This window comes from Choloepus didactylus, chromosome 2 (assembly GCF_015220235.1).
Source record: "Choloepus didactylus isolate mChoDid1 chromosome 2, mChoDid1.pri, whole genome shotgun sequence".
Taxonomy (NCBI): domain Eukaryota; kingdom Metazoa; phylum Chordata; class Mammalia; order Pilosa; family Megalonychidae; genus Choloepus; species Choloepus didactylus.
In genome coordinates this window covers 102,357,314-102,420,822 of record NC_051308.1, presented here as the reverse complement: position 1 = coordinate 102,420,822, position 63,509 = coordinate 102,357,314, and the positions used below count along the sequence as shown (strand labels likewise).

The 63,509-nt window shown below is 37.0% G+C and overlaps 1 protein-coding gene across 1 annotated transcript; it reads left to right on the top strand.

The window, feature by feature from the left end:
* Nucleotides 1–28,917: 28,917 nt before the first annotated feature.
* Nucleotides 28,918–63,119, top strand: UHMK1 (U2AF homology motif kinase 1). Its single transcript, XM_037825476.1, has 8 exons — nt 28,918–29,346; nt 30,606–30,898; nt 31,373–31,564; nt 33,706–33,800; nt 43,164–43,240; nt 43,389–43,487; nt 52,761–52,849; nt 56,100–63,119. Exons 1-8 carry the CDS (start codon nt 29,079–29,081, stop codon nt 56,244–56,246), a joined length of 1,260 nt encoding a protein of 419 aa, XP_037681404.1. The 5' UTR covers nt 28,918–29,078; the 3' UTR covers nt 56,247–63,119.
* The last annotated feature ends 390 nt before the right edge of the window (nt 63,120–63,509 follow it).

Genomic DNA, 63,509 nt, shown 5'->3' with positions numbered 1-63,509 from the left:
CTGGGGGAAAATGCAGAGGTGCTGGGCTTCCTCACCTGGATTGTTGCTGATGTTCTCACAAACATTGAGGACTGGCGGTTTGATGTGCTGAGCCCTCTATCATGGGATTTGCCCTTATGAAGCTTGTTACTTACTGCAAAGGAGAGGCAAAACCTGCTTACGATTGTGCCTAAGAGTCTCCCCCCTGAGTACCTCTTTGTTGCTCAGATGTGGCCCTCTCTCTCTAGCTAAGCCAACTCGGCGAGTGAACTCACTGCCCCACCCCCTGCCCCCTACATGGGATCTGACTCACAGGGGTGTAAATCCCCCTGGAAATGCAGGATATGACTCCTGGGGATGAATCTGGACCCGACATCATGGGATGGAGAACATCTTCTTGACCAAAAAGGGGATGCGAGATGAAACAAAATAAAGTTTCAGTGGCTGAGAGATTCCAAATGGAACCAAGAGGTCACTCTGGTGGGCACTCTTATGTACTACATAGATAACCCTTTTTAGGTTTTAATGCCTTGGAATAGCTAGAAGTAAATACCTGAAACTATCAAACTGCAACCCAGTAGCCTTGACTCTTGAAGATGATTGTATAGCAATGTAGCTTACAAGGGATGACAGTGTAATTGTGAAAGCCTTGTGGATCACATTCCCTTTATCCAGTGTATGGATGGATGAGTAGAAAAATGGGGATAAAAACTAAATGAGAAATAGGGTGGAGGGGATGATTTGGGTGTTCTTTTTACTTTTATTTTTTATTCTTGTTTTCACTTTTTCTGATACAAGGAGAATGCTCAAAAAATAGATTGGGGTGATGAATGCACAACTATATGATGGTACTGTGAACAATTGATGATACACTTTGGGTGACTGTATGGTATGTGAATATACCTCAGTAAAATTGAATTAAAAAAAAACCACTTTGCCCAAAGTTGTTCAGCTAGTAAATAGCAAAACCAGAATTTTGCCTGTTTCTAGAGTCTGATGCTTTCAACTACTGCTCAGTATCGACCCTCAAGAATCCCCAGAAAGACTGAAAAGTTGAAGCCAATTTTACCTTAATCTTTAATGACAGGGTAAATGAACAAGCAGAATGAATTAGAAACAACCCAAAAAGCTGACATATGTGTATCATATATTTGAAGGACTGCATTCTAGACTGCAGCAGATATCAACATGAAAAGGGTACAATAGATGAACTGTTTCCTGAATGGGATGGGGGCAGGGTTGGGAGGAAGGATGGCACAGATGCCATGAGAGAGGAACAAAACACTACATCCAGTGTGAGCGAGCAGAAAATACTTTTCAAGGTAGATGACATTTGAGAGTGATCTTGAAAGACAGAAAGACTAATTTTACAGGAAGAGATGAAGGACATCAGGGGAGGATTCCAGGTAATGCATAATATGGTTATTGTTACTTTTGAGCATTCCCTATTGTATTAGTTAGGGTTCTCTAGGGAAACAGAATCAATGAGAGGTGTCTCTGATTATCAAATTGTAAAAGTGACTCATGCAACTGTGGGTATGCATGAGTCCAAATTCTGTAGAGCTGTCAACAAACTGTCAACTCCAAGGAAGATGTCCGATAACTCCTCAGGAAATGAACTGGCAACTTCGACGAACTCCTCAGGAAATGAACTGGGATCTTCAACGAATGCGTTCGATGAACTCCTCAGGAAACGAACCGGCAACCTCGATGAACTCCTCAGGAAACGCTTCACTGGGCAGCCGAAGAAGAAGTGACGGTCCTCTATCTGTCTTGCTTATAAGTCTTCAACTGATTAATTGGATTAAATCCAGCCAATTGCATTCTCTCATTGTGGAAGGCATGCCCTTTGGTGAGTCATCAGTCACAGCTGCAGTCAATTGACTGATGATTTAGTAAACCAGCCTGTTGGTTTATTGACCAGCCTCAAACGTCCTCACAGCAATTGTTAGGTCAGTGTTTGCTTGACCAGACAGCTGGGTCACCTGGCCAAGTTGACACATGAACCTAACCATCACATCTATATTCCAGGCACTTTGTACATCACCTCACTGACAGCGACCACAGGAAGTAGGCACTGCTATCCCCCTTATTCAGATTAGGAAGCAAACCTTTAATGTTATTTTGCCCTTATCTTATTCTCTGTGAATTTGCTATCGTCAATGCTACGACTACCCAGCTAGTCTCCCAAGATAGAAAACTGGAGATTATTCAAAATTCCTTTTTCTTCATTCCTACATCCAGTCATAAAATAATGTCCATTCCTCCACTTAATAGTCTTGTATCCATATCTTCCTGCCTATAATAGCTTTATGTTATCATCTCTCCTGAATAAGTCGGTGTCTCCTAGCTAAGCCATACTCTAGTTTTATCCCCTTCCAATGCACCAGCATAATTTTTCTAAAATAAAAAATGATATTTATATTCCTTGTGAAAACTCTTAAATGTCTCTTCACTGCTTACAGAGCTGTATGAGCTAGGTTGTTTTATCTTGCATATAACAGAAAATTTATCTTAAATTGATTCAAAAAGGAAATTCAATAGGAAACTACTTGGTTCATGTAACCAGAAGTTTGTAGGGAAGGCAGGCTTAAGAGGTGACTTGATCCAGTGGCTTCAGCTCCATTTGTTTGCATTTCTCTCACTTCTGACTTCTCCACTGTCAACTTCATTCTTCAGGCTGGTTGCAAGGCATCTGCAGTAGTTTCAATACTCACATCTATAGTACGATGTCCAGTGAAAAGAGGAAACTGCCTCTTCTTGCAATTCAATCTTAGGAGTGAGAAAATTTTTCCCAGAAGCCCCCAGCAAACTTCTCAAATTTCCTGAGCTCATATTTTATCATGTGTACAATTGCCGAACCTATCTCTCTGGCTAAGGGAATGCCATTCACAGATTGGCTTAGGTCTGAGATCCTGAACCAATCCCTGGTAAGAGATAGGAGGTAACTCAAATAGCTTAAACTATTCAGGACCCACTCTCAGAGCTAGGAGTCAATCTTCCACAACTTTTGTGCTATACGATATACAAGTGAGATGAAGTTGATATTGAGTAGAAAATCATGAGTCACTGCATGGATAAGTTCTGAACTCCTTTGTCTAACTTACAAGGAAGGCCTTTTAAGTTTTGGTCTCTGCTTTTCTCCTTTAGGACTCATGGCCTGCCACTCTTCTTTGCATATGTAAGATCAGCCATATAGAATTACTGCATTTCCCAAAAGAGAACATGCTCTTTCAGATTATCACACTTCTTACATATATCTACGTTTATATTAGTGTCTATTTTCCATATATACTTCCCACATCGTGAAATGCCCACCCCTTCAACTAACCAATAAAAGCGTCTTTCAAGATCAAACTTAAGTATCTTCTCCCATATGAAGCCTTTCTTGATCTCTTGAACATGTTTGGCCAGTGACTCCTTTGTACCATAACTGTACCTAGTTCACACTTCAAATCTGGCCGTTACCGCACTGTTTTGCAAAGAGGTGTTTTCTTTTTGGTCTCTCCAATGGGATTATAGGCTTTGTGAGAGCAGGCACTATCTTTTTTATTTATCTCTATTTATTGCCTTGGAGAATTCCCGACACATACTAGATACTCATATATATCACTTGAATGAATAAAGCTTGCTCTTGGCACCACTGTCTCCCCTCTCCTTTTAGGTCTTACCAGTTATGGCCTGGCTCCTGTCCAGGGCTGCTTTGCTGGTGATCAGATCTTGTCATTATCATGCTCTCTAGTGAAGTAACTGGCCAGGTGAACTAGTGCACTTATATGTGCTAGTGGTAAAGGGCTGAGAGTCTTTCCTCTCAGATGTGTACTTGTTATTTCTTTCACCATGCCCTTCAGTGATAGTGCCTCTGCCTCTTTGTCCACCCTTTGAGTGTCTAATGGGCATTGGGACCAGGCTGGAGGACAGATTTGTGTCCATCACTGGATTATTGGAATAGCTTTCTATTGTCTCCCTCATTATGTTTTTACCCCCTTTTCAGTCTACTCTCAACACAGCAATCAAAGTGATCTTTTAAAATTTTGAAGTCAGGTCTTGTCTTTCCTTGGCTCAAAACTTCTCACATGGTTTCCCTTTTCACTCACAGTAAAACCAGTGACTCTACCAGACCTGTGAATCCCTACGGCTCTGTTCCTCTGCCCCTCACCTCTGGCCTCATCTCCTCCTACTCTGCTTCTTGCTCAATTTTCTGCAGCTACACTCACCTCCTTAGTCACTCTTGGACACACTAGGTGTGCTTCCGGATGAAGGCCTTTGCACTGGCTATGCTTTCTGCTGGATTTCTCCTTCCTCAGTTTCACTTTTCTAACTCTCTCACCTCCTCCAAGTCTTTTTCAATGTCATCTTCTCAATGAGGCTTATTGTGATACTCTTTATAAAATGCAGCTTCCCTCCACCCCACCTCCGCATGCTCTTGTTTCCTTTTACTCTACTCTTTTTCTTTTTTTTACAATTGCACTTATAATCTTCTAACATATGATATAATTTACAAATTTATTTGTTGTTATTGTATGACATAAAATAATATAAGCTCAACAAAGTCAAGAATCTCTGCCTATTTTGTTCACTGATATATCTCTAGTGCCTAGAACAGTGTCTGTTCTATGGACACACCATAAATACCTGTGGAATGAATGAATGAATGAATTATCCTGACAACTTTAAACACATAGGGCATCCTCCTAAGAATATAAGGGATATAGATTTGCAAAATGCAAGGACAGAGCAAGTTTCTGATATTCACTATGTGGAATTATTTCCGTAAAAATCTCAGGAAACTAGTGTCTCCTATATCTCATTACTGAACCTCACCAAAAACTTACGAAAGGTAGCCTTTGAGCAGTGCTAGTAAATATATATATGTTGTAATACTAGCTATTAACTATAAAATTTCCTGAAATAAGAACCTGCTGCCAAACAGCTCATATATGTTCTACATCTGCTGCATCTATTTCTTTACACCATTTTTTCTCTTTAACACTTTACAATCTGGCTTCTGTTTTATTTAGCTGTTTTTGATAACTACAAGAGGAGATGTGATGATGGAAGCAGAGGTCAGAGAAAGAGATTTGAAGATATTATGCTGCTGGCTTTGAAGGTGAAGGAAGGGGCCATGAGCCAAAGAATTCAGGTGTCCCCTAGAAGCTGGAAAAGACAAGGAAATGGAAGGAATGCAACCCTGCTGACATCCATTTTAAGACTTCCGACCTCCAGAACAGGAAATTAATACATTTGTGTTGTTTTAAGCCAGTAAGTTTGTGGTAATATGTTACAGCAGAAATAGCAAATGATACAATGTAGAATAATGTTTTTGAGGTTTTGGTTGCCCAAATTCATCCCCCATTCTAATAGTAACTGGATATTTTTATGGGAATGACTCTCCAAAAGTCTATCTTTGGGAAGGTAACTGCCAATGACTACATTGCACTGTGAAAAGCCAAGGTGCAAGATCATAATGGCCCAGCTGTATTGGACAAAGTTCAGCAGGGACATTAAATCTTGAGAAGGACATTAAATGGAAGTCATTTCCATTTTAGCAATTGTGTCCACAATTTTTCTGTTAGGAAATAGTTGCTGCATTTTTGGCCTCATGCTTCTTGATTCCTGGATACTTCCTTGGTTCTTGTAGTTCCTAAGTAAAATTTCCCTGTCTTCTTATTTCTCTAAGCCCCTATTTCCTCCACCAAAAAGCCCCCTCTGATAAATTGGTCCAGACCAATGCCTGCTGCTTGTAATAAAAAATGCTAAGTGATACAGGAAGCAGTATCAAAGAAGTATTTGAATAATAATTCTGCAAGTCAAAGAAAAGCTTGTTATTGCATTCCTGAGACTATCAAAATGTATTATACTTTAAAATATTGGGCAATTGAATTTATCTGTTTATTGTTTTTTGTTTTCCAATATTTTATAGGAAAAATTTCCAACATATAGTTGAAATAATTCCTATAATTAATATATCAAACATGAAATTGGAATTTTACAGTGAACACCTAAAATGTACTTCCTAGATTTTACCATTAACATTTAACTGTACTAGTTTTATAACATGTCTATGCATCTATTCCCCTAACCACGCATTCAATCATCTTATTTAGTATGTATGTGTATTTCAAAGTAACTTGTAGACATCAGTATACTTCCCTCTAAATACTTCTGTGTGCATATCACTAACTGGAATTCAGTAGTTACATACTTTTTTCCCTTTTATGTAAAATTTACATATAATATCTACAAGTCTTAAATGTACAGCTGCTGAGTTTTGACAAATGCACTCACCTGTGAAATCCAAACCCTTATTAAGATATAGAACATTACCATCATCCCAAAGAGTTTACTTGTGTCCCATCTGTTAGTCAATCTCTGCCCCCACCCCACAAGAAACAACCAAAATTCTGATTCTTTTTTACCCTAGATTAATTTTGACTGTTCAAGAATCTTCTGTAAATGGAATCATATGGTGAGTACTCTTTTGTGTAAGGCTTCTTTTGCTCATTATTATTTTGCCAATATCTTGTTCAGGATATTTGCAACTGTGTTCATGAGTGAGACCTGCCTATAAATTTCTTATTGAACTTGCTTCTTCTGGTTTGGTAGCAAGATTACTCTTCCTCTCCCCTTGTTGGTCTTTTCCTTTTGCACATGGTAAACATTGAAAAAATGCTGAACCAAAAAAAAAAAAAAAAAAAAAAAATGGAAAAATGGAGTTGAAATAACTTCAAAGTTGCTTTGATCTGTCAAACTCTATATTGTCCAGAAAAGAAGACTCTAGAGCAATACCATCAAATTTAACACTGGAAAATTAGTGTTTAGATCCCAATGAGGAACTTGTCAATTGTTATTTATTGTAGTTTACATGACTAGTTGCCACTCAATAGCCATCATCAACTCCTTTCTTACTAATAGAACCCTGATTTTGTTCAGGACAATGATGTGCCCAGGGAAAAACTGCATTTCTAGCCTTCCTGGTAGCTAGGAATGGCCAAGTAACACAGGTCTCATCAATGAAACATATACACATAAATGCCAGAGAGTTATGGGAAAGGTCTAATTAACTCATATAGCCATGGCCACTTTCTTCTTCCTGCATAGAACATAAACGTGAAGCTGAAGATGAATTAGCCATCATATGCTCATAAAGCAGCCAAAAGAATGAAAGCTAGATGCTAATATATTAATTGGGCTATAGGTTAATTGGCTGTGACAAAGAAACCTGAATACAGTGTCTTAAATAAGGAAGAAATTTATTTCTCTTCCCCTAGAGATAGGAAGTTCAGGGCTCTGCCTTTGTCAACATGGCTTCCATCTCTGTAACCAAAAAATTTGCTCCACCTTTCACCATTTCATGGCTGTTGGAGGGAAAAAGAGGCCAGGGAAGAACACATCCAGTTCTGATGAGGGTAAGACCCAGAGTTATTCACATCTTTTCCACTGATATCCCATTAGCCAGTACTTAGTCAATATGACCCTGCCTCGCTGAGAGAGACGCTGGGAAATGTAGCCATGGGCACAGGTTAGACTCTCACTAATGGAAGAAGAGGAAAATGGATACTGAGGAACAAAAAAATGTCTGCCTCACTGAGGATGGCAGGGCAAGAAGACAGAAGGCTTTGTATAGGTCTGCTAGCACTGTAGATGTCCATTCTAGCTCTGCACTGCCTTCCTCCAGACTTGTTATGTGAGAAAAATAAATCTCTATTTGATTAAGCTTCTGTTATTTGCATTTTCTCTTGCATGCAGCCGAATGCAATTTCTGACTCATAATGTGTACAATGCTGTGTAAGCATTATCCTATTTAATCATCAAAACCGTAAGTCAGTACTATTTTTATTCCTGTTTTACAGACAAAGAAACAGAGGATTCAGTGACTTGCATGAAGTTTTATAGTTAATGGAAGAGCTAAGATTTGAAGTTGGTGCCATTGATTCTTAGAGGCTCTATTTTTTTAGCAACTCTAATTGCCACTCTGCTGTTTTGCTTAATCACTTAGTGAAGTCTTAATACAATAACTAACTATTTAGTTCACTATTTTGCTTTATGATGCAATAGAAAGAGTTGCTGAATGGGAAGTGAGGGAGGCAGGGGAGCAGTGGGAGGATGTGGCTGAACTGAGTTGTGGTCTTAGTTCTGCCTTTAACTGGACTAGACAAGTCTCTTCCCCTCTCTGAGTTTCTGTTTTCCCATCTGCAATATGAGGGCGTTGATTTCGATGATCTCAATGTTTCCTTCCATCTTAATATCACTCAAAGAAGTCAAGAGGACTGGGAGTGTTAGTGGGAGGGAAGAAAAAATAAAAGTAGAGGAAAGTTGTGGTGGAGGGGTGAGAGGAGAAGACAGATAATTTAGGAATGAAGCAGTGAAATAGGAGAAAGGGATACAAACCAAGCATGGGGAAATGTGAAAATATGGGGATATCTTGGTTCAATGATAAACTGAAAGTATTTTGAATCAAAGAAACTCTCCAAAACACACATGAATTGATTTTATATTTTCTGAAAGAACAATTTAATATTTAACACAAGAGTTCCAAACATTCTTAAAGTTGTAGAACTAGTTCTAGTTCTTCTGGTAAATTCAGCTTATTTTTACCAGTTTTGTTAGATAAATTTTTATTTTTTATTCTATTTTTTTTAAATAAGGTGTTTTAATTATTTTTCCACATTCATATTAAGCAATTTCAAGTGATCCCCCTCCTCAATGTAGGGATGCACCTAAAATATCCTAAACCCTGGCTGTCCACATCTCTTGTATAAAAAGTAGCCAGTCATTTATCCTCCTCAAGTGATCCTTTCTGGTGCCATGGTGAGCATCTCCTCCTAATAAAATGCCAAACCAGCATCTTATTAAATAATTGAGGGATAATGACATGATCAGGAACAGAGATTGGGAGAAAGAACAGGGATTTTTCAGTACACTCTTACCAGTGATGTGACTTTATCCATATTACTTAACTACTCTGAGCCTCAATTTTTCTGTTCTGAAAATGGGAATAATGCTACATATTTATCAAGTAGGACTGATGATAATTAAATGAAATAGCATTCACAGAGTACCTGGACAAATGGGATCCCCATTAAAATGGTAGGTGTGGTTGCTATTTTCTTGCTACCCAAATCACTTTCTTTATAGCACATGTTACCTCAAAGGAGATAAAGATCAGATGATTTCTCTTTAAAGCAGTGGTTACTATGAAGGGCATTTTAACTAGGACAAAACTTACAGATACATATACTAATTAAAACAATATTTGCCACAGTCCCACCCATGGTCCCTGCCTGGTAACTCTGGGACTGTAAACAACACGGAAAATGTCAGACAGAGGGAGTCACACAGCAGATACTGAAATTTAACTCCAGTCAATAGTCCTGCTCTATAAACCTCATGCTAACATCACAGCTATTTGGTGTCATGGCCCACCTCCACACCTAAACAAAGAAGATGGCAAATACATAACTGACAAGACCACAACATTTCCCAAGTGCCCATTATCAGATATCAGAAACATTTCCTTTCCTGTCAATTCATGTGGGCATAGACACACAAAACAACATAGGACAAATATCAATTGAATTGGACTGGCAAGAGAACTGCCATGGATCAAAGAGCAGAAACCTGTGGCAGGCTAACATCATCAAAGACAAAAACTCTCACAGTGGAGAACTTGTACTGAGCCTTTAGAAAATGTTTAAGCTTTTGTGGCACTGGACACACATATTGCAAAGTGCTTTCACATATAGACCTATGAGGTAGGTTTCACTGTTATATTGTGGTCTTCTACCTTGGCTATCTAACTCAGAGACTGGAAAAATGGAATGACCTAGATTCTGACTGGTGTATTGGGTATAGAAGAAAACAAGCCTACCAAATGAACTGAGTTTGAAAATATCTTCTTAATATGGGTGCTGCTTACATGCATATATTCACTTTGTGGAAATTCATCCAGCTGTATATTTATGGCTTGCATATATTTCTGTAGACGTTATATTTTAATTTATAATTTTATTTAGGTACATAAAACAACCCCTGAAAAAACCTTCCCAGAAATTCAGCAAATAAAAGGACAAATCCCACTTACTTAGAGCTCTGAAGGATGGTAGAAACTGGATAAGGACCCCATAAATGCTGAACCAAAGAAAGAGGAAAATATCAGGTAGGAAACTTCCATCCCAGACTGCCTGGTCCTTTTCCCTCTCCCTCACTTGGTCCCACACAGCTTTGGAATTGCTCAGAGGTAGCAGCCTGATCCCTCCCACCTCTCACCAGGGACACAGTCTATAAAGCCACTCACAACAGTGAGTTAGAACTCGACGCATATCCAGGCACAGAGACTCAAGTCCACAGAGACCCAGGGCAGAACACAAGCTGCTGAAGAGTGCTGCAAACAAAAGGGCCTCATGGAAGAGCTTCCAAAAAGGAGGAATAGGGAGGGACTGGAAGAAACTACTTCTCTCCCCAAAGCACCTAGTAGCCAGGCAGAAACTGTCTGAGTCAATTGTTTGGGGGATCTGGAGACAAGGGGAGTTCCATACAACATCCAGCGAAATGTGAGATGAAGAGACTTATCATCCATGGTCAGAGACTGTAATTCCACCCATGGCTCTTAACATTCATCCCCCATTCTCAAGGGAAGCAGCAGTGGGTGGCCTGAACTTTGCCTGGGGGTCAGCCGTGGACTGGGCAGCTTCAGGAGTCCTCCACCCCAAGTACAGAGGAGGACACAACCCAACACTAAGCCAAATATGGCTAGCAAAGAGAGAATGTAGAATCCCACATATTCACCCCTTCCCAGTCAGACATCACCAGGTGCCACTGTTTTGACTGTGCCAAAGGGGAACTCAGAAAGAGTCATAACAGTCTGCCTTTATGGGGCTAAGGGAAATATGTAGCCAAAGAGCACCCTCTGCTGGGCAGACCAGAAAATGCAGCCTGGTGATGTGAATGGGGGGAAAAAGACTTTTTGGAATCTTTCCAGACCTTCTCCGAAGCCTTCTGAATTGAGTCTATGCCCCTGGCATGGGTACCTGGCTCTGTTTGGCTGGGAAGTACTGATGAACCAACTGTCAAAGGAGAGCCTTAATATAAACCCAATCAACAACAAAATCCTAGACAAGAGAAGGAAATCAACCTTCAGAATAAACCATCATGATAATCAGATGCCCAAATATCAGCAAAAAATCAAAATGCCTTCTAAAATGCAGGAAGATATGGACCAGGCAAAGGAAAAAAATGAAAAGCAAGAGGAGATACAGAATTTGGAACAACTAATCAAAGATGTTCAAACAAATCTCCTAAGTCAATTCAAGAAGATGGCTAAAGAGATAAAGGATATTAAGAAGACATTGGGTGAGCATAAAGAATAATTTGAAAGCATGCAAAAAATAACAGATCTTATGGGAATGAAAGTTACAATACATAAAATTTAGAAGACACTAGAAGCACACAACAGATGTGAAGAGGCAGAAGAAAGGATCAGCAAGCTAGAAGACAGAGCATCAAAATTTGAACAGACAAAAGAATAGATGGATAAAAGAATGGAAAAAAAATTGAGCAGGATCTCAGAGAAATGACTGACAACACAAAGTGCACAAACATATGTATCATGGGTATCTGAGAATGAGAAGAGAAGGGAAAAGGGCCAGAAAGAATATTTGAGGAAATATGGCAGAAAATTTCCCAATCCTTATAAAAGACATAAATATGCAAATCCAAGAAGCCTAACATACACCAAACAGAATAAATCTGAATAGACCCACTCTAAGACACATACTAATCAGACTGTCAAATGAAAAGAGAAAGAGAATTCTGAAAGCAGAAAAAGAAAAGAGGTTCTTTACAAAGGAAGCCATATAAGACAAAGTGCTGATTTCTCATTAGAAACCATGGAGATGAGAAGGCAGATGTATGATATATTTAAGATACTGAAAGAGAAAAATTCCAGGCAAGAATTCTCTATCTGGCAAAGCTGTCTTTCAAAAATGAAGGAGAGTTTAAAATATTCATAGATAAGCAGAAGCTGAGAGAGTTTGTTAATGAGAGATTTGCCTTACAAGAAAAACTAAAAAGAGTTTTGCTGGCTGAAAAGAAAAGACAGGAGACAGAGGCTTGGAGAAGAGCATAGAAATGAAGATTATCAGTAAGGGTAACTAAAAGGATAAAAAAGAAGGAAAAAAAGTAGATCTGATAAATAAAAGCCAAAGGATAAAATGGTTGAAGTAAGTACTGCCCTTCCAGTAATGATACTGAAAGTTGATGGTTTAAACTCCCCAATCAAAAGACACAGATTGGCAGAATGGACAAAAAAAATATGATCTATTTATATGCTGTTTATGAGAGCCTCATTTTAGACCCAGAGATACAAATAAGTTGAAAGTAAAAGGATGGAAACATATTATACACACACACACACACACACACACACACACACACACACAAAAGCTGGGGTAGGTATACTAATATCAAATGAAATAGACTTTGCAAAAATATTATAAGAGACAAAGAAGGAAATTATATATTAATAAAAGGGGCAGTTCACCAAGAAGAAACAACAATCATAAATATCTATGTACTTAATCAAGGTTCCTCAAAGAACATGAGGCAAACACTGGCAAAACTGAATGCAGTGATAGATGTCTGTACAATAATAAGGGGAGACTTCAACACACCACTCTCTTCAATAGATAGAACATCTAAACAGAAGAGCAATAAGGAAACAGAAAAACTAAATAAAATGATAAATGAACTCGATCTGACAGACATATATAGAACATTGCAACCCCAAACAGCAGGATATACAGTCTTATCAAGTGCTTGTGGAACATTCTCCAGGAGATACCACATGCTGGGTCACAGAACAAGTCTTAAAAAATTTAAAAAGATTGAAATTATACAAAGCACTTTCCCAGACCATAATGGAATTTGAAGCTGGAAATCAATAACAGCCGAGAACAGAACTCACAAATATATGGAAGTTAAACAACACACTCTTAAATAATAAGTGAATCAAAGAAGACATTGCAAGAGAAATCAATAAATATCTTGAGACAAATGAAAACAAGAACACAACATATCAAAATTTATGGGATGCAGTGAAGACAATGCTGAGAGAGAAGTGTATAGCCCTAAACACCTACATTAAAAATGAATAAAGAACTAAAATCAAAGATCTAACTGAACACCTGGATAAATTAGAGAAAGAATAGCAAACTAATCCAAAAGCAAGCAGAAGGAAAGAAATAAAAAGATTAGACAAGAAATAAATGAGATTGATAACAACAAATAATAGAATCAACAAAACCAAAAGTTGGTTCCTTGAGAAGATTAATAAAATTGACAAACCCTTAGCTAGATGGATAAAGACAAAAAGAGAGAAGATATAAATAAATAAAATCAGAAATGAAAAGGGGCATTTCCACTGACCCCATATAAACAAAAAAGATCATAAGAGATTACTATGAACAACTGTATGCCAACAAATTAGACAACCTAGATGAAATGAACAAATTTCTAGAAACACATGAACAACCTACACTAACCCCAGAAGAAATAGAAGACCTCAACAAACCAATCATAAGTAAAGAGATTGAATCAGTCATAAAAAACTTCCCAACCAAGAAAAGTCGGGGACCATATGGCTTCAAAGGTGAATTTTACCAATCATTCCAAGAAAAATTAATACCAATCTTACTTAACGTCTTCCAAAAAATTGAAGAGAAGGGAACACTACCTAACTCATTCTATGAAACTAACATCACCCTAATACCAAAGCCAGATAAAGATACTACCAGAAAAGAAAATTACAGATCAATCTCTCTAATAAATATAGATGCAAAAATTCTCAACAAAATGCTTGCAAATTGAGTCCAAAACACATTAAAAGAATTTTACACCACGATCAAATGGGTTTTATTACAGGTATTCAAGGGTGGTTCACCACCAAAAAATCATATTAACAAATCAAAAAGAAAAAACCACATGATCATCACAATTGATGCAGAAAAGGCATTTGACAAAATCCAGCATCCTTTCTTGATAAAAACACTTCAAAAGGTAAGAATTGAAGGAAACTTCCTCAGTATGATAAAGGGCATATACAAAAAACCCACAACTAACATTGTACTCTACGGTGAGAGACTGAAAGCTTTCCCTCTAGGATCAGGAACAAGACAAGGATGCTCACTATTAACACTGTTATTAAACATTGTGCTAGAAATTCTAGCTAGAGCAATTAGGGAATAAAAAGAAATAAAGGGTATCCAAATCAGAAAGAAAGAAGTAAAACTTTCACTATTTGCAGATGATATGATCCTATATTTAGAAAGTCCTGAAAAATCTATGACAAAGCTCCTAGAGCTAATAAATGAGTTCAGCAAAGTGGCAGGATATAAGATCAGTATGCAAACATTCGTAGTGTTTCTATACACGAATAATGAGCAATCTGAGGAGGAAATCAAGAAAAAAATTCTACTTTCAAAAGCAACTAAAAGAAACAAACATCCAGGAATAAATACAACCAAGGATGTAAAGGACCTAGATTCAGAAAACTACAAAACATTGCTAAAAGAAATCAAAGAAACTAAATAATGGAAGAATATTCCATGTTTATGCTTGGAGGGCTAAATGCCATTATGATGTGATTTCTACCCAAACTGATCTGGAGATTCAAAGCAATCCCAATCAAAATTCCAACAGCTTACTTTGCAGAAATGGAAAAGCTAGTTATCAAACTTATTTGAAGGGTAAGGGGCCTCAAATAACAAAAAAAACATCTTGAAAAAGAAGAATAAAGTGGGAGGACCCATGTTCCTGATTTTAAAGCATATTATAAATCTACAGTGGTCAAAACACCATATACTGGAACAGGAATAGACATAAGGACCAATGAAATTGAATTGAGATTTCAGAAATAGACCCTCTCATCTATAGACAATCGATATTTGACAAATCTCCCAAGTCCACTCAGCTGGGACAGAACAGCCTCTTCAATAAATGGTACCGGGAGAACTGGATATTCATATCCAAAAGAATGAAAGAGAACCCCTATCTCACACCTTATACAAAAATCAACTCAAAATGGATCAAAGATCTAAATATGAGAGACAGTACTGTAAAACTCCTAAAAGAAAATGGGGGGGGGGCAGTGTTCAAGATATAGTGATAGGAGTTAGTCCAGGGGGTGACTTCATCAACATGGTTATGTAAACAGCTGCCAAAAACTTCTCCCCAGACATTCAGCACAAAAGGGGAATAACCCTGAATTGTTCGGAACTCTGGAAGAGGATATGGAATGGAGAAGGAGCCTAAGAGACCAAATTGAAGCTGGAGAGAGATAATCAGGTAGGAGAACTTTGTTCCAAGCTGGTGGGTCCTCTCCCCTCCGCCTCGCCTCAGTCTCTCACGCAGCACAGAAGGAACTACAGAACCACAGTTAGGATTCCTCTCACCTCCCACCAGGGACACAAACTAAAAAATTGCTTCATAGCAGTGAGACAGATCCCACTGTTTGGAGATCAGGGGGAAAGGGTTAGGACATTTCAAGGCCCAGATCAGTGAGGGACAAAGAGTCTGAGAAAGGTAGGCAGAGACTGTTTCCACCCCTGGTCTGAAAGCCATTCCCCCACCCTTGAGGATCATAGTAGCCCGGCCAGCCTGATACTTGCCTGGGGACGGCTGAAAACTGTGGACGCTCAGGGAGTCCTCTGCTGCGGAGAGAGGTGGGGGACACAGCCCCACATTGAGTCAGACTTTATGTTGCAAAGTAAGAGCACAGGAAACTTGCAGCTTCAGCCCTGCCCAAACAGGGGCAACCAGGAGGCAATTCAGCCCTGCCCAAGGACTCAGCGGGGCTCCCAGAGATAATTGAAACCCCACCCAGCCAGACTCAGCCAGGCTCCAAGAAGTAATTCAGCCCTGCACAGCTAGACTCAGCTGGATCCAAGAGGTAATTCAGCCCCACTCAGCCAATCTCAGCTGTGCTCTAAGAGGTAATTTTAGGATTTCTCAGAACCTCTCCAGACTTTATCCCAAGCCCAGTAGAGCTGGTCTACACCCCCTGCATGAGAAACCATCCCTGTTTAAGTTGAGAAATACAGATAACCCAACAATTAAAGCAATGCTCTAAAAAAAAACTCCAGGGCTTGCTAGCTGGTGAAAAACAGACCACTGGGGAGTCAGCAGACTTGATTTACCCACACACAGAGAACTTGCTGTGGTGACCAGTGCCTATTACCCAGAGGCAGGCTGCGGTGGGTGCCTGGTTATAGGAGGAGACTGGAGGACAGAGATAATCTGGCAACTGGCCATTGAGACATGTAGGCAGGGCAAGAATCAGAATATCAAGAGCTAAAAAATTCTGATCAGTTAAACAGAAGCTATGTTAGAGGTCTAGAATAAGTTGAACTGAATGCCAAAGAACAGACAGAGAACAAAGCCAACCAACAAGAAAACCCAAAGTAAAAGAGTGAAAACAACCTCTAGAATAAACTAATCAAGGAAACCAGATGCCCAGAAACCAACAAAAAGTTATGAGTCACACTAGGAAAAACGAAGATATGGCCCAAAGGAACAAACTAATACTTCAAACAAAATGTAGGAATTGAAACAACTAATTAAAGCTGCTCAAACATGATAAATCAAATCAAAAATCAAATCAACAAGTTGAGGGAAGATATGGCAAAAGAGATGAAGAATATAAAGAAGACATTGGGCAAACATAAACTTAAAAATATTTTTGCGTTGTATAAAACTGTATCTTAAACTAGATTTTATTCATATTGCTTTGACCTATTGGTTTTTAATAGCTTAACTATTACAATATGTCAATAAACATTCATGCATGTTGTGAATAATAAAAATTAAAAGCAATTTATAGCCTTCATTAAAATTAAATCTACCAAACCTATACCTTAGAAAATTTAAATCTCATTTGTCTTAGGTCAGTTACTTAAAAGAAATTTACTATGCACTGCCTTATGAATTTTAAAGTTTATGAAGAAATGAAAGAGATTGATTTCAAGAAATGCTAAGCTAAGCTTAACTATTTTTTCATGGAAGTTCGGCTAAAAGTAATTTTCAGTTTTAATAAATGGAAAATCTATTCTTGCACATATAATATTCCATATAATATAACTCATTAGCATCTTATACAGTAGCAATTTATGATAAGCCTTTTAGGCCTATTTGGATTAGGTAAAAAAAAAAAAGTCAAGTAGGTCATTCAAAGAAAGGAAAAAATGAAGTGTTCTCTTTCTACGCTAACGACTCTAGACTTATACTTTGTGGGGAGGTGGAACCACACAGAGAATACACTAAAATACACAGATCCACAGAAAAACATCTTTCTTACTAAGAAGAGCATTGACCATTATATCTACAACTTACTGATAACATAAACTTGTGGAGTTAATAATTTCTAGGCAGGGGTTCTTTGAGAACTGAAAATATTTCAAGGATTTCTCCAGGGGTAAAAAGATTGAGAAAGGCTGATCTCAACAATCAATTAGGCTCCTCCTCCCTATCTCATGTGTCAGACAGGATTTAGTCAGGAATCAGGACCCACACTGGTAACATCAAGAATTATTAACCAGCAAAGGTGGTTAACTAAAAGGGGTAAAAGAGGGCTCTAAGGAATACAGGAATATCAACCACAGGAAGCAGCTACTACCTCTAGCACTAAGGGAGAGAGAACGCAAGGAGGGAACTAAGAACTTGGAAGAGCCCCCGACACCACCACCACCACCCACCCCCAACCCCCAACCCACCCCCCCACCCCCCACAGCCCACTGCCCACTGACCCAAACCTTGTTGGAGAGCGTGACTGCAGCATGCTGGGTGACACAAAAGTGCACCGTGTTCCTGGCAGGCCAGAGCTTTCTCTCAGGATGCCGCTTGCTGGAGTGCTGGAGAAACTCACTGGAGAGAGCATTCTGGTGGGCTTCCCTCTTGCCCCTGGCAAGCATAGTGTAGGAGGAAAGCAGAGCACGCTAGAACCAGGAAAGGAAGCTCTTTTCTCTGTCAGTGTCCCTCCAGGCCCTCTATTGACAATACAGCTGGCAAAAGAGAACTGTTGACAGGAGTTCTGCTCCAGTATCCCAAAGCAGGGCCAAAATAAGGATGGAGAGGCAATAAATTGACAACTGGCTCATCTCACCTTTATCATCACGTATCTTGTTATCCAAGATGTGGTCTCCTAAATCTATAACTTAGTACAATCTATTTCTAGCTTATATAGCATGCAGAATTTAAATCTATACTTAGTACAATCTATTTCTGCTTATATAGCATGCAGAATTTTCTAAGTATATACAATCACATAAGTATATCTTTATAAAGTCTCTAATCAAACTGATTGTATGTACTTATTCCTTAACTAAATATATTTCCCATCCTCCTAAGGTAATATATTTCTGTTCTGGTCAATGGTAACCATCAGAAATAAGTAGTTTGTAGTTTTTATAGACAATGGAAGTTGTAGGCTTTATACAAGTTTCATTTTCAAGCTTTTTATAGCCATATGAAATTGAAAATGATGTATCTACAATAGCTTAAATGTATCAACTTCCTCTTTCCCCTCAAGCAACAAGATGATACTTTAATGCCTCATTATTTGAGATTTTCTGTGAAATTAAAGAGCCAGGAAGCATTTACTCTGAATAGAAATTAGGTCTAATCGATGTTGTACATTTGTGCTTTACGGTGCACTATTGCTCTATAGTTTCCAAAGCCTTGCCTAAAACTACTAAACTTAATTGACTCAAATTTTATATGTGCTTCTTTTATCTGATTCATTAGAATAGTTATGTTACTACCTTTTTTATGTCCATTAACTTTGTCTAATTCATGTGTCTAATTTATTACCATAAGTTTCCAATCCCACATATGTAAAATAAAGACATGCAGAAAGTAACCTCCCTCAGGCTTGTAAAAATTTTTGGTCTATACAAAAAGGTAATAAAATTTATATATAACAACCATATATCTAAAAATTTAAGTCGCCTGGAAATAATGAAAAAAAAATTTAACTGCCTAATTAACAGTGTCTGCCCCAGATCAGGCAGTTTTTCTGATTTTTTTAAAATCCACTGAAATCATTTGCGATTGCCTACTTTCAAATTTTGTCTAGAGCCTTGGTATTACCAACTGCTGGAAGACCATAAAAAATCCTTGCTTTTCATAAGGAAATAGAAGATAGCTGTGTCTGTTGTAACCAAGTAGTAACTAATAAAGATTTTGTGTCTTGGGAAGAACATTTTGGGGAAGGTGGTTCTTTCTGACAGGACCAACCTGGCAGGTTAAAGGCATACTAGTGGCATTAAAAACAAGAAGAATTTAAGAGGAATACTTTAGGTTCATTATCATGTGGGTTGGGGGAAACAATCAAGTCTACTAATTTTACAAACACACTGGCTTGATTTCAAAGAAAGCAGTCCAAGATGGGGCTCAAAGATTGAGGAGGAAAAGGTTTCCCCAACTGTATCAATTTAGTTTCCTGCTGAAACATCACCTGCAACTCTAGCTCTAGTCCTTATCCACTGAGCCCTGCTGTGGGGCTCATGGTAAATGCCCACCACTATCACCAACATCATAGAAAATAGATGAAGTAGCAACATCCATAGGTTTGTACTAGAAAGACAGTTTTACAATTGTTCAATCTGATTCTCCCAGGCATTTTCTGGGTAAACATGATTAAATAATTCAAAACCTGGATAATAATAACTGATATTTATTGAGCTCTAGTTCTGTGACTGGCACCATGGTAAGCTCTTTAAACGCAGGATTTCAGTCTTCATAGCAACACTATGAGGTTTTCTGGTTGAAGAAATGGAGGTTTAGACAGGATAAGTCACTTGCCCAGGGTCACACACATGATGAAAGTGGTGAATCTAGGATTCAGATCCAGACAGTCCAATGCCAGTGTCCATGCTCTCAACCATTATCCTAGAAATCTTAATACATCATTGTGCAGGTTTGGATATATTATGTCCCCCTAAAAGCCATATTCTTTAATGCAGTCATGTGGGATATTTGGATTAGGTTGTTTTTGTGGCGATATGACTCACCCAACTGTAGGTGATAACTCCCATTGAATTATTTCCATGGAGGCGTGGCCCTGCCCATTCAACATGGGTCTTGATTAGCTTACTGGAGTACCTTAAAAAGAACCACACAGGCCCAGATGCTTGCTGACACTTAGAGATGCTTGCAGAATGCCATTTTGAAATGCAACCCAGGAGCAAAGGAACAGCAGGCACCAGCCATGTGCCTTCCCAGTTAACAGAGGTTTTCCAGATGCCAATGACCATTCTTCAGTCTTTTTGATGCCTTAGTTTGGACACCTTTATGGCCTTGGAACTGTAAATTTGTAACTTGATAAATCCCCTTTAAAAAAGACAATCCATTTCTGGTATTTTGCATAATGGCAGCTCTGGAACAATCATCTACAAAGAAATGTCATTACCCGGATACTGATTCATGTGAGGCCTGGTAAATGTTGGCATTGCAGAAGCTTTAGATTAATAATTTAGAAAACTTAATGAACACAGAATATATTAAAAATATTTTCTTGAAGGTAAATGGACCTAGAAGACAGTATTTTCTGTGAAATAAGCCAGAAATGAAAAGACAGACATTATAACTCCTCTCTAATATGGACTAACTATAATCCACAAGTGAATCTGAGAGTATAAGTTATCAGGGGAAGGCTTACTGTAATGTTTCCTAGATTATAAGCTCCTATAGCAGTTACCTCTATTCCTGAGTTGTGGTGCTTATTTCTAGACTCTGAGATACTAAGCTCTTGTGTATAATCTGGTCGGTCCTTGGTACTTCGGGTATCTGTGTGACACCTGAGACTCAGAGTTAGAGTTTGGTGGCTATGAATGTCAACATGACCCCATACAGCAAGTGTTAAAGAAGCTGAAAAAGAGATTAGACTTCAATTAGAGATATGAACAAAGTGGCCTTGGTTAGGACTGAGGTAAATAAGGCTAAAGGGTAGAGGATGATATTGACTGTATTTTAAAACTTTAACTTCTATGTGAGACCAAAGGTAAAGATGTTTATTTGGTGGAAAATCTTTATTTTCTGTAGCATGCTATATAATTTAACTTGTATGGTCAGTTTATTCAAATACCATAATTACATGGGACCTTGAACAGGGAGTGAGATCTGGTTTGTTTGTACAGGTTAGTGTGAAGTGCCAATACATCTCAGAGTAATTTGGGCAGAAGATAAAGAAGTATTTGAAAAGCCCCCTTGAGGGACTGGGGAAAAGTGTGGAAAAATTAAATTTACTCACCTGGGGAATTCCTTATATTTTCACAAACATTGGGGGCTACTAATTTAGTAGGCCAAGCCTTCAGTCTTGGGGCTTTCCCTCATGAAGCTTGTTACTGCAAAAGAGAGCTAAGCCTACTTATAATTGTGCCTAAGAGTCACCCCCAGAGAACCTCTTTTGTTGCTCAGATGTGGCCCTCTCTCTCTCTCTAAGTCAACTTGGCAGGTGGACTCCCTGCTCTCCCCCCTACATGGGACATGACTCCCAGGGTGTAAATCTTCCTGGCATTGTGGGACATGACTGCGAAGGATGAGTCTGGACCTGACATCATGGGATTGACAAAGCCTTCTGGACCAAACGTGGGAAGAGAAATGAAACAAAATAATGTTTCAGTGACTGAGAGATTTCAAATTGAGTTGAGAGGTCATTCTGGAGGTTATCCTTATGCATTATATAGATATCCCTTTTAGTTTTTAGTGTATTTGAATAGCTAGAAGAAAATACCTGAAACTGTTGAACTGCAACCCAGGAGACTTGATTCTTGAAGATGAGTGTGTAACTATATAGTTTGTGTGGTGTGACCATGTTGTTCTGGTTTGCTAATGCTGCTGTTATGCAAAATACCAGAAATGGATTGGCTTTTATAAGGGGGGTTTATCTGGTTACAAAGTTATAGTCCTAAGGCCATGAAAATGTCCAAATTAAGGCATCAACACAAGTCTACCTTCACCAGAGAAAGGTCATTGGTGTCCAGAAATCCACTGTTAGCTTGGAAGGCACATGACTGGTGTCTGCTTGCTCCCAGGTTGTGTTTCAAAATGGCATTCTCCAAAATGTCAGCGTCAGCTTTCAACAGCCATCTTCAAAATGTGTCTCTCAGCTGCAGTTTTTCTGAGATCCTTCTGTTTGTGAGCTTTTATGGGGCTCTAGTAAACTAATCAAGACCTATGCTGAATGGGCATGGCTACACCTCCAAGGAAATAATCTAATCAAAGGTATTACCTACAGTTGGGTGGGTCACATATCCATGGAAATAGCCTAATCCAAAGATTTCAACCTAATCAACACTAATACATCAGCCCCCACAAGATTGCATTAAAGAACATGGCATTTTGGGGGACATAATACATCCAAACTGGCACATGTGTGATTGTAGAAAATCTTGTGGCTCACACACCCTTTATCCAGTGTATGGATAGATGAGTAGAAAAATGGGGACAAAAAAAGTAAATGGATAATAGGGGGGAATGGGGGGATGGGTTGTTTTGGGTGTTCTTTTTTACTTTTATTTTTATTCTTATTTTTGTTTTTATTTTCTGGAGTAATGAAAATGTTCAAAAATTGTGTTGAATGCACAACTATATGATGATACTGTGAATAACTGTACACTTTGAATGATTGAATGCTATGTGACTATATCTTAATTGAAAGAAAAAATAAATTAAAAAAATTTTTAAATGTTTTGTTGAGAAATTTCATTTGCCAATTTACACAAGCATTTATCATCTGTGGTTACTGCCTGAGAGGAGAGATATGCCTGCAAAATCACAAAAGTCTTTGTCTTTACTTGATTTTTGTATTCCAAAAGCCCAAGCCCTCAAGAGATTTGTGTGGATTTCACACACAGAGAAAATGATTGTTAGAAACAGCCGGAGAATGTGCAGAGCTCTTCCTACTCCAGACCCTAAAAGAGGAACATCGCAGTGGCAAAGAGACAAGACGATGCCTGATGACACTGAAAAGCAGATGGCTCCTCACGCTCTCCACTTTTCACTACATAAGTCACCCCACCTGCCTGGTAACTTAGACAAAACCCTGAGGAAAAGGAGATGGGGCCGATTGTCTGACTAAGTTTCTGCTACCTCATCAGAATAGAGCTTGAAATGGAAAAAGCTGAATTCCAGAAAAGTAAAGGTTACATTTATTTCACACCCTAGTTTGTGGATTGAGATTCCCATTTGCTATGTTAGTTACTCAGTAAATGATTGTTGAATGAGTAAAAGAATTGAATGAATAAATGAAAAATAAAAATTTGTAAAAGATCCATGTATCCCCAAGGTGGATGTTTTTTGATGAGGCAGCCACAGGCACAGCGATTCTTTCCTTCCTCCCTTCCTTCCTTCTTCCCTCTCTCCCTTCTTTCCTTCCTTCCTTCCTTCTTTGCAATGTGTGCACTTTATTTGGATCCACATTTAAACAAACTTTTTAAAAATGGTATCCACAATACTACTGGGAACATGAAACTGGTGGGATATTTGATGACCTTAAGGAATTATTAAACCAGAAAGCAGCTTTAGAAAGGAAAACAACAACAACAAAAACAATATCAGACTCGGGCAAGATGGTGGCATAGAGAGGAGTGGAAGCTAAGTAGTCCCCCTGGAACAACTACAAAAAACCAGAAATAACTAGTAAATAATCCAGAATAACTGCGGGGGGACAAACGAGACCATCCACTCATCATATACCAACCTGAATTGGGAGGAATGCCCGAGAACACAGCATGAAATCTGTAAAACCTGCAGATCCAAGTCACGAGACCCCCCTCCCCCATAGCCCGAGCTGCAAAGCCTCGTGGTGCCAGAGAGAAGCTCTCTCCCAGCAAGCGAATACAGCTCAGCTGAGCTCCAACTGGGGTTTTAAGTAGCGAGTGTGAACTGCTCACTACAGGTACACATCCCCAAAAAACAGACAGAGGCTTTGGGTGACGATTAACCTGGGAGAGCCGGAGAGTTGCCTTGGACTGGGTCTGAAGGGGACTATCTGTTTCTTTCTTGGCTCAGTGGAGAAAGCCCCAGTCATTTTCAGTTTCCAGGGCTGTGACTCTGGGAAGGGTGGAGATAGCACAAGCAGAAAGCGAGACCATTGAAATGCTAATGACCTCCACCTGGGGGGTCTGTCTTCTCTAGGAGGAAAGGGTTGGGGCCCTTTCCATTCAGAACCAGACCCCAGAGCCTGGGGGAACACGGCCATACCTCCTCATACCAGTCAAGAATTATAGGCTAACAGGCGTCACCTGCTGGGCAGAAAAGCACAGTGACCCGAGGCATCAAAGGCTGGAGCAATTTTCTAAGACACACCCACAGGAAAACCAGATACTGAATATTTTTTCCCTCTGGGGCCTAAGCCTGTTCTGGTCTGGGAAAACCTGATTTGGATAACCAAGGAAACCATGCCTAGACAACAGAAAATTACAATCTACACTAAGAAAAACAAAGTTATGGCCCAGTCAAAGGAACAAACATTCACTTCAACTGAGATACAGGAATTTAAACAACTAATGCTAAATCAATTCAAAAAGTTTAGAGAAGATATTGCAAAAGAGACAGAGGCTGTAAAGGAAGCACTGGACGTGTACACGGCAGAAATCAAAAGTTCAAAAACACAACTAGTAGAATCTATGGAAATGAAAGGCACAACACAAGAGATGAAAGACACAATGGAAACATACAACAGCAGATCTCAAGAGGCAGAAGAAAACACTCAGGAACTGGAGAACAAAACACCTGAAAGCCTACACGCAAAGGAGCAGATGGAGAAAAGAATGAAAAAATATGAGCAACGTCTCCGGGAACTCAAGGATGAAACAAAGTACAATAATATACATATCATTGGTGTCCCAGAAGGAGAAGAGAAGGGAAAGGCAGAAGCAATAATAGAGGAAATAATTAATGAAAATTTCCCATCTCTTATGAAAGACATAAAATTACAGATCCAAGAAGTGCAGCGTACTCCAAACAGAAGAGATATGAAGAGGCCTACGCCAAGACACTTAATAATCAGATTATCAAATGTCAAAGACAAAGAGAGAATCCTGAAAGCAGCAAGAGAAAAGCGATCCATTACATACAAAGGAAGCTTAATAAGACTATGTGCGGATCTCTCAGCAGAAACCATGGAGGCAAGAAGGAAGTGGTGTGATATATTTAAGATACTGAAAGAGAAAAACCGCCAACCAAGAATCCTGTATCCAGCAAAGCTGTCTTTCAAATATAAGGGAGAGCTCAAAATATTTTCTGACAAACAATGAGAGACTTTGTGAACAAGACACCTGCCCTACAGGAAATACTAAAGGGAGCACTACAGGGTGATAGAAGACAGGAGTGCGTGGTTTGGAACACAATTTTGGGAGATGGTAGCACAACAATGTAAGTACACTGAACAAAGTAACTATGAATACGGTTGAGAGAGGAAGATGGGGAGCATGTGAGACACCACAAGAAAGGAGGAAAGATAATGACTGGGACTGTGTAACTTGGTGAAATCTAGAGTATTCAACAATTGTGATAAAATGTACAAATATGTTCTTTTATGAGGGAGAACAAGCAAATGTCAACCTTGCAAGGTGTTAAAAATGGGGAGGCATTGGGGGAGGGATGCGATCAGCATAAACTAGAGACTGTAACTAATAGAATCATTGTATCATGCTTCCTTTAATGTAACAAAGGTGATATACCAAGGTGAATGCAGAGAAGAGGGGGATAGGGGACGCATGTTAGACACTTGACATTGGTGGTATTGTCTGATTCTTTATTCTACTTTGATTTAAGGTTATTTTTCCTTTTGCTGCTTCCTAGCTGTCATTTTTTTTTTCCTCTTTCTTTTTCCTCTCTACCTTCTTTGACTCTCCCTCCTGCCTTGTGGAAGAAATGTAGATGCTCTTATATAGATAGTGGTGAAGTTGGTGAACACATAAATGTATGACCATGCAGAAAAACATCGATTATTTACTTGGGATGGAATGTATGGTGAGTGAACAAAACCATATTAAAAAAAAATGGGTTGATGACAAAACCTCGAGGGCAATATACTGAGTGAAATAAGCCAGACACATAAGGACAATTACTGCAGGGTCTCACTGATAGGAATTAATTATAATATGTAAACTCAGAGACATGAAATATAAGGTACCAAGATATAGGACATGGCTTAAGAATGGGGAGTGGTTGCTTAGTATGAGCAGAATGTTCAATTAGGCTGAACTTAAATGTTTGGAAATGAACAGGGTTGTTGGTAGCATGATGTGAGAATAACTAACAGCGCCGAATGGTGTGTGAATGAGGTGGAAAGGGGAAGCTCAGAGTCATATATGTCACCAGAAGGAAAGTTGGAGGTCAAAAGATGGGAATGTATAAAACTGAATCCTATGGTGGGCAATGTCCATGATCAACTGTACAAATACTAGAAATCGCTTCCATGAACCAGAACAAATGTATGACAATACAATTAGAAGTTACTAATAGAGGGGCATATAGGGAAGAACTATATACTTATTACAAACTATATACTACAGTTAGTAGCATTTCAACATTTTTTCATAAACAGTAACAAATGTACTATATCAATACTATGAGTCAACAATTGAAGGGGGTTGGTTAGGGATAGGGGAGGATTAGAGTTTCCTTTTCTTTTTTTCTTTTTTCATCTTTCACTTTATTTCTTGTCTGGAGTAATGAAAAGTTTCTAAAAACTGAACAAAAATTAAGTGTGATGGATGCACAGCTGTATGAGGGTACCCAGGGACAAATGATTGTACACTTTGGGTCTTTGGATAATTGTATGGTATCTGAACAATCTCAATAAAAATGAAAAAAAACAAAACAAAACAAAACAAAACAAAACAAAAAAAACAATATCATTGCAAGAGTTCTAACCTCCAATTAATACATATTCCACAAAACGAAAACGAGAGAAGGTAATTTTTAAAGAAAAAAATCTCAGAACTAAAAGAATATGAGTTTTCATATTAAAGGAGCCTACTAAATACATACTTGATTTTAAAAAAATCAGTAACAAGGCACATCTTTATGACACTTTAGCACACTGGTGATAAAGAAAAATCCCCAAAGTTTCCAGAAAATAAAAATAAGTTATAACAGACTACAGATCAGAGGGTCTTTAGATTTACCAAATCTGGAAGCTGGGAGATAATATAAAGCAATGCCTCCAATATTCTCAGGGAAAATAACTAATCACCCAGAATTCTATATCAAGAAAAACTATCAATCAGTGGTCTCAATTTACTTCCAGTATATTCTGAAGGTCAGCGGAATTTACTAGAAGATAGCCTCTATCAGAAGTGGGGAATGGAATAAACCAGGAAAGATGAGAAGTCCAGGTAACACGGGACACTAATTCAGGAGATTAGGAACAGGGATTCTCAGGATAGTAGCTATACAGATTTTTAAAATAGCCTGTCCAGAAAGATACAGGCAAATAAAGGAGCTCCGGGGCATTATCTTCAAGAAAAGCATAGGGAGAAACTAAAAGATTGCCTCGTAATGGGCAATTTTTTTCTGCAAAGGACTAGATTATAAATAATTTAGGCTTTGTGGGACAATCCGTCTCTGATGCAACTACTGCATTGCAACTCTGCTGTAGTAGCACAAAAGCAGACAGACAATCCATATGAATGGGCATGGCTGTGTTCCAATAAAATTGTTTTACAAAAACAGGCAAAGTGTGGGATTTAGCCCCCAGGCCACATTCTATGGGACACCTATCCACAATTACCTGATTTGCTTGACCAGGAAAGGAGTTGACAGCTCTGGTGGAGAGTTTGGGGATAATGTGGGGAAGATACATTAAAGGATTAAGTAAAGATTTCTTAGCTAGGACATAAAAAGTGTAAAGCATAAAAAAAAGATAAATAATTGGACCTTACCAAAATCTAGAACTTCTACTCTTGGAATGATAATGATAAGAAAATTAAGACAAACTATAGCTAGTAAAAAAAATACTTGTAAAACATATATTTAATAAAGGCCAGATACACACCTATGAAAGATTGTTACCCAGAATACACAAAGAATTCTCAAAATTCAATAATAAGAAAACAAACAACCCAATTAACAAGTGGGCAAAAGATCTGAACAGATGTTTGTTCACCAAAGAAGAGATACTCATGGCAAATAAGCACACGAAAAGATGCTCAACATCATTTAGTCATTAGGAAAGTGCAAACTAAAATCTCGAGATAGTACTACACACTTATTAGAATGGCTCAAAAAAACCTGACAATGTCAAATGCTGACAAGCATGTGGAGTGACTGAAATTCTTATTCACTGCACGTGGGAATGCAAAATAAAATGACGACTCAGGCAGTTTCTATAAATTAAATATGCGCTTTCCCTGCAACTCAGCAATCCCACTTCTAGTTATTTACACAGGGGAAATGAAGACATATGTCCACAAAAAACCTAAACATGACTTTTTAAAGAACCTTTATTTATAACAGGCAAGGCAGATTTCGAGGAGCACAAGGGCGGGTCATCCAGAATTATGACTACTAGTGACCAGGGGGTGGTAATGGTGATTAAGGCTCTCCTTCAGTAACTAAGGTATTTCCCTCCAGACCCTTCTATGAGAAATGTAGATAAGCTTTTATTTTCCTGGGAAACTGGTTAGCATTGGTGTGGTGAGATGTCTCAAAAAGAAAGAAGACCAGTGTTAGTTTCAGGTAACACAGGTAAAAGAAGTTACACTGGGCCTGGAATGGTAGTAACCCCAGCTTGGCAGACACTGCTCTCAGCCCTTTCATGCTTAACCTAACGCTTCAACTCAGCTCTGGCCTCTCCCCGTCTAGGTCCTCCTCCTTCAACTTGGGGGATTGGCTGTTCCTCCATTTCCGGCTTCTGGGACCTATATTCACTACGGCTTCCGGTGTCATGGCGTCCTGAGGTCCCGGTAGTTGGTGAGGCGGCTGCAGGCACCTCCCTGCGGCGCCGCTCGTCCGGCGGACGGGGATGTGACCGCGGGTCTGCCGGCCTGCCCGGGGCGTCACGTCAGCTCCCGTGTCAGCGCACTCAGTTCACATCAATGGCGGGGTCCGGCTGCGCGTGGGGCGCGGAGCCGCCGCGGTTTCTGGAGGCCTTTGGGCGGCTTTGGCAGGTACAGAGCCGCCTGGGCAGCGGCTCCTCGGCCTCGGTGTATCGGGTGCGCTGCTGTGGCACCCCTGGCTCGCCCCCCGGCGCCCTCAAGCAGTTCTTGCCGCCTGGAACCACCGGGGCTGCAGCCTCGGCCGCAGAGTATGGTTTCCGCAAAGAGAGGGCGGCGCTGGAACAATTGCAGGGTCACAGGAACATCGGTAATTGCTGCTGTGTCCCTTCTTTTCTTACCCAGGTTCCAGTCCAAGCGTACACTTGCCTCTCCCAGTTTGATCTTCCATCTTTCATCCTTCAGGCGGGAGAATTGGGTCTTATCACTAGGCTCAGGCCCCTTTTCCGTCCCGCTTTCACAGTGTTACAGTCTGCATACGGGGCGAGTTGGTGGTCTGCTTTGCCCGGTGTCTGTCACATAGTAGATGTTCAATATGTTCGCTTTCACTTCGTGCCTCATCGGAGAATTCTGCACCTATTAGCATAGAGAAATATTTTCTCTAGCGAAAGGAGGCATATCTTCGCTTAATTGTCATTTCTGGAAATTTTTGAATATGTGCATGCCAGTGGAAAATGAGAAATATTTCTAAGGCTTATGGCATCAAGGCTAATAACTCATATACATATTACTTGCTATGTATTTAGTATGGATTTGGAAGAAATGGAGTCGTTATGAAAGTGTGAAACTTAGAAACACTGTATACTGTATTTCATGACTCAGATATTCTAAATTTAAGATATATAATAATTCTTGGTGACTGGTCCATGAGAACTGGTTTCATTGTTATTACCCCAACAGAGAGCTTATTAATTAGTTATGGCTAATTAAGAAATCTTTTATTTCCTGGCATGCATGATCCAGATTTGATTTGAAGAGTGACCTTTTTTATATTACCATTTTGGAGAAGAATTTCATAGTACCAGTGGTGCATATTTTTTAACTTGGTGATTTATAACTCTGGTATTTAAGAAGTAAAATATTTTTCAGGCCTATGGACTTGTTGAATCTTTGCAAGATTAGGTTAAAATGTCATCTGGAAAGTCTTAATCTCTTAGTGTTTAGATTAGAGTATTTTGTATGTAAAAAAATAAAGTTCAATTTGGTTTTCATATGTTTGATGCTCAGTTTCAGAGAATTATTTTGGAGTTTTACTTCTGATCATCCTTGCTTGGCATCATATTTGCTCAAGACTGAGTGATTGGTGAAACACAATTGGAATCATTGTACCATATTTAATATCTTTAATGGTAATCAGCTTCTGCTGGTTGTCTCATTTCATTAAAATAATCCAGTTGTCCAAAACTCTTACTCATGGAGGAAGTATATATTATAGTAGAAGCTTGTTGCTCATCAGAGATATCCTTATCTAGTCTATCCCAGATTTATATTGAAGAGTTTTATTTACTTTAGTGGTAACTTACATTTTAGTCTAATTTTAAAGCATTATAAATTCATTTCTTTTTCTAGTGACTTTGTATGGAGTCTTTACAATTCACTTCTCTCCAAATGTGCCATCACGCTGTCTGTTGCTTGAACTCCTGGATGTCAGTGTTTCGGAATTGCTTTTATATTCCAGTCACCAGGGTTGCTCCATGTGGATGATACAGCATTGTGCCAGAGATGTCCTAGAGGCCCTTGCTTTTATTCATCATGAGGGTTATGTCCATGCAGACCTTAAACCACGTAACATATTGTGGAGTGCAGAGAATGAATGTTTCAAACTCATTGACTTTGGACTTAGCTTCAAAGAAGGCAATCAGGTAAGAAATACCTTCTTTTTTGCCGCTACAGTTTAAAATATAGTGGCCTAAGCCAAATATTTTTTAAAACAAAGGTGGTTTAGTAGGGACTTAAGAGGCATTTCTATCTAAAATATTGAAATGCCTAGCGATGAAGCAAACAAAAAGAATTTCATTGCCACCATGTAAAAAAAACTATATGTGGCTCTACTTCCTGGCAGAGTGCATGTGACAGCTCTGGCAAACCCACCATTCTCCTTTATTATCTCTTTGCAGAGTGTCCTTTTTAACAGCAGTGTCTAACAGTTAAGAGACTATCTGAAATGTACAGCTTGCCTGTGAGAACTGCGTAGTTAATGAACCAAAGAATTATGGTAGCCATGGACTGAAAATTTTTGGCATTTAGTTTGGTGGTGGTTTACTGTACTTTAAAGTAGTAATGGATAGAAAGTGAGTAGCTTTTTATTGGTTGTAATATTTATTCATCTTCTTTAGGATGTAAAATATATTCAGACAGATGGGTATCGGGCTCCAGAAGCAGAACTGCAAAATTGCTTGGCCCAGGCTGGCCTGCAGAGTGATACAGAATGTACCTCAGCTGTTGATCTGTGGAGCCTAGGAATCATTTTACTGGAAATGTTCTCAGGAATGAAACTGAAACATACAGTCAGATCTCAGGATTGGAAGGTAAACTGCACCAATGCTTTGCTTTGGGGTTCTTAAGCCCAGTTTAAAGGCACCCAATTTATAATGGTTCTTGTTGAGGATTCTGCTTGTCTCATTTCATCCATGCTTCTCTTTCTGTTTTTATGGTACCTTAAATGCCACTACTCACTCTCATGGCTACAGATAGCCGGTGAACATTGCATTCTCACTATTCCTAGCTTAGGACCTGGCATATAGTAAGTATTTGAAAAAATGTTTGAGTGAATACATTTTTCTAAAGAAACAAAACTGATTTCTTTTGCCTAGTAATTTAGTTACACTAGGTTCTAAAGTATTATTAATACAGCAGTAGGTTATAAATTAAGTAATCATCTTTGTATAATGCCTGACAGTTAATGCTTTAGAGTTAAAGTATTTTAATGCACAATCTCATTGAATCCTCCCCAGAACTCTATGAGGATAGTTAGAGCAGGTATTGGTTTTTCTTGTTTTATAAATGAACACCTGGAGGCAAGATATGTAAAGCAGCTTGCTCCAGATCATGTTGCAGACCTGGGCTTCAAATGCTTTACTTCCTACTCAAAGTTCAGCACTGTGGCTAAGCTTCTAGACTGCCTCATATTTATATTCCATTTGTGAACTATCCTGGTAAAGTAACCATTGCATATAACATTGTTTCTGTGGGAGCTTGTGTTGGAAGTTCCAAACCACTGATATATGCATGAACTTTTTATATATGTTCATAACTTAGGAATTAATTACATTGTATCTTCAAACATAGCATGAGGCCTTTTTGTTGTAATATCGGTGTCCTTTTGGCTTGAGGCTTGATAAATAATACGATACTTAGGAGTTATTATTGGTTTTGGTATTAAACAGCAAGTCTTTTTTTTTGCTATTTTACCATGTAGTTTTATTTTTTAAAAATCCCTGATCACTGATTTCTGGCATAGCAGTTCCTGGAAGGAATACTTTAATAGCCACATCTAATGCTTACTTTTGGCAGAAAAAGTTAAACATAGCTATCTATGCCAGTAAAAGCAGTATCATTCTAGTACTCCTAAACCATCAAGAGACTTCCTAAACCATGAAGAGACTAAGTATTCTTTCTCTAGTGTTACTTCCTGGCAGAGTGCATGTGACAGCTCTGGCAAACCCACCACTCTCCTTGGTTTATTATCTCTTTGCAGAGTGTCCTTTTTAACATCAGTGTCTAACAGGTAAGAGACTATCTGAAATGTACAGCTTGCTTGTGAGAACTGCCTAGTTAATGAACCAAAAAATTATGGTAGCCGTGGACTGAAAAAGAATTATGGTAGCCATGGAGATTTTTGTGTGATATTTGAAGACATGATGTCTACTAATGGAATCCCCAGTATTCACCCCTCTAGATAAAACATCATTATTTTATGTTTTATCACCTTTTATAGAGGCAAAATTGCCAAGTAGGTATGAGTGTGGGATCTGAAGTTGAACTACTAGGGTTTGTATCTTGCCTCTTATTTAGGTTCACTAAATCACAGTTTGCTTTCTGTCAAATGAAGATAATAATAGCATATATTTCATAAGGGTATTGATAAAAAAGAACTGATCCTTCTAAAGTACTTAACATGGTGTGTGGCACATGGTTAGTATTCCAAAAATTTTAGTAATAATGATGGTATCAGGTCTTTTTACTTGTATACACAGCTCCAAAATCTCAGGGAGAAAATGTTATGCTCCATAAGGATTTAGATTGTGAGTAATGTGACACATGCAGCTTTTTAAATATTGACTCATTTTCTCTTTGATAGTTTATTTCTGTCTGAAAACCAATTGAAATCATCTCTAAGACACCCTGCTTCACCTATCACACATTCATTCCTCACTTTGTGTTGAACTATATTTTTATGTGGTGCTTTGGTATTTGTTTACTTACTCATTTAATTTATGTTCACAAAGTGCTAGGTATTGTTCTAGGTGCTAGGAATAGAGAAAAAAAAATGTTCTTCCTCTAGGAGCTTATAATTTATGTACATAATCTCCTACATTAAGATATAAGATCAGAAGAGATTGTTTTCTGTTTTATTTTACTAACCAAACAGTATAGTGCTTTGGGCCTAGTACTCAGTAAATACAGAATGAATCGAATGACCAAAGGAAGACTTTTCTCCCTTTTTTAGGCAAACAGTTCTGCTATCATTGATCACATATTTGCCAGTAAAGCAGTGGTGAATGCCGCAATTCCAGCCTATCACCTAAGAGACCTTATCAAAAGGTACATTACATGTACTTTAACCTTGCTTTGGGTACATTTACTATATGAAACAATTCTTTTACTGAATGGGTTTGTATTATTATTTCTGGTTTGCCTGATCATATAGAGGTTTTGCTCCCTTAGGAATAACAATTTTAGTTAGGTATTCTATACAGGCTAGTTTCCTTTAAGGAATATAAATAATAGGTAGTTTTACTAAATTCTTTTTCAAGGGAATGTTCTTTTATTCTTGGTGAGTGCCAGATGTTGAATTCTTCCTGGCATCGATCACTGGAACATATGTTTGGGGCCACTATACCTTCGGCTTCTTGTAACTCTGGCAGTTGTATTTATTTGATGGTATACAGGTTTTTAAATAGGGTCTTAATTAACTAAAGACTGAGTTTATTTTTGGACTACAAAAAAAAAACCACAAAAAAAAAACCACTTGAATAAGGTAATTATTTATTATACTTCAGTTAATTTCCGTTGAAAACCTGGAGACAGATACAGTGTTTCTGATTTCTAAATAAATCTAAAACACAATATATATTTTAAAAATAAGAAGTAACAGTGTGCTATCAAACAGTTGGCTTTTCAGGTTTCTAGCATTTTTATAAAGCCGGAAATGAATAAAGTAATCAGCATGCTGGAAAACAAGTTCCTTGATCAAGTCAGAATATTACAATTTCTTTAGGCTATTGGTTCTATAAACCTTCAAATTGTTTTTAAACTTTTTATTTTAGATTAAAGATTCACAGGAAGTTGCAAAGATAGTAGAGAGGTCCCAAGTATCTTTCACCCACTTGCCCCCAATGGTAACATTTTATATAACCTTAGGGCAATATCAAAACCAAAAAGTTGATACTGGTATAATCCACAAACCTTATACACACTAACTTGTGTATGTGTATTTCAAGTTAGTTTTAAATAGATGTTAATATCTGATTGATATTAGATATTACAAATTGCATTTTTATATTGAAAAGATGGCAGTGTAGAATTATGTAATAGATTCTAGCCTGGAAGTCATCTGTGTTCTAATATTGGCTTTGTTATTTGGGTTTTTGTGTCACTTTTTTTAAATAATAGCTGGTTTTTTTTCCTAATTTTACAACTAATGATAAATTTGGAAACTACAGTAAATTGTGGTGAAGAAAATAAAAATTACAAGCCCACCTTTTAGTTTTAGCCCTTTGGTATATTTCTTTCCAGTGTCTTTCTGCATTTGTATATGAATTGTGATGTACCCAAATTGATTTAACCTTTTTTATCATACAGTAAAACACAAATAACTGAAAACAAGAATAAAAACAAATATGTAGCTTAATGAATAAGGTGAAGACCATTTAACCACCTTAAACAGAACTTTGCCAGCTACCTTAGAAGTCCTCTGTATGCCCCATCCCAATCTCAGGCCCTTTTTTTCTTCCTAAAAGTAACCACTACCCTGACTTTTATGATAATCACTTCCTTGGTTTCTTTGTAGTTTTATTACCCAATGTACAATCTTAGACATTATGGTTTAGTTTTGTTCTTTAAAAAAAAAAAATCCCTGCTATGTCTTTTTTTTTTTTTTTTTGCTAAGTCTTTTTTAAACTGAGGATCTCTTCCTCCCCTGTCCCCCCTTTCTCCTTACAGTTTATTTGTTGAAGAACCTTGGTTGTTGGTCCAGTATAGTTTTCCATACTCTGAATTTGCTGATTGCATCATTATGGTGTAGTTTCTTTGTTCTCTTTATTTCCTGTAAATTGATAGTTGTAAACTAGAGATTTTGAGTTTTGCAGGGTGGGGGGGTGGGGGGTAGGTTCTATTTTGTGTGGGAGGTGGGAGTGGGCAGGGCAGACAAGACTATAGAGGTGGCTGCCTCTATTTTTTTGGTGTTAGCAACTCTTGATACTCAGTGCCCAGATTCATTACTTTGTTAGGGGTTGTAAAATGGTGATGTTCTTATTCTGGTCATTTATTGTTCATTTGGTTACCTAAGATAAGATGAATGTTTGATTCTCTATGTTTACTAGTTTTCAAGATTATGAGTTGGCTCCCTGTCATGCTCAAAGTGATAACTCCTTTTTTTAGATTCAAAGTATAATTATGAATGAATAGATTTAAATATAATGTATTTCAATCCGTTGCAGTTTTATCCTGATTGAAGATGACATTTTTCCATCTTTGGTGAATGGGATTCCCTGCAAATTTGTTCTGATAGAACTTACTATCTTTTTTTTTTTTTTTAAAGGGATAAAGAGTTTAATGCTACCCACTAAGCAAGAGAGCAGATGACCAATCTGCCCAAAAATCTGCCTCTCAGAGTCTAAGGAATTCAGGGTTTTTATGGATTCAAAAGAGGAGGGGGCTGGGGGATGGAATTGTAATCATTACAATAGAAAGTATAAACAAGGGTGAGACTAGTTGAGTTTCAGAAATTTTGAGTATTAACTTCTGCCTGTTCTATAATATAGAAAGAAAAACATCTATATAATGATTCAGTAATTGTAATCATTTGTTAATTTTTAATTTCTTGGTTGCAATCCCTCCCTTTTATTTCTTTCTATTCCTTGATCTTGAGGGATAGCTTGGCGATAAAAGGAGTGTTGTCATTATGGGGTGGAGGAATGAATCTGGTTGATGCTCTTGTAGAGACTGGTACTTCTGGGTTATAGGGCTTATGTGGCTTAGGAACAATCTGGAGGCTTTAAGTCTCTAAAAAATAAACTTAATAAACTTTATGAGTCTTAGATAGCTCCCGGGGTTTTTTTTTTTTTTTTTTTTTAAGGGTCTTCAGGAACACTGTTTGTTGGGTCTTGGCATACTGTGGCAGTTTGCAATATCTGGTCGAAACTTGCACAAGAGTAGCCCCCAGAATGACCTCTTGACTCCGTTTGAAATCTCTCAGCCACTGAAACTTCACTTTATTTCTTTTCCCCCTTTTGGTCAAGAAAGTATTGCCAATCCCACGATACCAGGACTCATTCCTGAGAGTCACGTTCCACGTTGCCAGGGAGACTTACAGCCCTGGAAGTCATGTCTCATGTAGGGGGTAAGGTAATGAGTTTATTTGCAGAGTTTGGCTTAGAAAGAGAGAGACCATATCTAAGCAACAAGTGAGTTTTTTGGGGGTGACTCTTAGGCATCAATTATAAATAGGCTTAGCTTTGCCATTACAAAAATAAGTTTCATAAGGGCCAGCCTCATGATCGAGAGCTTGCCTTATTAAATTGGAAACCCCTTTTGCTTAAGAGAATAGTAGAAATATCCCAAGTGAACAAGTTTAATAGTTCCATGTTTTTCTCCAGTCCCTTAAGGGACTTTGCAAATATTTTTTTCATTTTATGCCCAAAACACTCTGAAAGCATCAAGGTATTACATCAACTTTACAGAATACTGAGATATCATTCCCAATTCTGGGTTCCATGCCACATAAAGTTGAATTAGGTTTTTTAAATAAGCTGACCAGATGGGTTAAATTGATAGTGCGATGCAGAAAATTTAAATTTTGGACAAAATAAATATCTCTTCCTTTGGTCTCACACAGAAGTTGAAGTCTTAAAATACAGATAAAATCGTCTTTTACCCTGTATTCTTATTTACCTTAGTCCTAACCAGATCAGCTTCATTCACCTCTGTAACTGAAGTCTGTTTTTCAACTCCTTTTATGGTTATGAAACTATTTCCAGAAATAAACACATTTCGCAGTTGACTTAATTTGGGGTCATCAACCACAAACTGTAATAGAAGTTTTTTCCTGTCTCACCTTTATACATTTACTAGGGTTATTTAACTAATAGGTAGAATATAATCATAGTTTATGTACTTGCCTTGCTTCTTCTTTAAAGTCCCTTTTTGTTGAAGATGAAGTTCTGTCTTACAGCTGATTGTTAGAGATGCGTTAGAGCAAAGTGTTATAACTGACAGGTAAATTTTGTTGTTTCCATGATCTGCGACCTTTTAAGAACAACTGAAACCATGACTAACAACATCATACTTTTGTCCAACATGCAGATCGGTATCAGGATATATAGCATGGACAGTGAGAACATTGTCAAGTCTTTGAGAATTTTATGAAGTCTCTAAATAAATGAATAACATTTCACAAATTTAGCTATCAGGGTGGAAAATTCCTTTTAACTATTGTAATACCTCCCAAGTATTTCTTATGTAATATCACCTCACTTTTACAATGTAAAAGAACAAATCGTTTGCAACAGTTTGAAATAAAAGACATCCTTTATGGTGCGATTTTGGGAGGGCAAAATGTCAAAAGTTGTCAGGTTTTAACACTATGCTAAACAGGAAAATGGGTTACTGTGAAACAATATTTGGTTCCTATTTAACCAAAGTGACAGCAAAAAGTCTTCTAAAAATAAAGGATGATAAGGTCAACATAAACATCAGCAAGAATATTATTCTGATATGACATAGAATCTGTCTTCTAGGCAGAATACTCAGATAGTTAAGAAAAACTTTTTATAACTTTTGTTAAGAACAGAACAACATTATGCACAGTTGGACACAACAAGCTCTTACGAAATATTATAACAAGCCTCTCACATTTTTGGTTCGTCTATGACAAACTGAATTGATTTTCACAGCCCTTCTAGAATGTTCTGTATCCATTCAGGCCTTGTCTTACACATTAGAACTAGCCATTTACAAAACTACGCTCTCTTAGACAAGCTTATCAAATTTTAGTTAGCATTGACTACAGCAAAATTTACTTCCACAAACTAACACAGCTTCCCATATTCACCAGGCTTTCTCCTACACATTCTCAAAACTATACCCTTATCTTTAACAAAGCACATCCTGAATGCTTTACATGCCTGCATACCTTAAGTTACCAAAAAGAGCTTATAAAGCACAATTATTTTAAAAAGTTTGTCAAACTAATAATTTAGTTTCATTAAACACAGAATTACATTTTTCAGCATCTGAAAAATCTAATAGATATAATAATGTTCCTTTTTCTATTAGAGGTAAAAACAATAACAACAACAAAAAAAAACCTCTTTGTTTTCATGTTATCCTAAAATTATGAACAACTCAAAAGCATTAAACTCTGGAAAATATACAATTGTTTAATTTGTCCCAAGCATATATCCAGGAAAACTTTTCCATAGCTATCAAGGATATTTTCTCTAATTTGGGAATTAGATCTTAATCAATTACCCCCATCCCAAGGCTATTTGTATTTTAATAATTTGTTTATTGCAGTTACCTTTGCACAGGTACTATTGGAAAAAAATAATTTTAAATTGGGGAATGCTCTCAGAACAAACATGGCCTATTCCACAACATTTCCTCTATGCCTACCATTTCTGATCTTCAGTCCCAGTAGAAAGAATTCTAAACCAAGCCTATTCTCCCCCATCTTTCTGCTCCCAACCCTTCCTCCATAGCTGCCTTAGCTGGTAGGCCCTGGGGGTAGGAATAGGTGAGACAGAAAGAATGAGACCTGGTTTTAAAAGTTTTAAATGAGCCTGGTGGGATTTAAGACCTTAGGGTGGCCTTAGTATTGATTAGAGTCCCTATGCCTTTCTTTTAATTGTTTCCAATTATAGATCTATTTCACCTAAAGCTGTTACTCCCTAGAAAAACGTTTTTTGCCTTTCCCTGAGGCAGTCCTCTACTGCCTTCAGGAAATTCTAGGGGCCAGTTTCTTTCCAATGTCCAGGTTTGTTTACAGTAATTACAAAACTAAGGCTTTGAACCCTGGTGCCTAGAGGGTTTTTTCTTTTTCTCTTTTTGGGACTCCAGGAGTACTAATTTATATATACATTAAAATACATATTTATCTTAAAGCAATTCAAATAGAGCTCTTTTAAGAGTTTTTGTTTGCCAATTTGGTGTTCCCATCTGGAGGTAGGAAAATATACATTGCACAAACAGACACATATAGAAGGTTAGATGCACAAAAAAAACCCAGAAACATAGAGATATAAAACTCACTAATTTGAACTCTACTCTTTTATCTTTTTTCTGGTATGCTTCAATATTATAAAGCTTCTTGGGCCTCCCTGTTTGTCTACTCCTATAGGCACATGCTGGAGGGGTAGAAGTTTTGCCAGTGGCTGTGCTGCTGGTTTTCAAGAGCAGCCCTGGCTAAACTGAGTACCCTAGCCAGTAAGGGGAGGGGAAGACCATTTCTATCTCAGGATCTTTTACCTCTGATAAAAAGGGATACGGAGGAGGAGGAGGAGGAGGTAGGGAAGCTTTCTCCTTTCCTTATCTATTGGTTATAGGATGCAGGGGGATCAGAACTTACATCTTGGTAGCTTCCTTACCATCTAGTATGACTGTACTTCACCACTTCTCTAAGAAGCCTGGTTTCTTGTAGTAGGAAATAGTATTTTAAAAGCGCAATCTGGATACTAGGAATACTCATTGCTACTGGCATGGTCATTGTTTCTCGGTCTTTTTGGTGGACAAGGTTCATGCTGATATTTCCAGTTCCAATTCAGGACCACAGGGTTTTTACTTACCCTCTTCTATTTTACATCTCTATCTTCTTTCTTCCACATCAAGAATTCTGGTTCTCAAAGAAAAAGGGCATGCTAGAATTATAATATTTTATAATTATCCATTTGCTTTCATCTGCATTACAGGTAAAACAGTCTCAGAATAGTGGTACTCCAATAAGATTACTGAAAACAGTTAAAATTTTCTTGCATATGCTCTTCCCATTCTTCCCCTGTTTTTAAAAAGTAGTTATTTCTGTATAATTAAGAGTTTATAGCCATTGTATATTATATAATCTCACTTAACTCATGTCTTCCTAGTTCTATACCTAACTATATAGTTAATGTTCATATCCTTTTGTTGATGTCTCTAGTCATTTTAGTTTGCTGAAGCTTGTTTTCTACAAGATCATAGGATCAATATTCTCTGAATTCTTGCATATTAATAATAGCTTAACCATGTTCATTATACTTGAAAGTCTGTAAAAATCCTTGGCATGCATTTTTTTCCTTGAATGTCAAATATTTTATTCTGGCATATAATGTTCTTAAAAAGTCTGATGACACTGTCTTTCCATTAAAAGTCATTTAGTCTTTTTGTCAAGATGCTCAAAGGATTTTTTTTTTTTTTCCAGTTCTCTAATTTCATTTTATTGACGAATCAGCAACATTTGACGTAGGGGATCACTCCTCCATCCTTCACAATGATTTTTTTACTTAGATTCCAACCAACTTTCTTGGTTTTCTGAGCTCACTGGTTCCTTCCTCCTCTTCTCCATGGCCTCTTTTTTTTTTTTTAAATTCAGTTTTATTGAAATATATTCACAAACCATACAGTCATCCATGGTATACAATCAACTGTTCACAGTATGATCATATAGTTATGCATTCATCACCACAATCTATTTCTGAACATTTTCCTTACATCAGAAAGAATCAGAATAAGAATAAAAAATAAAAGTGAAAAGAGAGTACCCAAACCATCCCCCCATCCCACCCTATTCGTCATTTAGTTTTTACTCCCATTTTTCTACTGATTTTTTTTTCAATTTTTTAACTTTGTTTATCAAAAAATTAAAAACAAACAGGCAAACAACCACCAAAAAAACCCCACAACATTTCAAACAAAGCAATGGATTAAGGAAAACAAATAACCTAAAATAACTACTTTGCTTCCAATATGTTCCTACCATACCCCAAGAAAATTAATAAACCATGTCCAAACAGAGGAGTAAGAAAAACAAATAATCTAAAATAACTACATTGATGCTCAAAGGATTTAATCTTTTTCTTAAAAGTAGTAATTATCAGAATATATTTTGACTTTGAATGTTAGGGATCTATAATCTCAAGAATATGGTATGCCCCTTTCAACATGTAGTTTCAGAATCTTTTTGTTTTAGGAAGCATTTTCTTAAGTAATAGACTTAGTATCTGTTCTGTTACCTTGCTTTGGTTTTCTTTTTCAGGCTCTCTTATTCTACATATGTTGGATTTTCTTTGCCTATAATTCAGCATTATCACTTTCTCTTAAATCCTTTTTATTTCTTTCTTTTTAATTTAAAAATATTTCCTGCTTTCCACCTTCTTTTTCTCTTTAAGTGCATACCTGTTAACGTATATTCATCCTTTTATCCCTTCTAGCTTCATCTTAGTTTATGAAATAATTTTTCCTTTTTCATCCAATTCTTTCCTGAGTTCTTTAACCGCATTTTTGAAATTCTCTGATTTTTATTTTTGTTCTTTCATACCTTGTGTCATTTTTAAAAATGTCTTTAGCTCATTTTGAAATAGTTAGATTATAGTGTTCATTTGTGTTGCAGACATGTCTTTCTGGCAGGCATTCATTGTTTGGGGGGTATTTTACTGTTTGCTTCTTTCATATAATTAACTTTTTTAAAATCCTTTTTATGTTGCTCATTTTTATGTGAACTTTTAGAAAGAGTTGTGGTTGGGATAGCTTTACTTATGCAGGGCTCCCCCTTCTGTAATGTTTTTTGTGGGTAATGTTAACAAAAAGAAACATGGTGCCTTGTTTCTGAGATCTGCTGGCTCTTACCCTTCCTACCTTTTTCTTTGACCTTATTTCTCTCCTTTAAAAAAATTTAAACTCCATCCTGCTCAATTTGGATTCTGTTCCCAAGAATTTCTTCTCAGCCTAGGATTTTGCAGTAGGGGAGGGAACTTTGGCTGGTTAGTTTTGAGAGGTCCCAGGACCTAGACTACGCCAAGCCCTTCAGACCCTAGCAGAGGACCCCTTATATTCTTCTGATGCTTGTAGTTTCAGCTACTTTTCTCAGACTGATCTGCTGTACAGCTGGTGAGTACCTGGTGGTTTGGGGTATTTTGAATCATCTGTTCTCTGGTTCATCAGATCAACCATTGCTTTCCTCTGCTTCCTCCTACATAAATGCTCATATGGTGTGAGTCTTACTGTTATTGATGGTTTATCCTTGGCCTCTTTATTTTGGAATTTATTGGTGATACCTTGTCACCTAGTTTTTTTATGGATGTTGTCCATGGGTTTTTGGTTCTGCTTATGGGTTGCTCTGTTATTAGGGGGATTTCATAAGATTGAAAAGTCATCCCCATTATCTTCTTTTTGTTTTAATTGGGTCACTCTAAATCTATGCCTAGCCTTTTTCACTTACTGTTAAAGAGTATGGATAATTTTTTAACATTGCATTTGTTAATTTCAAAGAACATTTTAAACCACAGCATAAAATATTATATCATAGGTATGTATCATAATTTATTGAATCATTTACTCAAATAGTATTTATATTCTTTGTAGGTGAGTGATTTAGTAAATCGTGCTAATATAATTAATGCTGCAATGAACATTTAGACTTTTTAGTTTTCCTTAATGGTTGCATTTTTGAAAGATTTGACAGTAATTGTAAATATACCTATTTTTGTATGTTAGTATGCTTCATGATGATCCAAGCAGAAGAATTCCTGCTGAAATGGCATTATGCAGCCCATTCTTTAGCATTCCTTTTGGTAAGTTATATAGTTATTTTTTCCTTGGTCATGTGGTAGTCAAAAAAGACATCAGAGCTAATTAATATTCCCAAACTCCTTTGCCTGGTGTTCATCAATTTATTTTTGGAGACGTACATTTAACCATACTTTTATGAACTTTTAATAGCTCCTCACATTGAAGATCTGGTGATGCTTCCTACTCCAGTGCTAAGACTTCTGAATGTATTGGATGATGATTATCTTGAAAATGAAGAGGAATACGAAGGTTAGTGCTTCCTAAACTATATTTTACTGTGTTTTTCCTAACTCTATAATAGACATGTATATCCATGAGATTCTCTTATTTCCTAGTTTCTATAGTGAGGATGTTGAACCATTTGATCTCTACAGTACTCTTACTCTTTGATTCTTTTACATATCATAAGCCTTTACCAAATTAATAAAGGAGGTTAGTTTTCCTAGCAAATACTGTCTGTCTGGTCTTGCTATTCTCGTTCTGCTCTGTGCTTTCATTTCTCCCTTTTAACTCTCTTTTTATCTTTTCATAGCTCATTTATTCAACACATTTTTACTGAGCACTTGCTGTGTTCCACTCTGAGATTATTTCCTGTTTTCAAGTAGCTAACACTAGTAGGGATTCATGTATGGAAGCAAATACTTTCAGTTTGGGTAAATCTGAGGATGCAGTAATAATGTACAGGGGCAGAAAGGAAGGCTACCTAACCCAATCTGAGTGATTGGCGAGAGCTTCTCTGTGGAGTTATACCTGAACTCAGTTAGTAATTAGAGTTGCTTTTTTAAAAGTTGAGGGGTGGAGGAGGAAGTAGCACAAAGGCATAGCGATGAGACAAAATGTGTCATGTTCAGAGGACAGCAAACTGGTATGGATGAATCTTAGGATATTTATTGGGGAGTAGTCAGAGTACAGGTATCTAACAGACTTGTTTGCTGTGTTTAAGAATGCGGATTTTATTGCAGAGATAGTAATACTGTATGAATATAAACTACATGAGAGAACCTTGCCTGAAGCCTAGAATAGTCCCTGGCTTATGGTAATATTTGTTCAGTGAATATTTAATCTTTATTGAATGCATAAAGGAGCCATTAAAGTTTTAAAATAGGAGAGTGACATTTAAAAAGAGCATTCTGAAAGCAGAGTGGTGAAGGGACTAAAACAGAGCCAAACTTGGACCAGGGATACTGGTTGTAAAGCATTTTGCATCAACCCAGTACTAGTATTAGAGAGGTAATTTTGTGTAGTGGTTAAAAGTACAGACTGGGATCACATTCTGTCTCCATCACTTATTAGCTTCTTTGACCTGCAGTGTTCTCATCTGTAAAATGAGAATAATAAATAGTACCTATCTCAGAGTCATTGTGAAAATTAAATGAGTTAATCTATAGAAATTTCTTAGAACAATGTCTGGCAATGTAAGCACAAATGGTAAGCAGTCGGTAAATATTAATTACCTTTAACTACTAGAATGTAAACTCTGCCAGATCTGGGATTTTTAAAATTGTTTAGTTTACTGTTATAGCCACAGCATCTAGCACATATTAGGAACTCAAATGTTTACTAAAGGAAAGAAGGAAGAAAGGAAGGAAGGATGGAATTAGAAGTTATATGTTAAGAGTCATGCCACAGAATGTGATGAGTGCATGGGTATGAGAGAAGGAGTGAAGCAGGACAAGGTTCTGGACTATTCCCAGACTTGTGAGTTGGGCCACTTGGTGAATGGTCTTGGTAGTTAAAGAGAGAAGGATTAGAGGATGAAAAGCAGACCTGGGGATTAGTTTTGGAGAAGAGGAGGGATACCTCTTCTACTCACTGAAATAGTTTTAGGGAGAAGTAATGTTGGTTGTGGCTGCACATGAGTTTTAAGTGAGAGTAGTTAGGAAGTCAGTGGTATTCTCATGCAACAACCAATATTTTCCCAGTGTCCTTCTGCACTCAATGTTGAACTTTTCTAATTTCTTCCAATTGTTTACTTATATCATTTTATTTACATTCACTGCCTTAGCTATTATTTGTTAACAAATGATCCTCAGCTATTTTACTATTTTCTAAGTCTTGACATATTTTAAATTTCTGTATCTTCTACCCACAGATTATATTTAATTTTATATCCTAATATTTAAGATAGAAAAAGTTGAAAGCAGAAAGCCTTATTTTGTCACTGTTTCTTCTTCCCTTTACTTTATTTCTTGTTCCTTGTTTTTTCCCTTTTTCCTTCGCAATATTTTTTTTTATTACAACCAAAAGTTCTTATAATAATTTAGTAATAATTCTATGCTCAGTCTTTATGAAACAGGTATGAGGACATTGTACACATTAATTACAAGGGGCTGTATTCCACTGCAAATTTTTTATGCATCCTGAAAAATGCTACTAAGCCTTTAATACATTTGAAACTAATATGCTAACAGTGTTGAATGGTGAATATTTAATTAGTGCTTAGAAAAGCATTGGGAGAAGAGTTCTGATGACATTGGCCTCTTCATAAAAACTGGTCTGAGGAGGAGCTAAGATGGCGGCATAGAGAGGAGTGGAAGACTGTTAGTCCCCCCCCAGAACAATTCCTAAATGACCAAAAAACTAGTAAATAACCTGGAATAACTGTGGGGAGACAAATGTGACTGTCCACTCGTCATCCACCAACCTGGATTGGGAGAAATGCCCGAGATCACAGCATAAAATCTGTAAGTAAAACTGCAGACCAGCTTTGAGAGCCGAGAGCCGAGAGCCCCTCCCTCACAGGAGCTGCACGGTGCTAGAGAGCAGCACTCTCCAAACAAGCTAGTGTACCTCAGCCCAGCTCCAACTGGGGTTTTAATGTTAACTGCTCAATACAGACAGCGAATCCTCAACAAGCAGACAGAGGCTTTTGGTGACAACTCACCTTGGGATAGTTGGGGGACATATCTGTCTCAGGACGGGGAGCCCAGAGGATCAGGTGCTATCTGGCTGACGGGTAAACCTGGGAGCTTTTCTGTCCCTTTCTCTTTCTGTGGAGAAAACCTCAGCCGTTTTCAGCCCACAGCACTTTGCAGTAAAGATAGTTTCAGCCATTTTCAAATCAAAACACTTTGATCAGCAGAGTCAGAGAAACAAAGAACTTACTGATATGCAGATGACCTCTTTGGAGAGGGTAGAGCTTCCCAAGAGGAAAGGGAGGGGCCCAGCACTACTGCCTGCCTTTCCGGAACCAGACCCCAAAGCCTGGGGGAAGAGAGCCACAGGCCACACCCTCTTACACTAGTTGGTGACAGGCTGACAGGTGCACCTGCCGGGTTAAAAAGCACAAGTATATCAATCCTCTAAGAAAAACCATCAGGGAAACCAGATACTGAATATTTCCTCCTTCTGTGACCTGAGCCTGTTCTCATCTGGGAAAACCTGATTAGGGTGGCCTAGGAGGTCAGATGCCTAGACAACAGAAAACTACAACCTACACTAAGAAAAATGAAGCTATGAACCAGTCAAAGGAACAAACATACACTTCAACTGAGATACAGGAATTTAAACAACTATGCTAAATCAATTCAAAAAGTTTGGAGACTATTTCGCGAAAGAGATAGAGGCTGTAAAGAAAACTCTGGGCATACATAAGGCAGAAATCGAGAGTTCAAAAAAACAACTAGTAGAATCTATGGAAATGAAAGGCACAACAAAAGAGATGAAAGACACAATAGAAACATACAACAGGAGATCTCAACAGGCAGAAGAAAACACTCAAGAACTGGAGAACAAAACACCTGAAAGCCTACACGCAAAGGAGCAGATGGAGAAAAGAATGAAAAAATATGAGCAACGTCTCTGGGAACTTAAGGATGAAACAAAGTACAAGAATGTATGTCTCATTGGTGTCCCAGAAGGAGAAGAGAAGGGAGAAGGGACAGAGGCAATAATAGAGGAAATAATCAATGAAAATTTCCCACCTCTTATGAAAGACATAAAATTACAGATCCAAGAGGCGCAGCATACTCCAAACAGAATAGATCTGAATAGGCCTATGCCAAGACACTTAATAATCAGATTATCAAATGTCAAAGACAAAGAGAGAATCCTGGAAGCAGCAAGAGAAAAGCGATCCATCACATACAAAGGAAGCTTGATAAGACTATGTGCGGATCTCTCAACAGAAACTATGGAGACAGGAAGGAAGTGGTGTGATATATTTAAGATACTGAAAGAGAAAAACCGCCAACCAAGAATCCTATATCCAGCAAAGCTGTCCTTCAAATATGAGGGAGAGCTCAAAATGTTTTCCGACAAACAGACAACGAGAGACTTTGTGAACAAGACACCCGCCCTACAGGAAATACTAAAAGGAGCACTACAGAGTGATAGGAGAAGACAGGAGTGTGTGGTTTGGAACACAGTTTTGGGAGATGGTAGCACAACAATGTAAGTACACTGAACAAAGATAACTATGAATACGGTTGAGAGAGGAAGGTTTGGAGCATGTGAGACACCAGAAGAAAGGAAGAAAAATAAAGACTGGGACTGTGTAACTTGGTGAAATCTAGAGTGTTCAACAATTGTGATAAAATGTACAAGTATGTTCTTTTACGAGGGAGGACAAGCAGATATCAACCTTGCAAGGTTAAAAATGGGGAGGCATTGGGGGAAAGATGCAATCAACATAAACTAGAGACTGTAACTAACAGAATCATTGTATTATGCTTCCTTTAATGTAACAAAGGTGATATACCAAGGTAAATGCAGATAAGAGGGGTGGATACGGGAGACATGTTAGACACTTGACATTGGTGGTGTTGTCTGACTCTTTACTCTACTTTGATTTAAGGTTACTTTTCCTTTTGCTACTTCCTAGCTGTCATTTTTTTTTCCTCTTTCTTTTGCCTCTCTATCTTCTTTGACTCTCCCTCCTGCCTTGTGGAAGAAATGTAGATGCCGTTATATAGATAGTGGTGAAGGTGGTGAACACATAAATACGTGACCATACAGAGAACCATTGATTGTTTACATAGGATGGAATGTATGGTGTGTGAACAAAACCATCTTAAAAAAAAAATGGGTTGATGACAAAACCTCAAGGGCAATATACTGAGTGAAATAAGCCAGACACATAAGGACAAATATTGCAGGGTCTCACTGATAAGAACTAATTGTAATATGTAAACTCATAGACATGAAATGCAAGGTACCAAGATATAGGATGAGGCTTAAGAATGGGGAGTGGTTGCTTAGTATGAGCAGAATGTTCAACTAGGATGAACTTAAACGTTTGGAAATGAACAGAGGTATCAGTAGCAAGATGTGAGAATAACTAACAGTTCTGAATGGTGCGTGAATGAAGTGGAAAGGGGAAGCTCAGAGTCATATATGTCACCAGAAGGAAAGTTGGAGGTCAAGAGATGGGAATGTATGAAACTGAATCCTGTGGTGGGCAATGTCCATGATTAACTGTACAAATATTAGAAAACTCTTCCATGAACCAGAACAAATGTATGACGATACAACTAGAAGTTAAAAATAGAGGGGCATATAGGGAAGAAATATATACCTATTGCAAACTATATACTACAGTTAGTAGTATTTCAACATTCTTTCATAAACAGTAACAAATGTACTATACCAACACTACGAGTCAGCAATTGAGGGGGGTTGGTTAGGGATATCGGAGGATCGAGTTTCCTTTTTTTTTTTTTTTTTTTTTATTTTTTCATCTCTCACTTTATTTCTTGTCTGAAGTAATGAAAAGTTTCTAAAAATTGAACAAAAATTAAGTGCAGTGATGGATGTACAGCTGTATGAGGGTACCGGGGCAACCAATTGTACACTTTGTATCTTTGGATAATTGTATGGTATCTGAACAATCCCAATAAAAAAAAAAAAGTGACCTGAAACTTTGGGTGTCTTTTTTTTTTGTTAATTTTTTTGTGTGTGTTTTTTTAAAATTGAAATAGTCACATACCATACAATCATCAAAAGTGTGAACACAGTATCATCATATAGCCGTGCATCCATCACCACAATCAACCTTTGAATGTTTTCATTACTCCAAAAAATGAAAATAAGAATAAAAATAAAAGTAAAAAGAACACCCCAAACATCCCATACCTCTTCTCCCTCATATTATTCACTTACTTTTTGTCCCCATTTTTGTATTCATTAGTCAATACACTGGGTAAAGGGAGTGTGAGCCATAAGGTTTTTAGTCACACAGTCATACCATATAAGCTATATAGTTATATGCTCACCTTCAAGAATCAAAGGTACTGGATTGCAGTTCAACAGTTTCAGATATTTCCTTCTAACTATTCTGATAAACTAAAAACTAAAAAGGATTAGCTATATAAAGTTTAAGAATTACCTCCAGAATGACCTTTCCATTCCATTTGAAATTTCTCAGCCACTAAACTTTATTTTTTTTCATTTCTCTTCCCCCTTTTGGTCCAGAAGGCTTTCTTATTCACATGATACAGGGTCCAGGCTTATCCCTAGGAGTCACGTTCCACATTGCCAGGGAGATTTATACACCTAGGAGTCATGTCCCATGTAGGGGGAGGGCAGTGAGTTTACCTGCCAACTTGGCTTAGAGAGAGAGGCTACATCTGAACAACAAAAGAGGTTATCTGGGGGTGACTCTTAAGCACAATTATCAGTAGGCTTAGCCTCTCCTTTGCAGTAACAAGCTTCATAAGGGCAAGCCCCAAGATCGAGGTCTCGGCCTGCTAAGCTGGTAGTCCTCAGTGCTTGTGAGAATATCAGGTATTCCCCAGCTGGGGAAGTTCAATATATTCACATTTTTCCCAAGTCCCTCAAGGGGACTTTGCAAATACTTTTTATTCTCTGCCCAAATTACTCTGGGTTTTATCAGGGCTCCACACTAACCTGTACAAACCAAGATCTCACTCCTTAGTCAGAGTTGTTATGTTATTTGAGTAGACAGATGATACAAGTTCAATTATATAGTATGTTACAGAAAATATACATTTTGCACCAAATAAACATCTCTTCCTTTGGTCCCACACAAAAGGCAAAGTTTTAAAACACAGCTAATATTATCCTCTACCCTTTAGTTATCTACCCCAATCTCAACCAAGTCTGTTTCGTTTATGTCTCCAGTTGAAGTCTTATCTCCTTTTCAGTCTCTTTTGAAAGTTGATCTATGGGGCAGTGCCGACACTCAACAGCTACCAAACTCGGGCTCTGAGTCCCAGATGTCACACAGACACCCAAAGCTCCAGGGACTGACCATGTCACACTCAAACAGCTCTGCATCTCAAAATTTAGAAATAACTGTTGCAACTCATGAGTAGATGTGACTGCTATAAGAGCTTTCAATCTAGGAACCTTTACATAAGCCTTCTGCTGATAGCCCATGCTCCCAGATTCAATTCTCATAGTTTGCACATTATTATTAGTCTATATTAGTGAGGCATTATAATGTTTGTCTGTTCATTTCTGGCTTACTTCCTCACGGTCCATTCTCCTAGTTGCATGACTCACAACTTTATTCCTTCTTGCTGCTCCCTCATGCAAAAACGTTCTTATATTTGTACACTGACTCACACTCATTGGCCGCTCTAGGTTTCACTAAGTTATACGGTCCCAGTCTTTATCTTGTATCTTCCCTTCTGGTGTCGTACATACCCCTAACCTTCCTCCCTCAACCATACTCACAGTCATCTTTTTTTCAGTGTACTTAACATATTGCGCTACCATCACACAGCACTGTGGTATCCATTTCTGGATCTATACAATCAATCCTCTGTAACATTCTATACTCCTTCAACATCAAATGCCCGATCTCTACCCTCTTTCTATCTCCTGATATCTTCATTTCTACACTCTTATCCAGACCTCTCTCTTCTGTCTTTTCCTCTGTCTGTAGTCCTCCCTTTAGTATTTCTTGTAGAGGAGGTCTCCTGTTCACAAACTCTCTCAGTGTCTGTTTATCTGTAAATATTTTAAAACTCTCCCTCATTTTTGAAGGACGTTTTTGCTGGATATAGAATTCTTGGTTGGTAGTTTTTCTCTTTCAGTATCTTGAATATATTATACCAGTGCCTTCTCGCTGCCGTGGTTTCTGCTTAAATATTGCTAATAAATATTAGTATTTAAGAATCTTATGTGAACTAAAATATAATACCTTTGCTGGTTCTGATTAGCAGGGTTATCATCAAATAGCATTTATTACTTTTAGATAAGTTTTCCTAGCTAGAAATCATTACATGTTTTGGGGCAGCTGTTTTATAATCTTGGTGGGGGTGGGGAAGGAAATTAGATTCAAGCCTTCCATTTTATACCAAAGTAAATTTCAAATGAATCAAAGGTTAAAGTGGTTTTTTTGTTTGTTTTGTTTTTTTGTTTTTTAAATAGTAAGGGAAAGAATGAAAACAGGGAAGGGAGGAAGGGAAGAAGAAAGTGGGTGGGAGGGAAAGAAGAAAAATTGAAAAGGAAATTTTAAAAATCTTAGGAGATTTCTGTATATAACCCCAAAGCTGGAAAGGCCTTTTTCAAGTATGACACAAAACCTACATGCAGTAAAATAATAATTCCGCATATTTCACCTTGACAAAAACCACCCTAAGAAAAATCAAAAGACAAAAGACAAGTCTAAGAAACATATTTACAAACTCTTATCACAGACAAAGCCCCTACAAGTCAACCTAGTAGATAATGGATAAAGGAATTGAATAGATTGTAGATATAAAATACAAGTGTATCGTACATGTATGAAAATACAGTTTATATTGCCTTACTTGTTGAAATGCTAATTAAAACCATACTTAGATCTTTTTTACCTATCACATTGATGACTGTGATCAAAATATTTGATAACTTCCTGTGGATAAGGGTACAAGAAAACAGACATTCTCATACATCACTGAAGATAGTTTAAATTGGTAAATCCTTATGAAAAAGAATTTGATAATTCTAACAAAATTACCAATCCATATCAACTTTGACATAGCAATTCTGCTTTTATAAATTTAACTTAAAAGTACTCACATGTGAAATGACAAGTACAGGTTAGTCTACTGCAGTATTGTTTATAATGGCTAAAGTTTGGAAATAGTTAATTATTCATCAGTAGGGGACATATTAGATAATTCATAGAGCACTCAGAGCACTCACAGAGTGATGCTACACAGTCATAAAAATGAGAAAATTTTGTTCAGTGATATGGAAAGATCATAAAGCTATATTGTTAACAAGCAAGATTAGAATTTTTTGCTTAAAAGGCATACATAATCATATTTGCTTGTATAAGCCTGTAATATTTATGGAAGCATACAGAAGAAAATGGTAATGATTGTTGCCTTCAGGCAGGGGACAGGAATGGCATTTGGGAGGTAGACTTTTTTTTTTTAATTTTAAATTTAAACAGAATTATTAAGTACATTGAATTCATGTGATTCTTAAGCTTGATTTTAGAAGATATTGAAAATGACCTCATTACTTAGATATGTGTTCCTAAATTCTTTGATGTTTTAAAATTTCAAAACAATGAAAGCTTGTTAATTACATTGTAGCAATTAACTGTTATGTTTTAATATCCAGATGTTGTAGAAGATGTAAAAGAGGAGTGTCAAAAATATGGACCAGTGGTATCTCTGCTTGTTCCAAAGGAAAATCCTGGCAGAGGACAAGTAAGTGAATGTTTTCATCATTGTAAAATTATCAGAGGTTGTTAAAATTCTGTGTAAAATATTTTAGTTCTGTAGAAAGATGCATGCAAAAATGTTGCTAGTTATTATGACTTTTGTATTATAGATTTTTATTTTCTTCTACTCTTTACCCTTTTTTCATAGATATAATGTGGTCTTTAATATGCATGCATTTTTTTCATCAGTTAAAATTTGTTTTTAAAAAACTATTTTAAACAGTGATATCAACTGAATCATTTGCTAATTTAGGTCATGTTCAACTAGAGAAGTATTTTGATCCAATTTTGTTCTATTTAGTTAAAAAATAGAATTATCGGCAATAATTTAAAGAGGGAAAGCACTAGACTGAGGATTCTAAAACGAGTGCCATTCTCAATGTCCCTAACTTTGTGATGATCCTCAGTTTCTTTATCTATAAAATTTACAGGCTGAAACTAAATTAAATTATTTGGCAAAGAGCTTAAGAGAATATCTTTTATCTGTGGTATTTTTATTTTTGGGTCGAAACAGTATTGTTTACTCTATCTCAGGGTTTCTTACCTCAGGACTATTAATATTTTGGGCTGTTCAGTTCTTTGTGGTGGGAGCTATCCTGCATCCAAGGCCTCTATTTACTAGATGCAGGAACCCTCTCCTGCAAATTGTGACAATCAAAAATGTCTCTAGACATTCCTAAATGAGGGTGAAATCTTCTGCAGTTGAGAATTATTTTATCCCATGGTTCAATGTTGTGAAAATTCTTGGCAACTTAAAAATATGGAAGAAACTTTGCTCTAGTTTAGTGAAAAATTATTACCAATCTTGTAATACATTACCTTCCTTTAGTATCAGGAGCATACTGAATGTTTTCTTGCTGTTTATTCATTCAGCCATTATTTACTGGGTATCTATTATGTTCTAGGCACTCGGCCTACAACGGGCAATAAGATATATAGTGGTAAGTGCTATGGAGAAAAATTGAGGAAGAGTCTTAGGTTGTGCTGGGGAAGGGTGGATTGCAGTTTTAATGGGATAGTAGGGAGGGTATATACTAAGAAAATTATAATTGAGACAAGATTTGAAGGAGGAAGAGAATTCCAGGGAAAGGGAAGAGCAAGTTCCAAGGCTCTGAGTGGGCTTGGTAGGTTTGAGGAGGCCAGTATAGCTGTAGCAGAATGGGAAAGGAGAATCGGAGATGAAATAAAAAAGATAAGGGAGTGTGGGGGACAGATAAAGTAGAGTGAGTCCTTAGGCCTTTCAAACAACTTTGGCTTTTACTTTGAATGAGTTGGGAAGGCATGGGAAGATTTTGTACCAAGGACTAACATGATCTGACTTGATTAACCCATTGGTCAAAATGAAATTGAAGACATAGAACTGAGGAACAAGAACAATAGTTTTTCACTGGAGAAGTGCCCAGCTTTAAGATAATATGGGAAAAAAAAGTCATCAGTGAGTGGAAGTTTGCTATTTTGAGAAGCTTTCACTAACATTTAAAGTAGAGTGAAAGTGGCTTTTGAGGAAATCTTGTAGCCATGGACTCAATGTATTAATTGCATACTGCTAGAAACTAATTGGTTCTGCAGCTAACATATAATTTTATTTTTTGTAAAAAGGAGATAGAAACTATTAAGCATTTCTAAGATGAAATAAAATGAGCATTGATTATGATTAGATTATATAATTTATGATATAATTCAGTAATGCAGGTTTTAACTACTTCATTAGACAAAGTACATCTAATCTTAAAAGAAGTCACATAAAATTTTATCTATAGAGTTTTCCCCATGCAGTTCTATTTAAAATAAAATTCATAGCCTGACTGACCATACTGCTTTTGCCATTTGGAAGTGCTTTTAATACCACATTTTAGGAACTAGTTTTAAGAATAGCTGAAACGCATTGCATGCCTTTATACATGTGAAAAAAGCAATTTTTATCATTTGGTGAGCTCGTTCCTCTGTCTTCAAGAGTAATGCATTGGTTCACAATAGTCATGGATATAATAGGCAAAATCAGTGCATACCTCTCCTTTTTTACAATATATTTGAATTTAGAAAATCTCATCACAGGCCAGTGTACCCCAGATCTAATGTCATTTATCACCCTTAACAGAAATATTTGAATAAGACAGGGAGTGACCGACCAGTCATAGTCCGAGCTTGGTGCTTTGTTTATGAGTGAAACGGGATTCCATTTAAAAAAAAAAAAAAAAAATATATATATATATATATATATATATATATATATATATAGTATTTGCAATTGTCTCCTTTTCGTGCCCTGGAGGTTTTTGTACCCTGGGGAAATAACTTTTGTTGAATGGGAGAAGGGGTACTATGAAAGGGTGATGAAAGAGGTTAACCTGCCTGAACTACTCAGCAGATCCATTTTAGGAAAAGGTTACCAAGTGGAAATAGAGGATCTTGAAGTTGATTTCCTGAAAACTACGCCCTTTGAAAGTACTTATCCTAGCATACTCACACCCCACTTTCCAGACTGTTTATAAAATGAAGGAGGCATACAACTGAGGAGGAAGAGGCAGTTCTTTGCCTGGTTCATCAATTTGTAAGATAACTGAAGACAGATTATTTCAAATAATTTCACCTCCTTTTAACTGTAGCTTCAGGTCAATAAAAAGAACTTATAAATTACTATGCTATACCTCTACCTACTACAGGTAGGAATTCAGATGCTCTGGAAAAGGAAATTACCTAGTTTTTAACTTCTTTCTTACTATAGTTATATTTATGGCATCTACAAATCTTTTAATAGGGATAATTTTCAGTGGCTTTTGCCAGGGTTTTTTCCTTCTTCCACTTCTAAAAGTATGGATTGTCTTGTAGGCATCACTGTAAAGCAGTTGTTCTCTGGGCTGTTCAGCCCTGTCGTTGGCAAGTAAATAATAATTTTCAGCATTCCTGTGTGAACTTGGCAAAAGATTGTTCATTTTTCCCTCAGTTTGTCTTTGATGGATTTTCTCAGAATTGAACAGAGTTCTAAGGAAGTATTCTAAATCCTGCTGCTCAAAAATGTGATCCATGGACCAGCAGCATTGGCATCATCTGGGAGTTTGTTGAGAAATGCAAAACATTTACATTTCACATCTGTGGGCCCCACCATAGACCTATGAAACAGAATCTGCATTTTAACAAGATCACCAAGTGACTATGCACATTAAAGTTGGAGAAGCATTATTCTGAAATGATCTTGATGAAAGTGAAATTACTTTGTTTTCTCTGTCCTTTTGTAGGTCTTTGTCGAGTATGCGAATGCTGGTGATTCCAAAGCTGCTCAGAAATTACTGACTGGAAGGATGTTTGATGGGAAGTTTGTTGTGGCTACATTCTACCCACTGAGTGCCTACAAGAGGGGATATCTGTATCAAACTTTGCTTTAATCAGTAACCTAAAGACTATTTCCTGTTTTCTCCTTTTCCCTTTTCTGGGTTATGGTATTCCATATCTGAATGCAGAAGTACCCCGTTACCATTTTAAGAGGTACTTTGTTCATTTATTTAATCCTCCTGATTTGCAGCCATTGCCCAAGCAGAACTGTATTGCAGACATTTGGCATTGAGTAGGACAACACCTCTCAGCTATACATTGAGGGGCTTTAGAGCATCCATGTGGGCAGCCTTTTTTTGTGCGGTAGGGCAGGTAGTGCTCTTCCATATGTAATCTAAGCAGATATTAATTACTTCATGTGATCATGAGCAAGGATGAATAATATCATGTCAGTGAATATTTTTAACAAATTTGTTAGGGTTGGTGACATCACTTAAAGATTATTTGTCTGTGTTGTCAGGTGGTTCAGGCTTATTGATACCCATAGTCGGCACTGGATGCTCTCAACGATGTTAAGTAATTGTCAAGCAGCAATTACCTACTGTGTTCTTAACACTGAATTGTGAATTTTTTATAAAGAAGTACTGTAGTCCTGAATATTCCTTTAACGAAACTGCAGTGAGCCTATCAACATTTTTTTTTAATTAAGGCTTTTAAAACAGAAAGCTGATGCTTGATCTTGCACAATTTTTATGTCTAGTATGTATGCTTGAGTCAGTATGTACGTGTGAGAGATTAGAGAAAATTTGAGTCAGCCTGGTTTATAGTGTGAGTTTAGTGGGTTAAAATACCCTACACCCATTTTTTCCCTACCTATTTCATATCTGTAAGATTTAGGATATGTTTTCTGAGAATTAGTCTGTCTGATAGAGTGTAAGTGACAAAAAAGTTCATTCCTGAGAATCTCAGAACAAACTGGAGTTTGGATTGTGTGGGGTTATATTGAAATTCTCTTAAAGAGAACCTAAGAAACAATGAAAAAGTTTTGCTACACATAAATTGCCCCATCCTTCAATCTACTTTGACCCAGCGTTAGCCCACTTTTTGGTACTAAATGTCCTGTGATCGTTGTAAGATTTCTTGAAATACAGTGCTACCTACTATGCAGGAAAATTGAAGTGGGTCAGAAAGAAAGAATTAGGTGTACCGTGAAGGGAAAAGAAGAAAAATAGGCAGAGAGAGGATGGATGATCCAGGAATCTTTCATTCGAAAAGCTAGAGGAGCAGCATCCCAGGGGTCTGACTTTTGACATCAAGGAGGTTTAGAAAGAGTTGTTGATGTATTAAGGTGGAATCAGAAAAGAAGGGAAATTCAAAGAAGTCTTAAAAGGATTCATAGCAATCTAATGCATCTGTGAGTAGAGGAATACATGTTGATGATGCATGGCTTTAGGAATTATAATTACAGGTTCCTTTCGCTTTGTGGTAGATTGCTTTTAAAGGTATTTAATTAGGCCACCTTTATAAAGCACTGATTATACATAAAAAACACAAAAGACAGGTTTTATAAAGATTATGAATTTTTTCTTATTTCCTTACCTAAATGAAATTTTTATTTTATTTTTGCAAAGAAAAGGTCTTTTTATCTTTCCCTGTTGGGAGCCTCCTCATATAGTCTTTCCTTGTGTGTGCCATGCAGGTTACTGGGAGTCCAATTAGAATTTACATTTTAGAGAATGAATTATTTTACCCTACTCAAACAGTCACTCTTTTGCCATTTCATTTATTTACAGTTATCAAATAATTCAGGACTCTACCTTAATATTTATTGAAAAGCCAAGTTTAGTATAAGGAGGTTTATTTATGAACTGCCAAAAGACCTTGTGACATGGTCCTCAAGGGAAAATTATATAGTAAGCTTCCCATATGTGCCCTTAGAAGGAAGAATTATTATTTTGGTTCTTTCTTAGATTGGTTAGTTGGTTTGTTCCCAGATAAAAATTCATGAGCATGGAACCACTATTGTGGAGATCTGAGCTTTCCTAAAACATAAATGTTTGTATGGGTGGCAGCTTCCACGGTGATAGAAATACCAGGTCTTTGCATAATATACTGATGAAAACAGAAAGTAAACAAATTCTTTTTAAGGGCAAGTATTCTAGGTTACTACATGTACCTCTCTCTTCCTCCCCTCCCCCCTGCCCCCAGATGCTTACAATTAAAACTGCAGGTATGCTTCTAAGCTGATGATGCAGTATGCTGCTAACATCTTGATGCTGAACTTCACAGCATTCTTTGATCATCATCTTATTGCTGATGTATTCATACATATATGTAGTATTTAACACTGTAGAATTTTATTACAAAAATGCTAGCTAGATTTTAGGAGAGTTGAGGGAATAATTGAAGAGTTTAGGTAACCATGCATTGAAATGATTATTTTATATTAAAGCCACAGAGTTGAAGAAACATGCTTCCTATGATTTAAATTGTCATTTTATAGCTTTTAGTCCATTACTACCAAAGATGACATTTACAGATTCTCCCTCCCTATTCTGATATAATCAGAAGTTGAATTGTAGTATCTTTCTTGAACATGAACCAAATGTTAACAAAAAATGCAATTTTCATGATTCTTTTTGGATGAAATATATGGACTGAGATTTTGATCCCTTGAAGTTACTGAAAACTTAGAAATTTTCTTTTTCAGAGGCAGGGTAAAGAGGTGAGGATTCATGTCATGTAATCCCTCCCCTTTTGGGAAAATTTTATCTCAGGTATTTTTCTTTCCCTAAATAGGATACCTGTGCTTTCTGCCCTCTTACCTCTCTAATTTATTCTTTATTGTTCCATGATATTGCCATGGCACATTTTGCCTGAGGAAAGGTGGATAAATTGATTATTTTATAGGAAATCTAGCTTTTTTGGAACACCATATTGGGAGGAGATGGCTAGTCAGCTGCTTTCAAAACTTTATACTGTATTTAGAGGGGAAGAAGAATTGGAGTTAAATTGGGACACATCAGTAAGAGATAGCAGTAGCAAAAAGTAACTACTGGCTGCATTTTAAAGGAATAAGAAAAAAATTTATCCTCTTGCAATGAGAGATCTGTAGTTTTTAACCACTGGATGTCTTCCTTGTTTTGTAGCCATCAATATAGCTACTCTGTTTAGAGAAATTCCCTCTCTGCTATGCCTTGAGCTAAATCCATGGCTGCTTTTAGAACAGAACCCATAAATGTGGTTTTACTCATCCTCCGCTTTGTGTTCTCATTGAAACAAGGATCGCCTTCTTTTTGCTATTCCAGCTGCTAGAGTGCTGAAATACATTAAGAAAAAAAAATCTCTGAATTCTTACTTGACTTGCCTTCTAGATTCTTGTTACTTTTACTTGCATTGTGACTGTTGAGCAAATATACTACAAGCAATATGCCAGAAATAGTGCTGCCATGTAGAGAAAGTTAAAGAGAAACTATGGGCATAAGGTTTGTTTCTGTCTCACAACACTGGGGTTTCACCCTGGTAAGGGCATCAGTTACCTTTCTGGAATAAATTATAGGTGGAGTTTTAGCACTCATCACAGAGAATGCTGTTTCATAGTTCATTTGAGTTCCAGTCCATCAAATGCAGGAAATCAAAGTTTTGGTATCAGTTTCTTAGATCTTTTAAATTAGGCCTCTCCTACATAATTTCTACTCTCATTTATACTTGGCAGCATGACATTGTACTTTTTATGATTAATTTAATGAAAATAAACACCACGGTAAATGATAATAGTCATAATAACATAGTTACTAAGTATGAGAAGGGCAGAAGCCCTAGTAACCACATATTTTACCTGGAATCTTATGCAAGGGTACGTGCTAGGTGGCTTTATTCAGATTGGGGTACAGAGGGAATCATTTCGTGACTTTCAGTCTGGTCAATGTATAGAGAGTCAAAGATTTAAGAAAGTGCCTTGTGTTTGTTGGAAAATATTAAAACTCATTTGGGTGAAAGCTTCCCAGATGGTGATAATTGCACCTCTGCCTTTTCCTTGGAATACTTTTGGATTGAACCAAGTAGTATAAAAGTCCAAAATTTCCCTGGTTCACTTTTGTGTAAATGTGTGTGTATAACTGTTCATATTTGACTCTTTTTCCATTTTAACATATGATGGAAAGCCAGAGTTACCCGACAGATTCTCATTCTTTCTTGGTTCTGGTTCCATTTTTAACATCAGGTTTCTTTCTCAAATCTTATTTATGCTATCTCTCTGATTTAATTTATTTATTTCTTGTCAAGTATGGTCACATAAAGACCAGGTCTTGGTCACAGTTAGTTCAAAAGAATTTCCATTTCTTCTTAAGGTATTCAATAAATTACCTTTATTTTGAAATGGAAGTTTTTCAAGTTATTATTTGTTAGCTTTCTCAATGAATATAAAAATGTTAAATCCTTAATATGGAACTCATCTGAACCTTTTATGGTATATTTGAATAAGTTACATTTTCTTAGTTGTAGAGGAACCATGGATATTTTAGTTTTTGCAGTACCCAGAATTTTAAAGATTCGTTTTTGTTTTGTTTCTGGTTAGCAGCTTCTTTACCTGATACCACAGGATAAATCATGTTTATTATCCTAGCCACCTCCCCCCAAATTGTTTTTCACTATTTTTTTAAGTTATGTGATGACCATTAGATTCTCACAATGGCATGTAATTGACAAGAACTATGGATATTTAAAAAGAAGGTAAACAATTTTACTTTTTTTTACTGTGATTTTGTAGTAGAAATGGTCTGTAAAAGAAATATCTGTAAACCAGAAAGCATTTAGGAGATTGTGTATTTTATAGGTGGTGATGGTGATCTTCAAGATATAAGATTCAGAATAGTTTATACAACACTTTTTCTCCTGATATGAAGTTTTTATTCATTTTCCTACAGCTGAGCACCTTTGTTATTTCTTGGACTGTTTTAGGGATTAATATTTTAAATTTGCTTTATTTGTGCTTTTCAGAGTTGTCATAATCATGGCAGCTGTGTCTTGCATTGTGTCATAAATGCTGGAATTCATGGGAAATTTACCAAATGATTGCCTAAGTGTTATTTCTCATTAAATAGGGTAGCTGTCACAGTAACCTGAAGAAAACTGATGGCTGTTTTGTGTATTTTATGACTAGGGTTCATAGTATTTTCATTTAAAGGCAAAGGAAAGCTTTCTGTCTTAATTGCTCTGTGACCATTAATCTCTGTGCAGAAGACAGCTTATTTTGTTACGCTATCTTGCATAACAAAATAAGTCACATTCTGAACAACGAAAAAAACAGACTGGAATTGTTATTTTTTTTGTTTGTTTCTTCTTTGGAACACCCTTATTTAAGAGTCGGCGCTCCTTGCTACCATAAGCTCGTGGTTGTCAGCAAGAGAATTATTTGTAGTCAAATAATATATTTTTTTTCCCAGGTTGGAATTGCCTTCCCCTTCTAGGTTATCTCTCCTTGCTAATATTTGTGATAACAGGAAAATGAATGTGTAAAAGCAAATGTATTCAACTATTTTAATCAAATGTGGGCTCAGAATCTTTTCAGTTATTTGAATTATCTATAGCTGTATTATTTTTTTACCATGTGTTGTCAGAATCTGCCAAAGTTAAGAGTAAAGAGGGAAAAGATAAATAATAAAAATAGATGAGGGAAAGAAAATGGCTTCTTTCCTTATTCATACTAGTAATCCATATATTTAATGACCTAAAAATGATACTTGTTTTTGAAAATCCAGGTTTGGTACCTGAAGCATAGAAACATTGCCTTTCCTACACATTCCCTATTATTGTTCCCTTCAGAAAATTATTGTAAAGGCTTATGAAACTGTATTAAATCCCCATATTCAGTTTGGCCCAATTTTTAAAAATAAATATTTGAACTCCAGCTTTTGTGTCTTTGGTGTACATCAGCACCCTTGCAGATCAAGGATCTGAAAGAAACTGGAGTTTAGCCACCTTTGTATTCCCTTTGCATATTGGTATAGTAGGTGGCATCAGTATGCACTTCATGCAATGTTATAGCACCTTATGGAAGTAAGTAGTTTATTTATTATAGCAAGAAAAAGTTAAGCTCCAACTCTGTCGAATAATTACTTTGCAGAGTGTAAAGCTATCATATATTTTCCTAAAGGATTTATTCCTTCATTCTTAATTCTTTTTTTGAAAATTCTTAAATATCTTAACATTCCTTTGTATCCTCCAAACAGTGTCAAAACTGGGGTAGAAGGGATTTTTCCCCATTAGGGCTCTATCTTTGCTACCTTTTGATTGCTCTTAGAAATCCAGTTATGATCAATAAATTTTAAGTTTATGGCCTTCTATGTCAGCACTGGAGTGGTTGTGAATATTAAAACCCTACTATTTTCTTCAGTGATATATAACTGTTATGTTTTTGTTAAGAAGGTATGGTTAGAAAAAAACTGAAAACTCACTTAAACCAAAGCCACTTATAAGGAGTATTCTCTCCTGTTGGTTTATCTTCACCTCAGAACTACAAAATATTACAATACCTAGTGAATAGTTGTTACATTTCTACCAGTTGTTTCAATAGCATATTGGTCTTGGCATTTCTTGGCACTATGGTTCTTTGTTCTTGGTGACGTCTTAATGTTTGTGAATTTTTTTTTTTAATTACTAAGTGGGACTATAAATGTAGATGTGTGTCAATACCAAGTAGATTTTTTTCTCAAATCCCTTAATTGCTGGTTTCCATTCAAGTTTTTTAAACTTGTTTTTTTTTCCCTGCTAAATAACAAAGAAATTTTATTTACCACTTTCCTATATATCTGAAAAGTATGAACACTCTGCATTCAGTTGACTGTTGCGTATAATTTTTTGCTGGACACTTTCTGTAAACACAATTGCCTTGTTCAGTTTTGCTGTAAACTGACTTATAAGATGCACTGTTGATATGCTTTCTGATGTGTTTGATAAGGGTGATAAAATAAAGCTTTAAAAATAAAGGGATTGCTTTTTCATTTCAACTATTTCTAAACTTAGTGTAAATATTCTAGTTCAGATAACAGGTAGCTTCAGATGTCCATTTCTAAAAAGTATGGTTTTCATTTTTGAAAATAGTTTGTGAAATTGACAATACCGAAATGTAATCTTTTTTATTTTGGAATAAATGCTTTTCATATTGTAGAAACAGCTTGTTTTACTGGAAAGAACCAGAATTCAGAATCAGGAGATTTGTATTCTAGTTAGCTCTCTTATTAAGTTGGGTACCTTTAACTAAGTTAGTTAATTTCTATTTTTTGTTGTGAGGACCAAATGAAATAGTAGGGATAATAATAATAATAAACCATCCTTTATGGAGCATCTTTTAGATGATAGGTGCTATTTTTGGTACT

What these genes read in the sequence shown, in the direction of transcription:
- UHMK1 (XM_037825476.1), top strand. Translation starts at nt 29,079, where the DNA reads ATGGCGGGGTCCGGCTGCGCGTGGGGCGCGGAGCCGCCGCGGTTTCTG. An exon ending in GCAGGGTCACAGGAACATCG is followed by an intron (nt 29,347 to 30,605) that starts GTAATTGCTGCT and finishes TTCTTTTTCTAG; the next exon opens with TGACTTTGTATGGAGTCTTT. An exon ending in AAAATCCTGGCAGAGGACAA is followed by an intron (nt 52,850 to 56,099) that starts GTAAGTGAATGT and finishes GTCCTTTTGTAG; the next exon opens with GTCTTTGTCGAGTATGCGAA.